We start from the raw sequence: 72,089 nt of genomic DNA, 5'->3' as shown, positions 1-72,089 counted from the left end.
AAATAGTGAGTATTGTGGCAGACATTAGTAGTGACGTTCAATACATTTAGTAGTGACGTTCAATACATTTAGTAGTGACGTTCAATACATTTAGTAGTGACGTTCACTAGTTAGTTTTTATTGAGTATAAGCACACAATTAAATAATTATCACTGAACTTGCTAAAATTTTAGCAGCTGTTGTTTTCCAAGCTCAATTACTGTTTTTCTATTTGAAATCTTTAATCGCCACAAGAGCAACGAATGGAGAAGGATTGCAATATTGGTAACACATATCAAAGTAATGAAGTAAACCAACTGCCACGACAGGGAACAATGCTGTAGCTGTTTCATGGATTTCTTTCTTGCCAAACAGCGTTTCTGCATTTCTTATTCACACTACAGTATGTTGAGTTCTAAAAATATAATTTAATGTACTTGATGAATAACTACCATAGTGTACCGTGCTGGCCTGGTGAAACAAACAATCAGGTGGGTTGGATCATTCAGTTGAGCATGGTATGGCCATTACAGTAAACTGATGACATTGCACTTTTTATCAAAGTTGAAATTGTTGGTTAGGATAATTTGTCACTGAAGGAGTGAATATGTAGTGAACATAAGACAGAGTGCTATTGCCACTGTTTTACAACATTTAAGGCAGATGTCACTGTAGAAGTCATCATTTCTGCACAATGTACAGCCATAGAAGTGCACGGAAGGAAAAATTTTTATCGACACATTGCCAATTTAATGAGCAAGTAGCAGTGTTTAGATAGATGCACACACTATGCCAAAATGTTTCTGTACTGTATCTAGCTACTGTCTAATGTCACATTTTTTTGTGTGCATATGTTTGATTGGGTTCAAAGCTCTACTGAATATGGAGTCTCACTCCTAGACAACTTGAGAGTTCTGCACCTATCAATAATAATAATATGTCTCATCCCATCCCTCCTGGGCAATGTGGGGACTGAGGTGGGAATTCGAATGTTTAAATATCCGACATGTCAGGCATCAGTTAGTCAAATATCCACCCCACTCTGCACTTATAAAAGTTTTGCCCCACCTACCACCAAGCGGGCAAATGAGGGGAAATTCCACCCCAGGTGTGGGGGTTTAGACTAGAAGATTAAGACACTACAGTTACACAAGTAGGAGATTAGACCAAGCGGATTAGATCTATAATTTTGCTCCGAGGTTGGGAAATTAGACTTAGCTTTTGCATCAAATCCACGTCAAAAGCCTCACATTTTATCTATTCTTTTCTTATTTATTGCCTGTTGGGGGGGGGGGGGGGGGGGGGGCTAGGTGCACAATCTCTAGACCTAATAATAAACTCGACTTGCTTACTAGCATCACATAGCACACAGCATCGATCTCCAAATCATACTTCAGACGGTCTCGTCCAAGCGTGGCCTTGACCTCGCCCAGCCTCAGCCGCTCATCTCGAGCTCATCTTTTCTGGACATAAATCACGTGGTCATTCACGTGAGTTGCCACGAGGCACCCGGAGCACTGAGAAAAAATCTTAAGGAGGAGATACAGCAAGGAAGGCATTACGCTACGGAGCTGCACCTTGATGTACCTATGAGGTACGTAAATGTTCAACCTGCTTTAATTTATTATCAATACCGGTATTGTACAGTTACTAATTAATGCTCACCACAAGGCGAAGACATTTGTGCTGATATGCACCACGAAGTTACCACAGGGTGACAGAACGAACTCTGACAACTGGAAGAGCAATAGAAAGGTGTGTATGCGTTCCTGGGTACTTGATATTTTGCTAATTGCATTTTTCAGAGATGTGAGCTGTGCATCATGTATCTATCATGCATGGCACTCTTGTACATCAGAACATAGTGAGTCTGCATGTGTATACTTAACATTTATATTCTGTGTTTATTAAGCCTTAAGCATGCACATGTTGCATACAAATACAGTACAGTATATAAGGTGTTCTGTAGGCCCACTATCAACCTCTGCCAGTACTTGTTTGTACATGTGTAGCGTGTTTATTTCTGTGTAGTGTAAGCTTACTTTTGTATACTGTGAGTGTGTGTGAGAGAGACTGTACAGCCAGGTGGATAGAGCATCAGCTAGTAACTGTCCTTGTCTCACTTAGCGGTGTTGGGATTGTTGTGGAACTTGGGTTTGGTGACCTCTGTATCAGACTTGGACATTCCTCCTGCAAGTTAATAGTCCAGCACCAAGAGAATTTACCTATGAATGCAAGACATGCAAGCGCTTTAGTGGTATACAGGCAGGTTCACTGGACAGCAATAGTTGTGTTTTGGTTTGCATACTACAGTAGGCTTTGTGTGTGTGTGTGCATGTGCGTGTGCGTGCGTGCGTGCGTGTGTGTGTGCGTGTGTGTGTGTGTGCGTGTGTGTGTGCGTGTGTGTGTGTAGTGTAATGTAGTGTTACTTATTTAGAAGTGATTACCAATGTCTTCAATCACTTTAGAATGTGCCAACTTGTAGATGTGAGAATATTGGCCATGAATACTCTACAACCAGAGTGAGGACGTTGGCCAGCAAAACTTAGATTGTTTGTAAACAGTGTAAGTAGTGTTACTTATTTAGAAGTGATTACCAATGTCTTCAATCACTTTAGAATGTGCTAACTTGTAGATGTGAGAATGTGGGCTAGCTAAGAATATTCTACGACTGGAGTGAGGAGGATGTCAAGTGGAGTGAGGACGTTGGCCAGCAAAACTTAGATTGTTTGTAAACAATGTAAGTAGTGTTACTTATTTAGAAGTGATTACCAATGTCTTCAATCATTTTAGAATGTGCCAACTTGTAGATGTGAGAATGTGGGCTAGAATACTCTACGACTAGAGTGAGGATGTCAAGTGGAGTGAGGACGTTGGCCAGCAAAACTTAGATTGTTTGTAAACAATGTAAGTAGTGTTACTTATTTAGAAGTGATTACCAATGTCTTCAATCACTTTAGAATGTGCCAACTTGTTGTGAGAATGTGGGCTAATAATACTCTACGACTGGAGTGAGGAGGATGTCAAGTGGAGTGAGGACGTTGGCCAGCAAAACTTAGATTGTTTGTAAACAATGTAAGTAGTGTTACTTATTTAGAAGTGATTACCAATGTTTTCAATCACTTTAGAATGTGCCAACTTGTTGTGAGAATGTGGGATAATAACACTCTACGACTGGAGTGAGGATGTCAAATGGAGTGAGGACGTTGGCCAACAAAACTTAGATTGTTTGTAAACAATGTAAGTAGTGTTACTTATTTAGAAGTGATTACCAATGTCTTCAATCACTTTAGAATGTGCCAACTTGTAGATGTGAGAATATTGGCCATGAATACTCTACAACCAGAGTGAGGACGTTGGCCAGCAAAACTTAGATTGTTTGTAAACAATGTAAGTAGTGTTACTTATTTAGAAGTGATTACCAATGTCTTCAATCACTTTAGAATGTGCCAACTTGTTGTGAGAATGTGGGCTAATAATACTCTACGACTGGAGTGAGGAGGATGTCAAGTGGAGTGAGGACGTTGGCCAGCAAAACTTAGATTGTTTGTAAACAATGTAAGTAGTGTTACTTATTTAGAAGTGATTACCAATGTCTTCAATCACTTTAGAATGTGCCAACTTGTAGATGTGAGAATATTGGCCATGAATACTCTACAACCAGAGTGAGGACGTTGGCCAGCGAAACTTAGATTGTTTGTAAACAATGTAAGTAGTGTTACTTATTTAGAAGTGATTACCAATGTCTCCAATCACTTTAGAATGTGCCAACTTGTAGATGTGAGGATGTGGGCTAGAAATACTCTACGACTGGAGTGAGTATGTCAAATGGAGTGAGCACGTTGGCCAGCAAAACTTAGATTGTTTGTAAACAATGTAAGTAGTGTTACTTATTTAGAGGTGATTACCAATGTCTCCAATCACTTTAGAATGTGCCAACTTGTAGATGTGAGGATGTGGGCTAGAATTACTCTACGACTGGAGTGAGTATGTCAAATGGAGTGAGCACGTTGGCCAGCAAAACTTAGATTGTTTGTAAACAATGTAAGTAGTGTTACTTATTTAGAAGTGAATACCAATGTCTCCAATCACTTTAGAATGTGCCAACTTGTAGACGTGAGGACGTGGGCCAGGACTACTCTTAACAACTGGAGTGAGGCCGTCAACTGAAGTGAGGCCGTCAACTGAAGTGAGGCCGTCAACTGAAGTGAGGCCGTCAACTGAAGTGAGGCCGTCAACTGAAGTGAGGTCGTCAACTGAAGTGATGCTCAAGGTTGGCCAGCAAAACTTAGATCGAGTTTAAAGAATTCTGTTGCAATGTAAGTGGCATTACTTATTTAGAAGTGATTACCAATATTTTAATCACTTTAGAATGTGCCAACAACTTTAAAATGTGAAAGAACTTCTTCAACTAATGGATGTAGCAGGGTGAATGGACTTACAGCCAGCAGAGAGTACACATCTAATGGGAACAATAATTTTATGCGTGAAAATAATTATTTTTATAAAAATCCGTATAATTTAATACGCAAATATTAAAGCTGGTATGCAATGATTAATTAATGCGGATCGCGCTGAGAAGCAACACGGGTTGCGTCCTCGGTTATGAAGTCCGGTTATGGCTACGACCGTTCGAAGAAACTGTTGCTTGTTCGGAAATAGACCAGCTAATCGCTGCATCATCAATGGGATAATCGGTGAGTATGAATTTATTGTGTCTCATCTCGGTTATAATCGGGTATATTTTCGGATAAGCAATTGTGGGTCTTTCGGGGGGTCAGCAACAAGCTGAAAATCTCGTAGGAGCTGCCGAAAGTCTGAACGAAAATCTTAAAATCTTCACCTATTTTTTCCGTATTTTATCCGTAAATGTTTGTTTACTATGTATCACGTGATGTTTAATCGTGGTGACATGTGCGGGACCACGTGTTTCACCTCGTGCTAATCTCGTTATCGAGTTCATTCCGGAGTTCATTAGCTATCAACGGGACTATCAATTTCCCTTAAGATCGGGGTTAAGATGGATATAAATTCAACATCGTCAAGCTTCCCTTCTGAACACGAGGAGGAGCGTGATATCAGCAGTAAGCCAATTAGCACCTCGACTAGCACCCCAGGACCCACTACTACTCAGCGTGGAGCTGCAGTCAGTGAAGCCGGGCCGAATGAAGCAACAATCCAATCAGGACTAATAACTGAACAAAGGTGAGTACGCATGCCATCACTGAGTCGAGCATGCCGCTGTCTTGACTGCGAGGTTGCAACTCAATTATCCGCGGAATTATCTGTTTGTAGCTCATCAATTATTCAGTTGAATCCGAGGTTGAATCAAGTCCTGACTCAAAAATGTACGGCAAGTTCGAATAAAGATCACTTGGTACCCCATGAAGCCCCATGTGAAGCTGAATTAAATTCGGAAGCTAATGAATCTTTATCTCAAAAGTAAGAGCACAATAGCTAATTTCAAGCTGTAATAATTACATTTTTTGTTGGTTAGACATCAACAAACTAGTAAGCTTTCAACGAACTCCATTTCCTCCAAGATTTCTCATCAAAGACCAAGTGACTCGCAAAGTGAAGTACCTGATTGTGATACACTTGATGACTCGTCCTCCGACTCGTCAGATGAGGTGCAGAGAAATAAAATGAATTTAAGAGTGATGAGACTAATGAAACAGAAGCTTCCACCATACATCGTAAACTGTGTTGTGTCAGCAGGGTTTGATGAAATAGAAGTTCTCTCTTCAATGGATACTAGTGAAAACCCAGGTAATTCTATTGAGAAGATTGAGAAATACATAGAGAGAAAATTTGCTTCCTCTCCAAACCACAATCCATATTCTTCTAGTCCATTTGAATTTTCACCTGGGCACAGAATCAGGCTTTGCCATTTTATCAGAGAAGTGAAAACATTATGCCAAAATAAGAGTGATGTCAACGTTTACTCAAAAAGAAAAATGGATTCCCAGTTTGCTAAGGTAAACAAGAAAAGAAAAATAACAGAAAAGCAGACTACTTCTGATGACTCAACTGTTACAGTTCCTACACTTGTTGATGTTTCTAAGCAGGTGAGGCATAATTTACGCACATGGACAAAAAGACAAGAAAAGAGCTACTTGTGGGAAATGCAAGAAGGTGAACATTATTCACTACATATTGTACCAAAAGGTTGCCTTGGAGATTTTGAAGTATCTATTAGGTGTCTCAATTGTGGAAATTCCATTTTGCTGCAAAAAACCTATCAGTCATTTTCCAATTCCAATTTTTACCGGCATGTCGATTCGTGCATGGATAAAAATAATGACAAAAGCGAGAAAAAGGATAAGAAAAAGTTCAGTCAAACTTCCTTAGGGGGCTATTTTACAGAGTCTTCAGCTAGCAATGGCAATGGTACTTCTAGCAGTAGAGTAAGCACACATTCAAGTAATGCTGATAATAGCTTAATTGATTTGACAGCTGTAAGTGCCTTGAAAAATAATTATTCTCAAGCTTTAGCCAGCAGTGATCAATCAGAGAACCAGGTTTCTTAGGTAGCCCCTCTTTCTGTATAGGGGCTGAAAAAAAAACCATGCCCACCAGAATGGTCATGGTCTTCTAGAAAGAAAAGGCATCTTGAAGCAGCTGCTTCTGATCCATCACAATCTCTTATAACAGGCTACTGGAAAATCATGAGTACCATAGAGCAATTAGAGCACAAAAATGACACACTGACTGCATTGCTACAACAGGTACGATCTTCGGAGACAACTCCTTATGTGAATTCAGCTAACACAATATCATTTTCCAATATCTTACAAGAATTGATAAAGAATGCAGAGCGCAATCATTATAAATACCCCACACATCGAAGGCATTTAGAAATTATGAGAAAGTTTGCAACTGCACTGTTTCTTTTTGCTGGACCTTTGTCATATGAATTTATTCATCAAAACATTCCACAGGCATTACCATGTGTTCGAACTATTCAAACTGCCATTTATTCTGAGTACCAAGTTATTGATGAAGGCTTATTTAGATTTGATCAACTGAAGGAGCACATTGACCGCTACAAAGCACCCCCATTTGTTTTAATAGGTGAAGATGCCACAAGAGTGGTAGGACGAGTGGAATATGACTGTGCAACTGACAGATGTGTAGGATTTGTGCTACCACTGAATAGTGATGGTTTGCCAGTAATAGATGCTTTTGTGGCAGTGTCATTTCCTGCTATGGAAAACATGTTTCGCAAAGTTTCAGTGGCAAAATATGCTTATGTCTATATGGCACAACCATTGTGGCAAAATGTGCCACCATTTTGCCTAGTGTGCTTTGGTACTGATAATAAGTTTTGTGCAGAAGATCTGCTGCCAAGGTGGACATACATCACAAATGAATGTTCCAAGCGTGGCATTACGGTATTAAGCTTTGGGGCTGATGGTGATAGCAGGTTAATGAAATGTATGAAGATATCCTCCTCGTTTGTACCATCATCTCATTCACTGCCAACCGATAGCTTATCTTCAACTATACCCACCGCCTGGGAGAATTGGTTTCATATTCAACCAATAAATATAGCATTCGTTCAAGACACTGTCCACCTTGCTGTCAAGTTGAAGAGCCGTTTACTGAAGCCAAATATTGCTTTACGGATGGGAGATTATACAGCAACGGGAAGTCACCTACAAGCCTTGACAAGAAAATTCCAGAAAGATCAGCATGGATTGCGATTGAGAGACATTAATCATAAAGACAAGCAGAACTTTCAGGCTGTTATAAACATTACAGCAGCTTCACATTTGTTGTCTGAGGTACCACAGAGTGATGCCACAAAATGCTACGTTGAGCTTATGAGATGTGCCACAAATAGCTTTTTAGATCAGCAGCTGGGCCCACTTGAACGAATTGAAGATCTGTGGTATGTTGTATTTTTTATGAGATATTGGTGAAAGTGGTTGATATTAAATAAATCATTTACTCTTCGAGATAATTTTATTACATCAAATGCGTATATGTGTATCGAGCTGAATGCTCATGCATTGATTGTTTTCCTGATTACCATTCGAGATCATGTCAATAACAGCAAATGTTTTTTACCTTGGCTTCTTGGATCACAATCCTGTGAAGCTACTTTCAGAGCTGCAAGAAGTATGAGTAGCATATTTTCAACGATGATCAATTTTGGTATGCTCGGATTGCTACGAAGGTTACATCGTTTGCATATTCAGTTAGCCCTTCAGGCTAATTCAGATAAAGAAATAATCTTCCCAAGAGTGATTAAGCAACAACGTAAAGCTCAAAGGCTCTCTCATAGTCTTGATTTCACCAATGATGAAATAGACAAAGCAATCGGCAAGGCCAAGGACAAAGCAAAATTAATGGTTGAAAAGCTGGGCATGGCTGAGCTGTTTGAGAAGCATACTTTGTGGGGGTCTGATAAAACTATTGTTGGAATAGATGGTGGCAAGGAAAATATTTTGTGCAGTGTTGATGATGATGGTGATGATAGCGATGCTGAAAATGACAATGTTAATGACAACAGAGCAGAAGAGGAGACTGTTGATGACTCTACTAGTGAGGAGTCTATACACATATCAGATGATATAGGAGCATTTATTGAAAGTGGGTGTATTGATAGCACCCTTCAGGAAAGGCTTGAGCAGAAGAAGAAAAGATTAGCATTTCAGCGCCTGCCTTCTTCAACAATACCAATGTATCAATGTGTTGAAGTACAGAATGACAATCAAAAGAAATCTGTGCGTGCAGGTCAGAGCAAGTTTAATCCTTTTGTTGAAGTACTGACTCATAATCACAAATCTGTTTTAATTCGAAAAACTACTGCCCTTTGGTTGCTCCAAGAAGGGGAGCGACTATCCCCTGATAGAATATTCAGAGTTAGAAGTAAGCAACCTTATTCAGAGAGTTTACCTGGAACTAAAATGGTTGAGCCTTTTGTTATAGGTGATAATGATGTTACCAAAACTCTGGATGTAGTTGTCATAGACCATGAAGGTGAAGATGAAGATAGCAATGTCTCAAATGCATGGCTCAAAATCAAAGGAATGTGTCTGTACAATTCTGACAGAAGAATACTTGCAGATGGCAAATGGCTCTATGGAACACACTTAAGTGCAATGCAGTTTTTTCTGAAAGAGCAGTTTCTGCTAGTCAATGGATTAGAGGACACTGCTTTAGTCTTGAAAAAAGGCAATGAAATTTTACCAGGAAGTGTTCAGGTCTTACATGTGAATGGCAACCATTGAGTTACGGTTTCCACACTTGACTCCGGTGTTGATGTCACCATTTATGATTCCCTACATTTCACCATCTCTGAGGACACTAAAGCTCAGTTAGCCAAACTGCTGAAATCACAAAAGAAAACCATCACTGTCAAATTTGCTAGTACAAACAAGCAGGCTGGTACTGATGACTGCGGATTATTTGCAGCTGCTTACTCCACATCTCTGGTTTATGGACAGGATCCAAGCTGCTATGTTTATAACCAAGGAGTGATGAGAAAACACCTAATCAAATGCTTTGACGAACGAATGGTTCAACCCTTTCCAGTTATTAGAGCAAGAAGAGCTGGAAGTTCTAGTCTCATCAACATCAGTGTTTATTGTTATTGCAGATGTGTAGATGATGGAGCTCCTATGGTACGCTGTGACAATGAAGAATGTAAAGAGTGGTTTCATTTTAACTGTATCAATACTCAAGTTCAGAAAGGGAAGAAGTGGTACTGTAAGAGTTGTCAAAATTGATCGATGGGGTATTTATATAGCTATGTACACTAATTTCTGTCAACAAGACTGTATTTTTGAACTATATGCTGTAGCATGCAGAGGCTATGTAGCCTCAAGTTTAATGATCACATCACTTATTCATTTGTTATTTTATTTAACCTCACGGTCAGCATAGCCGTTCTTATCGGAGCAGTAATGTTATTACAACAGCTATCATGCATTAATGTTAATCCATGCACAAGTTAAAAATTGTGCTGAATGGCTAGCTACAATCACCTCTAGCTCTATACGTAGCTCACTTAGAGTTAATATTTATACAGTGACATGCAAATAGCTAAAATAATTATACAACTCAATAGCACAGAATAAGCACGAAGATTTAATTATTACTTAAATATAATAGTCACCAAACCATCGAAGCAGTCTCGGTCTCGCCGGGTCCGCGGACACAGTCACGGTCCTCCATGGCTTTTCTCGCGGCTTTGGATGTATATAGCTACAGTAGATAGTTAATGATTGATCATTCCAAGCATCATAGTTCACTAGCTGGCTTTGTAGTTAGCGTCGGTGAGCTACAACCAGCTGTACAGCTCAGCTTCAGTTTTCATCATAACCGTTGATCACTAGGCTTAGTATACTGAATAGCTTCTCTCGCCTCCTGGACCTCGCCCTGTGGCATTAAACAAATATTTAACAATATTGAACGAGATCTTACATACAAGGAGACTTACTAAACATCACCTCACGCTGAAACAACGAAAAAATCTCGAGAGAAAATCTTAGAAAATCTCGGAATCTATCAAAATCTCAAAATCTCCTTAAAATCTCAAAATCTCTTTAAAATCTCCTTAGAATCTCAAAATCTTTAAAAATCTCAAGATTTTAAAATCTCGTAGGCGATTTTACTTTGTTGCTGACCCCTCGGGGTCTTTCTGGTTTTAGGTTTTACCGAATACAACGAAAACTCGCTATTAATCCAACAATTTATTAGTACCGACTTTGCGTCGTACGTTTCCTGTGAATTACCAATGGATATGGCATCTCGTCTATTCAATAATGCTCTTCCACATGCCATATACTTGGTAGTATAGCTATTCAGACAAACTATATTAAGTAAATAGGGGAAGTGATGACACCCTGTATAATCAATATCGGAAAAGAGTACATCTGCATTTGCCCACTGCTCTGCCTGGAAGGGTGACTGAACGTAGGCATACTGTCTTTCTTTGTTGAAGCAATAATTGTGATCATTATCTAGTTGGTATGTTCCAACCAATTCGTTAATTGATGTAGCATTTGAGTCAGTTGGTAAATTTCCATCAACCCTTGCCTTGATAGCAGGAAATGAGGCAATCACTTTAAATGGATTGACCTTTTCGTTGTCAAACTTCTCAATTTCCCTCTTTGCTTTCTTCACATGAGCTTGTACACGCTCTAAATTTGCTGCTGCAAGAGAGACCTCCATTGGCGAGTAGTCCATACCATTACCTTTTTGTATCTCTTTGGCAGTTGTCTGTAGATTACGCTTAACAGCTTGGGTAATGTCATGTAATACATTCGGAGGTATCTTCCACTCTGATGGAGCAGGGTGGTTGTGTATTTCTCCTTCGCCCTTGGAGTTAAGAGCAACAAACCATCTTGGACCATCTTCCTGATAATTTCTGGGATATACATACGCTATGTGACAACTACATGTACCAGATGGTACAAGCGACATCTTGGTATGTTCTTTGCATCTGTTTATACGCTGTTTGGTTGTTACAGTGTATGTGCAACCATCTCCAGCACAAATCTTCACTCCAGTACAGTATGACCTATTTGCTACAAGAGTGATTTCTTCACCGTCTAGGCAAACAGATATCTCAGCTATTGTTGACTGTGTGCGCAAAAACTGAATGTTGTCTAGCAGGTAGTGTGGATTCTTCACGGTTGCATGCAAATCATAGCAATTATTGAAGTGCATGCATAAATCTACATCACGGACAGAAATTCCAAAAAAATTTTGAATATTGATGTCTTCTTCAAGCCATTTACCCTCTAAGGCAGCCACAATACGGGGCTTCAATTGCACACCACAACTTTGAATAGACTTACTGCTGCATTTCCGATGTGCCTCTCCAACAATTGCACCTATAATATGGCTGTGAGGGTCTACTGACATTATAGTTTTGGGTTGCTCAAAAATGCCTCACCATCACTCTGCAATTTGTATCTCCTGTGAACTTCATAATGACTGTCAAAAGGCCTGAAAAAAAGTCATATCAAGGTAGCCTGTGTGGACAGCAACATAAATAATTTTGTACCAAGTCACTTGTGACATCACAATGCCATCCATTGATTTTCCGCATCGCCAGCAGGATTTGTCATCATTTACCATTGCACAAAGTACATCGAATGTCTTCACATACTTTTCATTGCACCCAAGTAAAACTGCTGTCAAAAGAGTTTTTGTGACACCATCAAGACCTGAATTGCACAAGTCTCTTATTGCACCTAACAATACAACAAGGTGGTCTTTGATATCACAGCTTACTTGACAAATCTCTTCATAATTCTCACATACCAAACATAATGGACTATTGTTTACAATACAAGTAGTAGTGTTTATGCTGCTTGCACCGCTAAAAAAGGTGGTAAGTGCCTGCATTAAGCACTTTCCATGATAAACAGCATAAATAAAGCGCCAACCCTGTGAATAATTAAAAAGCATCTCCATCTTCTTTTGTGTACTATGATCATCTTGGTCAGGCCCTAACATGGACCGTGACCACAATCCTAAACATTTGTCATCTACATACTCATTAAACATCAGCAATCCATTAGCTATTGAATCTGGTGACCTACCTGCATGACCAATCTCTTGAAGAAAGACCCCTAAGTTTCGGGGACAACCAAATCAAATTATTTGGTTGATGTTTGGATTGTCAACCCCAAGTTCATAAGCTTCAGTAGCAACTAGGACTGATATACTACCTTGAAACAATTTGGGATCTAAATTCTATTTTTCATCTATTTTCATGTCACCCATGTACTTACCAGCCTTGATACCATCATTTTGCAGAATATCTACAACCTCATCTACATCCTTCACAAAATCAAGATAACACATGCTAGAGTGGCCTTCCAACAACTTCTCAACTTTGCCAACTGCCATGCCCCACATGGATATTGATGAATTACTTGTGCTTGGCATAACATTTTCATCATCTTCATCCTCTTCATCGCTCTCTGCGAACACACGCCTTTTACAACATTTGTATCGCTGTATGTGTAACTTAACATTTCGTCTATTATCTCTATTTGCTAACACCACGCACCTCCCACTGTGTAAAAACCTTCTGTACATTGTCACTGCTTAGTGTAGCAGACATTGCAACTATTGGGCATTGCAGTTTTCTCAGATGATTCATGGAATCAAAGGCTGGACGGTAAGATGATGAACGATCAAAAAGTTTGTGGGCTTCATCAATAGCAACCATACTTAAAATATCTTTCTTTTCCAATAAAGCGGAGAATTGGCCTACAGTTTCACCATATATAGTGGCCAGATGATTCGTGCCAAACAAATATTCTGGTGTACAAAATGCTATAGCTGGTAAGTCTGTGCTTTTAAATACCCTCCGAAAATTTGCAAATTTTCTACTACTGCCAGCAGGACTTCCTAAAGCAATTGCATCTATTCCTTTCTTTTGCAATGAGTCTACTTGATTTGTAATGATTGCAACTGCAGGTTCTATTACTAAAGCTACCTTTCCTGGAAACATCAAACCTGGTATTACAAAACAAAGTGACTTACCAGATCCAGTAGGTTGGACTACTATCACATCACTTTCTTGGCTTACAGCTCTAATGCAATCCTACTGAAACTCTTTTAGTTCTTTTATTTGAAGCATTGACTTGATGCCTTCAATGTCCATAGCTTCCTGACTAGATCCTGTTTGTGAAGGTACTTCCTCATCTTCGTTGCTTGGTTGGTAGACATAATCATCGTCACGTATAACAGTACTCTGGATTTGATGACTACTGATGGTGGGGCCTTGATTTGCATTACCTGCAATACCAAAAGATTGGTTGCTGATTGACTCATTAGCAGATTCACTTTCCACTGGGTCACCATCTATCTGATATATGCCAAGAAACAATTCTTCTTCAACCTCTGCACAACTGCTTACTGGAATGGGTGTACTATTGTGTTGTGATATGGACTCATGATCGCAGTCTGAATACAAATCTTTTACAACATTACATGCCATGGGACGTAATGCAAAATTAGACTGCCAGCAATTTCCAATAATTTTAGCCATGGGCATTGGAGTACATTTTGGTATTGCAGGATGATAACCATGCTTAACATTGCTTATTAAATGCATTGTAACATGTATCCATGCTGGTTTGCAACAATATACCTCAAAGAAAAGAATTCCAAATGAGTAAATATCTGAATATTTTGTTGGGCTTGGTGGCAAACCTTCTTCGAAACAAAGCTCTGGAGCTGTGTACCCAGGTGTCATAAGTTGTTTAAAAGATAAAGATGCTGATGATCTTGATGAAGAAGACAGGGAAGTGCACTGCACATAGTCAGTTAATTTAAACAAGAACTCTCCTTCAGCGTTTCCATGCATTAACACGTTGTTTGGTTTAAGGTTACTATGGATCACATTGTTTGCATGCAGATAACTCAAGCCACTAACTGCATCTATTAAAGCCGTCACTCTAAGCTCAGCGGGTAACCCATCTCCCATGTGGTTCAGTAGATCAGCTAATGAATGCATGGTAAATTCACCAATACTTTTTTCACACAATTCAATGACGATTTGACCAGCCTTTACACATAGTCCCTAAATCCTAGCCACATTTTCATGGCTAGGATTGAATAACCTTTCATAACTTTCAATGAGAGTTGACGATAATCTTGGATGGTAGGATTTTAATTGCTTTACAGCCACAGCTTCACCGTTATAATACCCACAGTAAACTCTACTGGACGTACCATCACCAATCTCAGAATCAGGCTCGGTTGAGATTTCAACACGCCCATCTAATTTATATTCGCTCACCCATTCTGCCAAACTAGATCATTTTAGTAGCTTCCAGGAGGAAAGGTCGAACTGTCGTCGTCGTTTCACACCTGTCGTACAATCTCCAGGTTTCTGTGATACTTCAGATAGCCTCGAACTCGCTATAGCAATCACAAACATTAATTAACCCGTTTCTATTACACAACTCACACTGAGAGTCAGACGAACGAGACATGATAGAGCAAACCAACAACATTCAGTCCAACCAGGTGTACATGTCAACACGTTTCATTTCGCGCTCGTTCGCGCGTTATTTGATGATGTCACGTCACAGTGGCTTGATTGCAGTCATGTGATTTAGTGTTGCTGCTGGGAAAACTCAGGGAGAAAACTTTCCGTTAAGGAGATTGCCATTCTGTAAGGATACCTGCTACAGATCATGGCTAAATTAAGAATGCTGTAGCACTGCTAGAATACCAGCAGCACTGTATAGTTTTGCCAAGAACTTCAGCCTTCGCAGGACTACCAGCCCGGACAACAGCACTGGCGACTAAACGATTTCCACTTGCAGGTATAACTGCTTCATATACGTTTTACTCTTAACATTGGCACTTCGCCAGGACTTCTGCTATAAGCATTTGTTGTAAGTAAAAGAAATCTTTCTATTTGGAATTCCTGCGAAGTTTGTTTCCTTTAGTATAAGTAGCGATTTCCAACCAACCAATTTTTCACACATATTTTTGCTACTTAAATTATACACCTTCAATAAACGTTTCACAAGCTGCCATTCCAGTAAATGGTAGCCAATGCTTCGTGCTTTCTAATGCACTTCACTGGATTAGAATCCATGAGGTATTTATTGAAATACAGCAAATCAAAGTTTGAGAAATAAAAATCCCCATAGGGAGCCCATACAAATAATTTCGTACGTAATTCTAATTGGAAGAATGTGGCACCTGTGATTAGAGATTTCCAACTAAATTTAAAAATTAACATTCCATACATTCATTGGTATGACCAATATTGTGCTATTTTTCAGAGTCATTTTAATGCAAACCCCACCTCAATCAGTGGTTCTTATCAAAAGATATAAGGAAAAGACGTTGACAGTGTGATGATTCTTGTGTACAGCATTTCAATGCTTTTTATGTATATTGCATGACACCAAACACAATATTCAAAGTGTCATAAATCTAGATAGAAAAATAATAATGACATGAAATTTTCACCACATATCTATTTTATAGAGAACAGCACATGAGCTAGGTAAAACCTCTCAAGAGTGACCACTTCTTTGTATACTGACCACTCAGAATATACATGAATAAAACAAATGATTCATAAAGAAAACTGTGTGTAATGTGTAACACTAAGTATACACAGGTACCTAATGCATTTTCAGAGATAACTAACTAGAAAAATCAATAATATCATGTAACATGGTAATTAATGGCATTAAAAGTCTCAATTAATACATACTTCGGAAACATGACATTCAGATAACAAGATGTAAGACCAACATTATATTAAAAATAGATTTTTTTGGACACTGTTCAGCTTTATTTGTCACATTGTAAGCACTAATGATAATAATTATTATGTAACACAATGACATCACTATACTACAAAGAGAAATTATGAATAGTTTCTGACCAAAATTACAATCACTGAAGCTGCTATAAAATGGATCAAAACAGCAGAAAATACACCAGAATATAACAACAGGTAAATGTGAAGCCATGTAAGGTTGGTATCACATGCCAGTCTCCACTGTTGAAAAGATTATGCTCAACCTTGAAACTTATTTGCAATTCCGCGCAAGACAACAAACTGCTCACCTTCAAACTATACTTGCATCGATGCAGGGGGATGCTTTGAAGCCCAGGGTGATTGTAATGCTGAATTCTGAACAGTGCTAGATGGCGATTTGTCTTTAAAAGGGCCATATTTTCGTCGTAATCCAACATCAATCGTCCTCCAATCAAAAAAACACATAGCAAAATCGAAATCAGCGTATACGGTTTACCCAGGAACACTTTCTTCGTCCTCATCAGCCACAGATTCACGCGGAAACACTAGGAAACTTTGGCTATCACCGGTGCCGCATTCTTCCAATTAGAATTACGTACGCAATTATTTGTATGGGCTCCCTATGGGGATTTTTATTTCTCATACTTTGATTTGCTATATTTCAATAATTACCACATGGATTTTAATCCAGTAAAGTGCATTACGAAGTACGAAGCATTGGCTACCATTAACTGGAACGGCAGCTTGTGAAATGTTTATTAAAGGTGTATAATTTAAGTAGCAAAAATATGGGTGAAAAATTGGTAGGTTGGAAATCGCTACTGTGATAGCCGAAGTTTCCGAGTGCTTCCGCATGAATCTGCTGCTGATGAGGACGAAGAAAGTGGTTCTGGAAAAACCATATATGCTGACTTCGATTTTGCCATGTGTTTTTTTTATTGGAGGACGATTTATGTTGGATTACAATGGAAATATGGCCCTTTTAAGGTAAATCGCCATCTAGCACTGCTCAGAATTCAGCATTACAATCACCCTGGACTTCAAGGCATCCCCCTGCATCGATGCAAGTATGGTTTGAAGGTGAGCAGTTGTTGTCTTGTGCGGAATTGCAAAATAAGGTTCAAGGTTGAGCATAATCTTTTCAAAGGTGGAGACTGGCATGTGATACCAACCTTACATGGCTTCACACTCACCTGTTGTTATATTCTGGTGTATTTACTGCTGTTTTGGTCCATTTTATAGCAGCTTCAGTGATTGTAATTTTGATCAGAAACTATTTATAATTTCTCTTTGTAGTATAGTGATGTTATTGTGTTATATAATAATTATCATCCTTAGTGCCTACAATGTGACACTGAGCAGTGTCCAAACAAATCTATTTTAAAAATCATGTTGCTCTCACATTGTGTTATCTGATTGTCATGTTTCCGAAGTATGTGTTAATTGTGACTTGGGATGCCAGTACTTGCCATTTATAAAATATTACTGATTTTTCTATTTAGTTATCCTTGAAAATGCATTAGGTACCTGTGTGTACTTAGTAATACACAATTTCACACAGTTTTATTTGTGAATCACTTGCTTTATTCATGTAATATTCTGAGTTGTCAGTCTACAAAGAAGTGGTCACTTTTGAAAGGTTTTACTTAGTTCATATGCTGCTCTTCATAAAATAGATATGTAGTGAAAATTTCATGTCGTTATTGGACACTTTGAATATTGTGTTTGGTGCCATGCAATATACATAAAAAGCATTGAAAACACTGTACACAAAAATCATCACACTGGCAACTTCTTTTCCTTATATCTTTTGATAGGAACCACTGATTGATGTGGGGTTTGTACTAAAATGACCCTGAAAACTGCAAAATATTTGTCATACCAATGAATATATGGAATGCTAATTATTTAATTAGTTGGAAATCTCTAGTATAAGAGAACCCATTCAAAACAGCTAATAGCTGTAAAAAGTGCGCGTCCAAGTAAAGCAGAGTTAACTGCGACAAAAAGTAATGATATCATAATGGGGCCATGTACGAGGTGTGCAAGTTGTAAAATTCATATTAGCTAATCAGATAATACAATGTTATTGTTAAAGTGTTAATGAGAACTATGTGCTGCTAGTTTATAAGTGTGTGAGCATCTTCATAAATGCCACACAAATTTAATTCTCAATAATGCTATGTGTATAGATTCTCCAATAGCAATAAATAGTTTGAGTTTGGCCGCCTTTCCTGTATACGGCAATGCTATGAACAAAGGAAAGGTGGCCAAACTCAAACTATTTATTGCTATCAGAGAATCTATACGCATTGCATTATTTAGAATTAAATTTGTGTGGCATTTATGAAGATGCTCACACACTTATAAACTAGCAGTACATAGTTATCATTAACACTTTAACAATAACATTGTATTATCTGATTAGCTAATATGAATTTTACAACTTGCACACCTCGTACATGGCCGCATTATGATATCATTACTTTTTGTCGCAGTTAACTCTGCTTACTTGGACGCGCACTTTTTTACAGCTATAAGCTGTTTTTGTATGGGATTTCAATATTTTTTGTTAGAATAAGCAATGCACTGTTGATAACAGTAGGTGAGTTTCCATGGTTTTAACAGAAACCCAAGATTACAGTGACAGAATATTAAAATATAACTGTAATTTTAGTGGCCAAGGCCACCCACATGGGGGGTATTTTCCCCCTTCCCCAGCCCAAAAGAGGCCCCTTGATTGCCTGTTTAAAGAAAGGTCGATATACTCTAATAGAGCAGTCAGGATCTAGACCCTTCCTTGCCCCTGGGCCCCTCTTTAACTCTTTTCCCTGGGCCCCCTAATTTCTCTGGACGGCCCTGTTAGTGGCATGTAACTGCAGTCAACTAACACCCATTTTAACTAGTAAACCCTTAATAACACTGCCTTTCATCTTGTACTGCATTAAAATGATCAAAATACTCTATTAGAGCAGTCACAAAATAACTGTTACAGTGCAATCAATATTTAGCATAGTTACAACTTCTGCTTAGCATTGGATTGTATAGTTTAAATTACTAGCTACTTACACACTTTACAATGTAAAAATATGGCACTTGTAGAAATGTGACTGTTCTATTAGAGTATCTCGATCTACTTCAAGCATTGACTAATTCAAGTGAAGAAGCTAAGCCCCTGCCAAAAGATCTTGTGAAATGAAATGAGAATAGTAAAGAAAAGGCAAGTATGTACAGAGACAATACAGGGGCGCGTAATTATGTCCTGTTGTAAATAAACTCCTTTAAAATTTATATTACTACTAAATAAGCGCACCAGAATAGGCTTGTGAGACTGTTGTCTCCAAGGTTGTCTCATTACTTGTCTTTTCGTGTTGAAGGGATTTAGTCACAATTGGTGAGTTTAATTATACATGTATTTGTGTTGTAAAACCTAATTGTAAAAAGGCGATTAGCACATATCATGATAAACATGTATTTGTCACAGTAGAGTCTCTCACGATTATTAGACATTGGACCAGGGTAAAAAATTTACTGCTATATTTAGAGGTTGTAGCATTTGTATATCTTAGTATCTTAATAAATAATCCTCCATGATCACTAATCACTAATAGTACAGTGAAAGCTGGTAATTATTCAGGCCATAGGGACAAAAATTTTCTGACCTAACTTTTTAAGAGGTGGCTGCATTTTGCGCCTTAAAAAAGGTAAGAAGCATACTGTTCTAACTGGCTATAGATATGGATTTAGTGTGTGACAACGTATGAGACAGTGAGTGCTGGCAGCAAGGGGGCAGCCAATCTGTTAGAGCACCAAAGGCACTGCTTCAGACTTAGGCAGTTGGCAGTCAGCCCAAAGTGTAAAAAGTTTCACTATTTGTCCTTATAAGCTCCTGATGAAGAAAGTAATGAAGTCATTATCCATAGGATATATTTTTCACATAACACAGCATTCCAGTGGTTTAGTGGTGACCAAAACACTGCCTGAGTTAAACTGTGGTGAGATTTGAGACTACCGGAAGCCCTGGAATGCCTTCAACACATGAAATACCAAATATCTAATGCCTGGCTTTCATCCACAGTGGACCTGCCTTGGTGGCCACTTGTACAGAAGGGAAACAACTGCCACACAGTCTTTCGAGCAAGCAGCTAGTTTCCACACCCCTTAATTATCAATTTGTAAAATCTTGAGCAAAATTGTGTGCACAAACAAGTGCGATGTTGTGCATTGGCAGTGCTGTGTATATGGTTGCTGCCTAGCAGTGACACATCACGAGTATTGAAGTCACAATGTGTTACTGTATCATCCATCTCTGATTGTGTCATTTTGTGTAGAGAGCAATCTTCCACAAGTGACCTGCAGGTTTCAGTGTATATTGTTAACCATTAATATTGTTCACCATTGTGAACTGTATGTACAGTGAAACCTCACTTAGCGGCCACCTCTTTAATAAGACCACCTCATTATATTGGCCACCTCTAGTAGATCCCAAATATAGCTAAGCAGTACTTTATGACCTCATTCATAAGGCCACCTTGTTATTCAGGCCAATTTTTTGGTTCCACAGCTGGCCTTATTAATGAAGTTTCATTGTACTTATGTGAATTTTTATTTTTCGTAACTTTTCTTCAGGTTTACTGATGGGCACTATGAAGCATTGTTGACTGGTCCGTACATAATGTGGTGACTTGAAATGCTAAAACCGTATGTAGCATGTCTGGTATGTACATGTAATGTGTTGTAATGTGTCCACACATCCACACATCTTAGAAATAAATATAAATGTATTCTCTATACTCAGTTCCATTATGCCACTGGGTCATAAGTGGGTTGAGTATGGATCATCCAGGACATTTGGGTCACATTTTGTCCTGGCCAAGTGGATCTCATCCACTGACAGAATATACAGATCAGATCATGTGTATAAATTACAGTGGAACTTGTTTATTGCCACCTTCACTCAATAAGCAGGTAACAGTGTATAAATTCTCAATTGGAATTGGCTTTTCAAGAGAGGTTGTCTTTCTATACTGGTGGCCATTAAGACAGGTTGTACTGATAGAGTGTACATACTAGAGATATATCCTCCACTTAGTGTCGTTTGATAGTGATGCAATGAGACTATGTATTGTTGCATTTAAATACTATGCTATTATATTGCAACTCTAGCACGTATTTATAACAGGAATGTTTGTTAACTGTTTAGACATACTGGAGCCACACCCACTCATCTGGATTCTACAAATGGAGTCATACCTACTTGTCATCATACTTACGTGTTACTCCCATTGTACTTGGATTGGATGAATATACATGCCATCATGTGAGACTTGCTACCATGGCGGGCCACTGGAAAACATTTCATAGCTGTTATATTACAGTAATTATTGTACAATTCTTACATTATTGTTGTGAAAAGTGTTTGGCATTCATGTATCCTCTGTATGTTGTAATTACATGTATAATTTTTGTGTGGGCCGGGGATGCTATAAAATGCAATAATGCATGGTGACAATTGGCTAGCTACATGTGCTAATTACCCGCAGCTTGTGTCAACAACTGGTAACTGCAGTTGTACTCTGTGTCATTCTTTAAGCCGCGCCCTTAGAGGATAAATTACGTCACGCTGGGGGCGACTAAATTTGTTAAAAACGAACGATGGTATGCAGCACCATAGATTATATCTGTGGACTATAATCTATGGCAGCACACTTCTTTGTGGCTTTATGCACTGATTAACTACATAGAGCGCCAGTTCATCAATACCCAGTGACCGCAGTTGTGCTCTGCGTCATTCTTTAAATTCCGAGTAAAATTCTTAGAGAGAGCAAATTACGTGGGGGCGACTAAATTCAAACTAGCAATTCTCGAAAACATATGTTTCAATCTAATCGAAGCTTTTAGAATAGTTTAAAGACATTGCCCTACATGCCAAGCGAGTATTGCGGAAAACAACAATCTGGGTTTTGTATTTGGCCTCTAGGTCGACTGAGGACGACTGAAACTTCGTTTAGTGCTGAAATTACGACTGTAGGATAATCATGTATGGTGAAATCGATGATGTGAATCTTGAGGCGATTGAGTGAATACTGAAGCGATAGCAGGGCAATCAATGTTTGGAATGCACAAAGGAACGCAAGGCATACACCTGCGGTTGCGTCTAACCGCATGCTATTTAAAAAATGAAACTTCCCCTTTGATGTCGGCAATCTCGATCACGAAACAATCGGCATGGATTTGCTTCACTGCTTGTGTGGTAGTTACTAGTGACACGATGAGTTCAACTCTAGAGTTTCAGAGGGATAGCGTAAGTGGCGGGTGAGTTACAGGACGGCCGAATTTGACAACGTTCTTTCCTATAAAATCCTCACGTAGTGGTCGAGTCATTTATTGTCTGCGGCGCGCGTTTCTGCTTTACTGGCTGTGCGACTCTACCGTGAGTCTTGATTTAATTTCGCTGGACATACCGCGTAATACTTTATACTAAAAGGCTGTACTTCGCAGTTAAACTTGCAAATTGTTTCCTTTAACTTGAAGGCTTTTGCTTCGCAAGAATCTTCACTTTCTTTATATTGTAAACTTCTTGCTAACAAAATATATCACTTATATATGAAATTAGTTTAGGTAATCCTAAGGCTGCAGCACATGTTGCTGTCAGACCTTCAGTGCTGGTCACTGTAAAGCACTAATAATAATAATAAATAATATATGTTTCCCGCGTATGGTAGACCACTCTACATACCATATGCGCAGGGGCGAATCCAGACTTTTAAAAAGGGAGTTCACTTTGGAATTGCAACTTCAGCCTAAAGGTCATCACCTGCTGACAATAGCTTCCCCTCACCATAGCAATGGCGGATCCAGGATGGGGCATTTGGGGCAAATGCCCCCCCCCCCCCTCAATTTGTGGAGGAGCCTCTGGCAGTCATACTTCTGATTAAAATAGCTACTAAACTTTGTCGGGCCAAGAAACTCATAAAATATGCACATTTTACTAGCAGTTGTTACAAATCCACCTGAAATCAAAGCGAACTAAAGTCAAATTACTTGTGAAATTGTCACTAAGCATCTTCGTACGTACTAAGCGCTTCTAAAAATAATTATCGTGTTGCATTTGTTTAAGACATTCAGAGCCTTTTAAACTTTTACGAAAGACTTCACAACCATCTGAAAAGGTAAAAATGGCAAAAATCAACAGTGAAACACTACTATGAGGTGATTATTTGTTACCTCAAAAATGCAACCCTGAACTAGAGAATCTGGCTCTCCCCAACCACTTACAACTTAGCTTGTTTGTGCCCCTCCCCTTGCCAACTCCTGGATTCGCCCCTGCATAGATGCCCTCACTAACTACATTTCCTCATTTATAACTGTATATACATAGCTTGCTACACTACTCCTCAAAAACTACTGTGACTGCTCTATTAGAGTATCTCGATTTGACTGCATGCTCTATTAGAGTATCTCAAGTAAGAGAGCTAGGCTCTTTCAAAAGTGGGTTCCATAGAACACTTTGAACCCCCTGGATCCGCCCCTGATTCGTATTATTATTGTGGGGGAAGGGATGAAAATACGAAAAACGACTGCTCTACCTCGGTTCGATTCAGGGGCGGATACAGGGGAGGAGGGGGTCAAAGGGGCTCTTGACCCCCTCCAAAATTTTTAGTATACTAAGATCGAGATACTCTAATAGAGCAGTCACTCTAATAAAGCAGTCACAGTAGTAGAACAGTGTGTAGTGAGCTATTTAAGGATTTTTATGTACTTTATCAGCTATAAATGCGTGGTTGGTTAGGTGGACAGCTATTGTCAGCTCGCTGTGACCTTCTTTTTAAACCAGGCGCATGCCCACAGCCGGCCGAAGGCCGGCTGTGGGCGTGCGCCTGGTTTACTGAAATTGTTTTCGTAAAAGTGTGTGTGTGTGTACCTATCTATCTACCTATGTTTGTCCGTACGCACCCACGTGAGCAAAATCGTTTAATAACGGTAAAAGCAGCTTTTACGTAAGAAGTAAAAGTGAAATGAAGTCTGTATTTAAACTTCTGCACTGGTGAACTTTGCTGTGAGGTGGTTTCTTTTCTGCGGACTGAAATACGGGTGTGGTGACTTTCCTCAGACTACCTTCCCCTTGAGGTTTTCAGGCATTTAGCAACTGAAAAACAACAGTGCAGGCCTCGTACACTGCCAGGAATAGCCTATCGCTTCGAGTTGAAAGAGGGCGTCTCCTTTACGTGCGCGAACGAAAATGAAGAGCAGCTTTGAGGCTTTGTCGAGAGAATTTGTGGGGAAAACAAGCTAGTCACACTATAAAACAGTTTAGAAGATAGTTTTGTGCGTAATATGTTGGTAAAAGCGGTTTATTTAACAAACGCTTCCTTAGCAGTGCATAGCAACGTAATTGAACGAATTACGAATATTTCATGAATTACTAAATACGAGAAATAGCTAATTATATTATTGCACAACCCAAACTACCCTATTGTAAAGTAGTAATACATAGTTGGTTAATTCATAGTAGTATATACTGTCTATAGTTATTCCAGATGAGTTAGCTAGCTGCATGGCGCCTGGTTTTTAGAAGTGGCACAACATCAACTTGTATTTTTTGGTCTCACCTTATCAAACCAGAGACAATGTAGTGCCTCAGTTCATTTTTGACTCCCCCTTTCTATAAGCCTGGATCCGCCCCTGGTTCGATTGACATGATCGGAAGAGTTGTAGACCCGCGATGTCGAAGAATACAAGCCAAGGAACACGTCACTCGTTCACTCACACTACTGCTTTAACTTATCTTGTAACAACAACTAAATTAACTACAACAATATTCATTTACACGTGATAAATGATGTAATAGCTAACTAAGTAATCTAAGTCCGTTAGTAGTAGATAACCATCGTTAACAATTGTGATGAAAAGATGTACAACAAAACAAATAGGCATATGAAACCTCGGACAACATGCGAACACAAAAAGTAGAGGACTACACTCTGGGCATGGCAAGGTAAAAACAACAACAAAAAAAGACTAATTACTGTAATTACAAAAATAAAACTGTCTAATTTGTGCACCACTCTGTACAGTTTCGTGCTAGAAAAATTCTCTGAGAGGCAGAGATACTGGCAGAGGCAGCAGCATCTAACCATTCCTTAATAATGTGCTTTGAAATCCTTATATCAGCTTGAACAAAGTTTAACAAACTAGATAAATTCTTGATGGAAGACACTTGAAAATGACCAAGTACCGTGATTTCAATGGTGTCATAATAGTTAGCAATATTTAGGCGATCAAATTCAGCCAACAGCTGCAGATACTCAGTTTTGCTCTGCTTCCTATTGCGAGCAGACTGGATGTGATGGATGGAGTCCAGAGGGCATGTTAGTTCCAACAGAGTGATGGAAGAACTCTGGGAATTATATATTACAATGTCTGGACGGTAAGATGTAATAAGGAGACTCATCGGAATTGTAGACTGTGGAGAATTTTCAGCATAGAAATTAGGTATATCAGCAAACACTTTAACAAATGGGATGTCAGCAAATGCTTCAGAAAGTTTAGTGGCCAAAACACGAAGAACCTGATCATGACGGTAGGTATACCGCTGTTGATTTAATGCTGCAGGGCAGCTACTTAAAACATGAGCAGTTGTTGGGCGCCGTGAATCACAAAGCAAACACTTCGCTTCACATAGGATGGACCATCTCTGTAAATTCACAGCGGTGGGTAGAGTGTCAGATGCTGCACGAAGGAGGAATGACAATTGACCGGGTATCTGTCAACGCACAAATGGTCCGGGCATATAAGGTCCGGGCGGACCATTTATGCTGTCACAAATGGTCGGCCGGACCACTTGTGCTTACATAACTGGTCCCCCCGGACCACCCATGCCAGTGCATAAATGGTCCGGGCTGAACATAAATGGTCCGCCTCCAGTTTGCCGTGCATGCACCCGCCAATTATGCTGGTGCGAGAATTTGCAGTGTAATTATAGCTATCTGAAGCATTTAATATGGTTGATGCTACACTGAACGTAAATATTAAACCCTTGCTCACGACGTAGTTCCTGAAAATGTATGCCGGAATATAAAAATTGACTGACTCTATAAATTAGAAATAATAAAGACATCTTCAGGTTTCATGTTTAAGGACATCTTCAGGTTTCATGTTTACGCAGGACATCTTCAGGTTTCATGGTTCCATAATAAAGACATCTTCAGGTTTCGTGTTAACGCAAAATTAATAGTGTCAGGCCATAGCTTATACATCTATCTGCAAAAAGAAATAATAAATCATATCTGTACTTTTTTCTTATCCAGTCAAAATATTTTGGATGACTTAACATGTGGCTAGTTTCAGCAGCTTATTTGTAGCTGTTATACAGAGGCGGATCCAGGGGGGCTTTGGGGGCTGAAGCCCCCCTTCATGTTTAGGCTTTACTTGATCAATATGCTGAGTATTATAATAAAATTTTGTCTTAGCATAATTATATGATCACTAATAATACAAATACTCATAAGACCACCTTATAAGCATCTTTCAAGGTATTATCGGTGGATTTATGCTAAAGTTTATGCAACAAGGACCCGGATCAGCATTGAAGGTGTACATGATCGAGATACTCTAATAGAGCAGTCAGCTAACTACTCTAATAGAACATTCACTGGAAACATGTTCTGTTATGGAATTTTTCCAAATCTGCCTGCACCTATACATACAATGAAGTGCATTGGTCTGTTTAAAGGGCTGTATTCATCTACTTGTGTAGTTAATATGTATGGCAATACTTACACAATTTCCATTGAAAATGCTCTCAGATTCAATCTTGTATTGTTCAAATTTCAAAATTTTCCACTTTTAACATTATTATTCTAACATGCACCTATTCTTGGTTGTCTGTACCTACCCAAACTTTTCCATTAACAAAATGCTTCAGAGAGCCATACCTATAATCTAAAGGCAGTATATAAAATATCTACAGGCAAAAAATATTAGGGATTTATGTGGAAATGTCTCCAAATTGCAGTATTTTAGCATCTATTTTTCAAATTTTCCTGGGGGGGGGCATGCCCCCAGACCCCCCTAGTTCCAGCATGCTTTCTTCGCACACCTTTACCCAAGAGATTATAGTACCTTGAACAGCCAAAAATTCGCCCCTGGTTATATATTACTGAACATTTACCAGGCTGCTGTACGTTGACTGTTCTATTAGAGTATCTTGGTTGCCCAGGGCCTGGGACCCAAGTGGCCCTGGTTTTGCTTACGCCTCTGTCAAAGCCGAGACGTGGCTGAAACTATGTACGGCAATAGTTATATGGTAGCTATACCTACGTATACGTAGCTATAACAATTATTTTTGTCACTCAGTATAATATTATACTATGAGCTATAGCTGATCCGTGATGACAAGTAGTGAATCTAGTCTGGCGGCGCCCGCCCCTTCGCATAGAGTAAGGGTCTGGTATGCTTAGTATAGTGGAGTTGTACCGGATTACCAAAAACTGGTGCAACCAATCAGAACGCTACACGTTTAATCAGCGCATTTTTGTTTATGTTACGTCAAAAGAATGAACCAAATGCCCTAACAGTACTGAAAGAAACAAAAGGAGTTAGCTAATAAAGAACAAAGTCAAAGAGAAGAAAGTGTTATTTCGGGAAGAACCTTTCGCCTTGTTTGATACGCGAAAAACCCGGGTTACGCTCTGATTTCCTAGGTAGGGAGACATGTCTATTCTATAAAAGTAGACCAATCCACTTTCGCCTGTGTAAAGGCGAAGGAAGTTCAATATCACTGCCACAATTTTGAGTGAGGCACTTCCGTTAAGACCATTTTCGTTACGTCAATTAAATTCCTCCAGAACAATTCGGTGATACTAAGCAAACCAGACCCTTACTCCATGCGAAGGGGCGAGCGCCGCCAGACTATAGTGAATCTAGTGACGAGTGGCTTAGCTTTACCATTGACATTAATTTTATAACCCGGACCAGTTTTGCTCGGGTAGGACCATTTTTGTTGTCACAGCTGGTCCGGCCGGACCATTTATGTCGAACATATGTGGTCCAGCCGGACCATTTATGCACCCGGACCAAATATTTTGTTACATATCACTAGTCCACGACATCCTCCGGGGGCGCCCTTAGAATGTAACATGAACCCGTTTATGCACACATTATTAGTATTGTACACATGCATGATAAGGAAAGTCACGTGATGTTGTAGTTTTGTGTGTGGCAGACAGTATTTTGTATCCATTTAATCCGTCAATTGTGTTTGTCTTCTCTACACCCCCGACCGCGGGGTTACATTTGGAGGTCCTACCAATGCCTACCAAGGCAGAGTTGGAACGAGAAGTCCGAAAGTTGAGGCGTCAGGTGGCCGAGTTCGAACGTCGTGGACAGGAGCAAGAGGAATCCAAAGATTCATCCGTCGCTACACAGCTTGATGAGTTAAGACAACAGTACAACATTTTGGAACGGAGATGTGCCGAACTAGAGCACATGTTGGAAGAAGAGCACATGGCCAGACTGGCCGCAGAAACAGTCGCTTCTGAGGTGAAACAGGAGTTGCTAATGTATGAGGAACGATGTGATAGACGTGTCAGCCAGATCAAGGAAGAAATAGAGAGCGCTCATAAGCGCGAGAGTGACGCCCAGGCAGATTTAAGGCCACACCAAGTCAAACCTTAGTTTCTGGTCACCCGCCCGCATGGTAAACCTGGAACCCTAGTTTATGAGGACTATTATTAATATTACAGATGCTTAAGTGCACGTGACCCAGCAAGACACTTATTTTTTACTGCAAAAGATCGATATACTCTAATAGAGCAGTCAGGGATTCCAATAGAGCAGTCACACTACTCTTAACTCTAATATTAGGTATATATGCCACACTAATAAAATGTTTCTAACTATAGCTAGTTTTGTCCTTGATTATATAGCTGTTCAGATTATAACTGTTACTAATGCTTCTGTAACCAAAGTAATTTCAGTAGCATTAACTACTAGTCCATGCAGATGGGCCATAGCTTTAACTTTATAATTCAAATGTAGTCCTCTAATGATTAGTCTAGTAACTTCAAATTCCTTATCACTGAACACTACAGGGGTATGGAAAGCCGGCAACATTCGGTGAGCTTAAACTTAAACTTTTCCATAACTAAAATTAGATTGGCAAGTAGAAACCCTTATAGTTTAAACATTCCCAGATGATCACTAAAAAACACTAGTCTGGAGCACTCAATGACTCAAAACTTTGACAGTTACTTTTCTCAAGGTTACTGAATAGAAGGCTGGAAACACATAGCTAGTGGGCTAAGACTTCACATTTGAATGAAGAATTTCTGATGTGAAAATAGAAGTTGAATTTCTGATGTGAAAATAGAAGTTAAATTTCATTTTGGATCATGATCATTTGAACAACTTAGCTATAAGTCATAGTAATACTTTCCTGACATAGCTAATGAGACATTTATTTCACTTGGAAAGCATAAGTAGCTACATGAGCAAAACATTTCCTATAGTATATTCTAAATAAATAAATAAATATACTTAAATGCTATACATCAGTGTATAGCTAGCCATGATCCATCAACAACTTTCCTAGTGCATTTTTTGCCGAAGCACAACTACTTATGTTGTTGGTTAAGTTTGACTAAAAACAAAATCAACATGAATTTGCTAAATTGAGCAAATAATAATACCATACAGTATATTGTCACAGTAGAGTCTATAGTCCTGAAGTCCTGATCATCCGCCCGCCCGCATCCATTTGTAGGCTTGGGAGTGACCAGAAACTAAGGTATGACTTGGAGTGGCCTAATTGGTATACTTAAATTAAAGCTCACCGAAGTATCCGGTGATTATAGTATGACGAACGCACATGCACACACGGGAGTCAGTCATAAGTCTCCCACGTATACGGTCGGTCGAGGCCTCGATACGTATCCAAGCCTTTCGGTATCGCGGGAAGGGACACCCATGCAGCGATACAGATAGTACTGTTACAGAACGCACTCGTATTATATTACACAGAACCGCGTTAGCTGTGCAGGAAGATGAATTCGCCAATGACGGATCACAGATAACCAGTCTGCCACAACTACCGATGTTTGGTAATAAGGGACAAGACGATGGTGATTCATACGACAGGTGGCTTCGTAAACTAGATCGTCACGTATCGCTGCAAAAGTGGAGCCTACGTGAGAAAATGTTGCAGTTTGAACTCCGTTTGACTGGGAAAGCCGAACAGATATATGAAGTGTTGCTAGCAGATGTCAAGAAGTCACCAGATGCAGCCATCGAAGTTCTGCGAGAGCGGCTCCACCCTGTTTCCCGGGATGCATTAGCTTCAGCTCAGCTAATGCGTTGTAAGCAGCAATGGCGTGAGTCAGTCGATAATTATGCACAAGCCTTTGTGCACCTGTTTGATAAAAGCTATGGTGTGCGACATGGAATGGATACAGCCTCCAAAGCAACTTTGAAGCGTGACCTGTTTGTACAAGGTCTACATTTAAAGTGGCAAGAGAGGGTCCTCCCATCAGCTGAATCATTTGAAGATGCACTATTTCAAGCCCGCATAGCTGAGGAACAAGAGAGGGATTTGGCCTATTTGCACAAGCAGCATCCGATATACCAATACTCAGATTTTAGGAGAGATGTAGAGCCTAGCAGTACCTATGCTTCAAAGAAACAGAGCACTGGAGCAAAGCCATTGCAAAACACTGAGTTTCTGGGAACTTGTTTTTCATGTGGCAAGGTTGGCCATCGTCAACGAGATTGTCCACTTACAATACCACCATCAGAGGCTACTGGCCATATTAAAGCAACCAATAGTGTTATTACTATCACTGAATCACTTTCTCAACCAAAGCCTCAGAATTCTGCAGCGGATCAATGTGCAAAATTACACCTAGCCTTAGCAGATCCTGAATTTCAACAGATGTCCCAGACATATACATCTCACACAGGGGATATCACAGCCGTTACTGGTGCGCTAGGCCCTCTATTCTATGCCACAGTGAGTATTGAGGGAATACCAGTTCGTGGACTGGTAGATTCAGGCTCTTCAGCTACAATAATATCATACAATGTGTTTCAGAAGTTTGGTCAAACTGCCAAAATCCCAGCTAGTGAACTACAACAACCAGATGTGATCTTAAGAGACTATAGTCAGCGAACTATTCCAGTGGGTGCATCTGTCAAATTAACTGTGTCATTCCAAGGTCAGTCAATCACAGTGCCAGTGTATATTCAACCAGTAGACATTTCTCAGTGTGAATCCTGTCTGCTAGGCACCAATGTTGTCATTCCTTTGAAACTCGTGACTCCACACAGCAGCTTGATAACACATACCTTCCCACTGAACACTGATCTATGGACTCCAGTGCAAGCACCAGTACACATGCTCAAAGCAGTGCGGATCCCTGCACGCACAGGAATTGTTGTCGAAGGCAATGTGCGTAGTTATGCTCTATCTGATACCTTGCTTATGTTCAATCCAGATGAACAGCTCCTTCAGGCCAATTCCATCAATATATCAACTGCACTAGTCCAGCAGCCCACCAATGGCCGTGTCTGGCTATTTGTTGAGAATTCATCATCACAGTGTCAAGAGCTTTCCGGTAATACTAATATTGGTCATATTGAGGCCTGCTAATTTCCAACTGATGATTGTGCTGATGCAACTATCAATGCTGTTAATGAAGATATTTTCCCACCACATCGCCTACCAGAGGAACAGAGGAAAGAATTATTGGCTTCACTCATTCAAATGGTTAATAGCACTTTGACTGATTCACAGGTACATGATTTGTCACAACTGATATTATCGTATCATGATGTATTCTCCCTGCAGGAACAGGAATGTGGTGAAGTAGATGGCATCAACCATGTTATCAACACAGACAACCATCCGTCCATCAATCAGCTTCCTCGACGTGTCCCTTTTGCTCAACGTAAGGAAATATCTAAGCTAGTTAATGAAATGTTACAGAATAATGTTATAGAGGATTCGTCCAGCCCATGGTCCAGTCCTGTGGTATTAGTCAAGAAGAAGAATGGTCAGCTTCGTTTCTGTGTGGACTATAGACACCTGAATTCCATCACTAGGAAAGATGTTTTTCCAATTCCCAGAATTGATGACATGCTGGACCAGCTAAGTGGTAAACAATTTTTTACAACACTAGATGCCAAGTCTGGGTATTGGCAAGTTCGGATGGATGAATCATCTAAAGAAAAAACAGCATTCCATACATCCAATGGTTTATATCAGTTCCGTGTTATGCCCTTCGGATTGTGTAACGCACCTGCCACCTTTCAAAGGGTTATTCATCACATTCTGGCAGGTCTGGGTGGAAGCTCCCCGTTTTGTTGCGCATACATCGATGATATTCTAGTGTTTTCTGATACTTTTGAACAACACATACTACACCTTCAACAAGTGTTTGAACGCTTACGATCAGCTGGTTTTCTGCTACACCCAAAGAAGTGTATGTTCGCAGGTACCTCAGCAACATACCTAGGCCATATAATATCACGTGATGGAATACAGCCTGACTCTACCAAGATTACAGCAGTTCGTGACTTTCCAATTCCAACAACAGTAAAGAGTGTTCATCAGTTCCTGGGGTTAGCCAGCTACTATAGATGGTTTGTTCCAAATTTTTCAAAGATTGCATCACCTTTACATGCACTCACCAAACAAGACATCTCATTCCAATGGACATCAACTTGTCAAGCAGCCTTTGAGCAACTCGAGGCACATCTAGTGTCCCCCCCAGTGTTAGCATACCCTAACTTTGATCTGCCATTTGCTCTTCATACAGATGCAAGCAAAGAAGGACTAGGAGCAGTATTAGAGCAAGATGTGAGTGGTACTCCTCATCCTATTGCTTATGCTAGTAGAACATTATCAAAGCTGGAAGCCAATTATGGAGCAACAGAGCTGGAGGCACTGGGTGTTGTTTGGTCCCTTCGCCACTTTGGAGCTTACTTACTGGGCCATAAATGCATTGTCTACACAGATCATGCTCCACTAATATCATCTCTAACAGCCAAACATACAAGTGGCCATAGGGCCCGTTGGAATGAAATCATGGCCGATTATGACATGGAAATCAGATACAAACCTGGTACTAAGAATGCAAATGCTGATGCATTATCCAGGGCACCAGTAACTACAAGTAAAATGGCCAATAACACTGTTTCAGCAGTCTCAGGAAGCTCAGCTGCACTACCAGTTGACACCTCAGATGTCAACACTTTGCCTTCCCAGCAGAAGGCAGATCCCCAACTCAAGGAAGTTATTGCATCTCTCACCAATCATAAGGATGTACCACTTATGACAAAGCAACCTCAAATCTCTAATTTAGTACTAATAGATGATATATTTTGTTGATCCACAGTCATCCCGGTTACGTGTGGTTGTCCCTACAGGTATGAGAACGCAACCAATGGAAGAAGCACACAATGGTGCCTTCTCAGGACACTTTGTGGCTCAAGGACTGTTTCGTAAGTTAACAAAACAATACTGGTGGAAAGGTATGTACACAGACATTTACCATTATTGTCGTAGTTGTCTTACTTGTGCTTCATATAGTGGATCTTGCCACAAGGTACATGCTCCACTGCAACCACTTCCAGTTGGGGCACCATTCAAACGTGTTGGTATTGACATCATGGAGAAGCCTCAAACATGCGAGGGAAATTGCTATGTGTTGGTAATTATGGACTACCTTACAAAATGGGTGGAAGCTTTCCCCATGTCAAATCAAAGTAGTGAAACCATTGCCAAACTATTAATTGATCATATCATCTGCCGCCATGGGGTCCCCAATCAATTTCTATCAGACAAAGGAACTAATCCCTTATCTGACCTGATTATGGATATCTGTCACTTAACAGGTATGAAAAAGATTAGCACAACAGCCTACCATCCCCAAACTGATGGTCTGGTGGAGAACTTCAATAGAACACTAAGAGCAATGCTGGCCAAGCACTCCAAGCAATTTGGTATGGACTGGGATAAACACCTGCAGCATTTGTTGTTTGCGTATAGGACCAAACCCCATGATTCCACTGATGAATCACCATTCTACCTGTTGTATGGCCGGGATGCTCGGTTGCCTACCAAGTCAACTCTACAGTCCTTACCACCTTTACATATGTTAGATGTTGGAGATTACCGCACCAAATTGGTGATAGGTCTTTCAACTGCATGGGACATGGCACGCAAATCTATTGAAAAAGCCCAGTCCAAGCAAAAATTTCAATACGATAAAAGGGCCAAAGTTCCATCATACAAGATCAGTGACAGAGTTATGGTATACATGCCTCATGAGGCTACAGGAAAAGACAGTCTGCCATACCATGGTCCTTACCGTATCATTGATATTCGCACTAACTGCCTGCTTCTGAGACCTGTTGATAAGCCTGATGAACAACCAATTCTTGTCAACATGGACCACGTGTCCCCATGTCCAGAGGAGGTACCTGATCAGTCCTGGCTTGGGCCATCTACATATCAGAAGCGTCACCGACACATCTATTCCCCTACTACTATGATTCCAGCTCAACCTGCAGATCATCACTATGGCACCAGATCATGGACTAAGTACAATGCATGAGGACATGCGCCCTAGTGAGAGGGGGGAATTGTAACATGAACCCGTTTATGCACACATTATTAGTATTGTACACATGCATGATAAGGAGAGTCACGTGATGTTGTAGTTTTGTGTGTGGCAGACAGTATTTTGTATCCATTTAATCCGTCAATTGTGTTTGTCTTCTCTACACCGCCGACCGCGGAGTTACAAGAACTTCAGCCCATTCAGAGAACTTCTGGTGGGCCTTCAAAGCTGCTCTTCTGGCAGGTCAAGATTCTGGCTGACCTTGTTTATTTCCATCTCCCATCCGGTTTGAAGTCGAGAGGGTTGAGTTGAGTCTATCTGTACATTCAGTAGAGTGCACCTCAAGGAGATACAGCTTAGCTATCGGGCGATTAGTTCTTCCTCCCTTTGTATGGATTTTGGCAGCTCTAATTAAGCCATATGATCCTTTGATGACATCTTCAATAACTGCTAGGTCCTATCTAATTCTTGGAGTGTCATCATGTACTAAAACTACATCACATATTTGCACCTTCTGTATATTGTTGCCAGTTATTTTATGGAACTCACGTAGTGATGTCAGGTATTCAAGTTTCCATCTCTTCCAAAAATGCTTTAGGATTAGTACCTGTGTATTAGCTCTCTTTTTCAGGTCTGATTCAGTTCCATAACTTTTTCTAAAGGATTTAAGAAATTGAAAACATTGAGAATTTTAAATTTATGCTGTAAAATTGTTGGTATTAGCCAAACAGCAGTAACTAACCTTAGTTGCGTGATAGCAAACAATGTAGGATTGGAGATTTTAAATTTGAGTGGAAATCAACTTGGTGAAAACATAGCAATAATATTTGGTGCAATGCAGCATATTCACACTCATCTTAGGTGCATAAATATCAGCAACAATCAGATACCCCATAAGGCAACCAAATTCATAACCATTGTTTTGGAAAACAATCAAGATTTACAAGAAGTATATGTTTCTTATAATCCATCTTTTTTGTGATGAAAGTAATGCAATTAGTGCTCAGTGTATAGTTAAGGCTCTAAAAAGATTACATTTAAAGAAATTGAACTTAAGTAACACAGGTGCAGTGGAAATTCACTCAGATGATATTACCATAACATTAAAAGAATGTGCTACTTTGGAAGAAATTTATCTTTCATACAACATTTTGGATACTCATAAAAATTATCAATTCAATGAGCAATATGTAATTCCTTAAGGTCATTTGCTTTCAAAGGTGCAAACTTAAAGATTCTGATGCAACGTATTTAGCAGGCCTCATTACTCAAAACATACATATTGAGGTATTAAATGTAAGTGACAATAGGCTTGAGAATGTTGGATTACAAATACTTCTTAATGCTGTATTTGCTCACTAAGATCCTTCATTAAAGGTGTTGAAAGCTGCACAAAATGGCTTAGTTTTGAATGCCTTATTCTATGGACAGAAACCAACTAAAAAGCTGCAACTTGTAGAACTAGATCTTTCTGAAAATTCCCTAAATGAAACATTTATGATTGGAATGTTTGAAAATTAAGTTGAATATAATTGGTATTTGGTATGTTTTGAGTAAATTGTTTATGTACATTATACTGATGAGAAGTACAACCTCAACTTGGGACCCGCCGATTATGCTGGCATAATTTTGAGCATAATAGGTACCTAAAAGCATTGAGTATAATGCCAGCATAATAGGTTAAATATTTGTAAGATAGTATAAATTCTTGCTGGAAAAATGACAATTGCAAAATGTGACCGGGCCTGCGATAATAGGGCATGTGGGCACATGATTTTTGCCTACTTTTTCACACGTTCATCACTCATACCTTTTTGTACCACTATGCTATGGCATTACAATTTTCAGCTCTTAGTAAGCATTTAATTGGCATCATGATACAAGTTACAGAATGCAAATATACTATTCCAGTACTGAGATATGACCTGTAGAGTGATGGGGTGTAGTTTGTGCCCACATGCCCTGTTTTTGCAGGCCCAGTCACAAATAAGATCGATGTACTCTAATAGAGCAGTCAGTAATTCTAATAAAACAATCATCAAACTGACTGTTCTATTAGAGTATATCGATCTTTTCTCTTACATGCAGCAAGAATTTATTATTTGTGTTCCAGCCACTAATTTTTTTTTCTTTCTATACAGTTTTAAACTAGTAGCAAAGCATATGAACTAAGGCATGAACATTGAGCATAATCGAGCATAATAGGTAAATATTGAGCATCAATTTAAGCACAATAGGTGAATTTTTGAGCAGTGCAGCATAGCATAATAGGTAAAATTATGAGCATAATCGGCGGGTCCCTAACCTATACTATATTATAGCATTGTGAAATGTATTCACTGGTATTAACTAGCTTTTACTACCTGTAAGTGCTAAATTAGACAAAATGCTTCATTATGGGAATAACAGAATTTCCAATAAACTACAGCCCAATGATATTCTCAGACATGCAGCTTTCACCCAAGCAGCACAATTTTGTTGTCACATTTACTTGATCAGTGTTTGGGGCCTCATACTATGTTGTTATGGTGGTATAAGGTGGGATGAAGTGAGACGATAAGAGGCCCCACATGCTGAGAGTCTTGAGAGTATTGCTCACATAGTATAATCTAAACTTTTAAGCAAATCAAATTTATGAAGAAAGTTGTCATCTTTTGTGCTAAGCAATACTAATTCCTCCTTAGTACTTGGAACGTCAGGACACCTAGATTTTTGGCACATTTGATTGCTTTTAAATTAAATGTGTCTTTATTGTGAGTATCTACCATATGAGGCCAATTTGTAAAAGAAGGCAATTTCAAATACAGTGTATACCATTTCATAACTGTAGGCAGGAAAAAGCTAGCTAAGCTTAGATTGTCGTGGGGTACTATAAAAGTCAAACTGTGGCACACAGCTCGGAAATAATGCAGAACAACAGACTCAAACATTCTCCTGACGTCATTTGCTCCATTCCCACCTTCTCTGATTATTTTTCTATGCATTAAATAAAAAATAAGGGCTAACTGGATCACATGATGTCCTTGTAAGCGAATTTCAATTTCAGCTGATGTTTTCATCGTGATGCAAAAAAAATGCACTTTTCCGCTTTTTGTCAATTACTAGCAGTGGAAAGTGGGTGCTGCAGTGTAAGTGAAATTTGGGTTGCCATATACATACCAAGTAACAATGATGGATTTAGAGGGGTGCATGGGGGCCTGAAGTACCCCCTCCACAATTTTACTATCTGCTAGCTAATTAGAAAGATAGTAGAAGCTACAGTACAAGTGCAGTTGCATCTACAACACATACATGCATGGGAAATAAAAATATGGAAAGAGTGAGAAGAGAAGAGTTACCGCAATCTCTTCTAAGAATCAACAAGAGGCAATCAAGGAATACTGCTAAAAAGCTAAACATTGAAATGCTTTAATAGAACAGTCAACTATATAATTGAATATTAATCATCATTAAAATTCTATAAAATATAAAGACCAACCCCTACACCCTTTGTACTTCAACTTTGAACTCCAACCATACTGCAGCATTTATGTGTGCCAAAGCTAGTTAAGTTTATATAAAGCTAGTTACAATTGCTACAAAAAAATGATTTCGCTTGGCTTACAGCATTTATTCAATAAGATACAGTCAATATTATTGCCAAATTCAATCTCAGAAAGCTAAATCTGCAATTTTCCTGTGAGGATAGTTTTTTCCCCCAGATGCTGTAGTGAAAAATGCCCCTACAACTAATTAGTAAATTATGTGCTAAAAAACAAGAACCTGAGTCCAGTAATTCAGTCTACCAGTCCAGTCCAGTGATTGTATGCAACCATTATGTTTTGTTGCTTTAGAGATGTTACAGTAGCTACACATGTACCACACAAAATCATGTACAAATTAGGGATGCGGCGATTATGCCGACATAATTTCAGGCATAATATGTATGTGTGGAAATCAGGAATTATGCTAGCATTTTGAGGTAATTATAAAGCTTTAACAGTAGGAAAATCTGCAGATTGCACAATTCCGTTAAAAATCGAGATACTCTAATAGAGCAGTCAGAAACTCTAATAGAACTATCACCGAATATTGTTTACTCTAATAAAGCAGTCACATTGAAATGAAATACTCTAATACAGCAACCAGCAAAGAATTCAAGACTATTTGAAGCTTTAAAATGGTATGATACAGCAATAAACTGGCATTATCAACCAATTATGGTGGCATAATTTTGGAAATAATGGGCAATTCTCAAAAGCATAATAGGTGATTTTTTAGCACTGCTCAAAAGCATAATGCTCAATTTTTGGAGCGTAATAGCCTCATGCCTAGTACAAATCAAACTATAAGGTACGCAGAGCTGAGGAACAACTGACAGCTTCCTTATTAACTATTTATATGTACAACCTTATTCTACCAAGACACAGTCACATGATAGTGTGTCATGAGACCTATGAACAGGCACTGATCCAGAAATAAACACCTGTGCTGTAGCTTCTACTAAGGTAATAAACTTTGAAAGTTAATTACGATTTTAGTTAGATTATTAGCACAAGGAAGGGAAGAGTAAATATCAGTGCAAAGGGTTTAGTCTAAGCCCTGCACACCATCACTCCATTTTTAAAATTTATTATCTTATATGTTTTGCCATCTTTATTTAGTTCCACCAGTTTCTGCCTGAGAGCTTATCTTTCTTTTGTTCTAAAGGGGTCAAATCAGGTGTAGCAAAAATCTTCTGTGTCAGCAGGGATTATCATTGTTTCTTAGCTTATGGCATTGCCTCAAAATGGATGATTTCTCATCAGTGGATGAAACAGGTATCTTTAGTAGCGTTGATCTTTTGCCTAAACGAAAGGCAATGGTAATGGTAGCAGTTACACCAACATGATCACGCAACAAGGTATTGATAGAGGCAATATCATCAGCTTTTCTTGAGGAGCCATCTTGTTTATTAGCTGATGAAAGATTAGATTTAATTTTCTCTTCTCTTGGGCATGTTGTTTACCACTGCCACCCCATCAGTAATAGTATCTGTAGAGGAATGAGCAGTGCCATTAGGAATATCATCTCTGCTAGTATCTACTGCCTTGGTAAGTTTAGATGTTAACTTTTCATCCAGGGCTCACCCTTTTAGATTGTGTTTAAAAATGATTGCATGTGTTTATACCTGCAGCCTGTGGTGAAATGGAATATATCTAGATGATGATGTGTGAACAATTTTGAAGATAGCTGAAATTGGGTGTTGTTGTATATACAAGTTAGAACTTTAGTGAATGGTGAGCTTGGCTAGGGTCTGCACAGTATTCTCAAACCTGGGATTCTTTTGTGATATTAACTACTATACATTCTTGTTTATATTCCTACCTAGGATTCAATCCCTACCAGATGATTTGTGGTGGCTCTAACCAACTCTTAGATTGGTGCTCTTTTATTAGAAAAATGCCTGTGAACTATGGAAAACGCAATGCTTCTGAACATGATACACCTCCTAAACATATTTATAATACACATGACTGTAGGCTTGTGCCAATTATGCCGGCATAATTGGCATAATAGGCTAGTAAAAGCATCAAGCATTATGCCAGCATAATAGGACAATTTTCAAGAATTTTAATTAAAACATACAATGCACGTGCCAAAAATACTGCACAACATGAACACACTGCACATTATTACTGCATTTACATATCAAAAACCTTGCAGTGTTATTATTTTTACTATTTCTTTACTATTATTCACACATTATACAATAAGATCGAGATACTCTAATAGAGCACTCAGGAAATGTAGATATCCTCTAATAAAACAGTCAGCTCTTGAGCATAATCTTGATTTTGAGAGCATAAAATTAATGGTTCAAGCCTGCATGACTGACACAAGGCACACCATGCACATGATATGCTGCAGATGACTCGTTCAGATCACCAAGTCTGATAAATCTTCAAATAAGTTATTCATCACTATTCTCATTATTATTAAGTGCAATAGTACTTAATAAGGTAGAAAATCATACAGCTTTGTAAATTTTTGCACTTTAAGTCTTGCAATACATTTTCCAGAAAAAAAAACACATTAGTGCAGCTGTAATGATGTTGTACCATGGATAAATGCAATGAAAAGTCGACTGTTTTGATGTATAGTAAATTTTAAAAGTTCCAAAATTCACCTGCATTAATCTCCCTGCCAGCCTGCTGTACGACCTGGTAGCACTAGGTGTATGGCTCCAGAAATTTCAGACAGCCAAGGTAATTATGGCAGATTCACAAATGTGACAGAATTTTGGAAAATCACCCATATTGGCGAGTGTGAAATAATTAGAATTTTCATGTTTAGTGGGTTGCTAATAAGAGCAGGGCACAGTTTTAAAAATATTTCAAGAATTTTAAGGTATTGAGAATGGCTTACAACCATTAACAAATAGGTTTGCACTATAAAGTTTGTGATGTGATCATTAAATATTTTAGGTGCCAATGCACCCATATGGGTGATTTTCCAAAATTCGGTCACAAATGTGTTTTCAAATATATTTTGTCCACTGCGCCATGCTGTTCATTCATTGGCCTTCTTTCTTCCCGAAAGATAAAATGTGACTGGATTTGCAAAAAAAGTACCTTTTTCACACACAAAATTTGACCCATTTTTGAAGTTTAAAGCTTCACAACTTTTTGATCATGGTATATATATATATATATATAATTGTTTGACAATTTAAATGAATGTAACTACAGTATCTGGCTGCAATGTGATACTAAGAGCAAGTTAATCAGTTTAAGGAGTCAAGTGTTACATCATTTTGTTTGCTGGTATGTCAAATGTGTGGAAAAGGTACATTTTTGCAAATCCAGTCACAAATATAGTTGCATGCATTACTGCTTTAACATGTGATTATAAAGAAGTGTCACATGTGTGTCCTTATAACACGAGAATGAACAGGCATAGCATAGTAGTCACTATATATATCTGTAGTTGCTTTATGGTCTTACAAGTAGTTTTTGGTGAGGCAATCATACCTTTGAATGGAAAAGCTACAACCAAAAGTACTACGCTGAAAACAAAGCTAAGAAAAAAGAAGGAAAAACAAGGCCGATGTAAGCACTAATGTTTAGTAAACAAGTGTTTGCATACAGCTTTTAGTAGTAACCCTATTAATTTTAGTGGTACAGTAACCTGACTCTAGCAATTATTTTGCCTGACCTGTAAATTGCAACCTGCAGCTTCTACTAGCCTTGTAAAATATCAAGAAGAGTTTGGAAGCCATGAACTCAATTCTAGTGTTAAAATTCAGTGAAAGGATGTGATTGTGTACAAAATAGCTAGCTAGACATAAAAAGTTAACAAACTAGTTATTAAAAAATTAAAAAGAAAATAGGGATCAATACAAAACACATGCTCTAAAAAGTAAGGAAACAAGCTTACAGCTAAAGTGAGAATGATCCACGCAACAAAAAGTAAGGTAACAAGTCAAACACCATGACTAAAATGAGACACATTTTAATTACTACTTTTGGCTTTACTTTTTGTTACGTGGATCATTTTTACTTCAGCTTTAAGTTTGTTTACTTACTTTTATAGCATGTGTATTGCATTGATCCCTATTTTCTTTTAAAGATTTTAATTTTTATTACCTAGCCAAAATAAATTTATGCAATATTATACCTATACTTGTAGAACACATAAAGAATCTACATTTCTGTACATGTTAAATTATATATTAAAGCTTAAAACAAAAAAAATTATAAACCAAGTTTCATAGGAATCTATGTAGCCATACAGTGCATATACAAGGGTAAAGTACATAAGATATCATAAATATAAAAATGATATTTGTGCTTAATCATTAATGTGTGTACATAGAAAAAATAACTACAGGTACATCAGTTCATTATAGCTTTTTCTACAATCATCAAGTCGTTGTTGCCATGAATCGCATGCTGGTAATCTGCCATTTTTAAATATGATATGTGTAGGATTCAAGTTTCTGACTCGTAAGTCCTCTTTGCTAATTAGGTAAGCATATCCGTTAATAGTAACATTACACCAGTGCAAAGCCTTCTCTGAATTGCCTATATCTTTGTAGTACTGTGTCAGGAAGTAAGCATACAGTAGTGGGTTAGGGTGCAACTCAGAACTTAGAAACCCATTACGAATTTCCCATGCATCTTCAAGCATTGATATTGCTTCTTTAACAAAACCAGTATCGTGAAATACTCGAGACCAACTAGCCAGAACTGTGGCAGTCAATGGATGATTTCTTCCAACAGATTTACGTATCAACTCATCAGCCATTTCAAATCTTTTTGTGGCCTTTGCAAAATTTTTCATTTCACAGTGTACTCGAGCAAGGTGACACATAATTTCTATTTTAAGTAAGTCTGATGGAGCATCTTGATATTCATCATGAAGCCAAAGTGCTGTTTCTAGTGTACGTTGTGCTTGCTTACCAAGATCTTGCTGATCAGGATTCTGAATAAGATAATCCATTTGCAGCATTCCTTTTGTTGCATACATAGCTACATATTGTGGATGCTTCTTAAGATGCACAGCTAGCTCTTTCTTTTCCATTTCTTTTTCATAACGTATTATAACGTCATCGATCATTTTAAGACTTTCGTCTGTGTTTCCACAATCTCTGAGAACTTTAGCAATGTAGGCTTCAATGAAAATGGTCTATAAAATAAAATATCCAAAATAATAATTATATTGACCTGTACAGTGTCACTATGAAATAAACACTATTTTTTTTCTTCTGCTTAATGGTTGTTTTAATTATATAACATCAACAAATGGATAACATGAGTGTAGGTGGGCAAAGACATTTGTGACAAGGTTTCACAAAACTGAACCAAATTGTACAAGAGGCAAAAGAGCATCTAACACCACCAGTAAGTAGATACGTTACAATACTATAACGAGCTATGGTTGGAACAAGCAAAGCAAGTGTCCTGTTGAAGCAGGGCCAACCCTAGCTCACCTCAAACTCACCAAAAATTTACATTCATACAGACAGTGAAGTACATCATTCTGCATAACAGGCAAACCTACGTAAGATTAGTGGTATGGTTAAAGTTGGGTTCAGCTTTGATTTCTTTCTCAACTGGGTGTATTGGTTCTTCTTCTACATATGTATATACAGGTTACTTATTGAATCACACATAAAAATGTAGGGGAGGTTGGTAGGTAGCAGTGGTAGCACAGCTGGTACACTGACCTTACACACCAGTGGTCCAGGATTGAGCCCCTGAAGTTGTTGTTTTTTTTACAACTTTTCTGTCCAAGATTTTGTTATGTACAGAAGCAGACAATAGGCCATAATTTAAAGTGATTCTATTGCTATTATGATTAGGAAACTAGAAAGTAAAATTAACAAATTTAATAGAATTAAGAATTTTCCTAGTACAGTTAGGAAATTTATTAGTATTATTAGTTTGATTTAAAATACGTAAGTCAAAACTGAAAGCAACTCTGTATAAACCATTGGCAAGAGAACAAAATTTAACCCACAATTGAAAATTCTATGGTGTACTACATAAGTGTCACACGTTTCCAAAATTAGCAAATTGTAAAGGGTCCACATTTGTCAACTAATGAGAGAGATGCTAAAATTGAAGTACAGTAGCAAGTAGACATCCTTGGATTGGCAATTTTGACAGTTTGATGTTACTGCTGCCAACATAGGAAATAACCTAAAAATTTCCAATTATAGTTATGACTTGATTCCATAAGTTGTTAAAATTAGAAACTTTTAGACATATTAAAGTAGTACCTCAGATGTGTAGGTAAAATTACATGACTTGTGTAGTTAGCTATTATTGTTATAATTTTGTTTATGGATATACAAACACAGGATAAACTATGCAAAAATAAGTTTAGGTACCAGGCCTTTGTTCATATCCATATCCTAACTTGTGTTCCCAGTAAAAGTCTAATTGTTTTCTGAATAAAGAAATGTTTGATGCTGACACCACATATTCAGGAAGTGAATTCCAACAATTAATGACTCTTTGAGTGAAAAAATTATGGCGAAGTGTTGTTCTTGGCTGTTTTTTATAGAGCTTCATGGAATGTCCTCTGGTGGGCTGAAATTGGTTCAACACAAATAACTGTGACCATAATATTATAATGTTGTAATATCCTTTCAAAATTTTATATGTTTCTATAAGGTCCCCTCATTGACGACAACAATACAATGAATATAGTCCTAATTTTTGCAATCTAGTTGTGTATGGAAGTCTTCCGATCCTTTTGACAAGCTTTGTAGCTCTCTTTTGTACCTTTTCAAGCAAATCTATGTTCTTAGCCAGGTAAGGGCATCACAGCTGAATGCAGTATTCTAAATGTGGCCTCACATATGTTTTGTATAAAAACATGAATAGATCCTTAGACGTGCTTGCAAAAGTTCTCCTTACCATACCGAGAATTCTATTAGCATTTGGTACAGCTTTCTGACAGTGAAGGCTAGATTCCATCCTGTTTGTAGTCCATACACCAAGATCTTTCTCATAAAATACATTATGTAAATTTGTAAACCCCCTAGGTGCAGTTGTATCAGATACATGACAGTTAGAGTGTGGCGTTTTGCCAATGTGCATAACCTTGCATTTATCAAAATTTAAATTAGGAACAATGGTATGGATCAGTCCTGCAAGTTATCCAAATCTTGTTGAAGCTTAGCAATATCATGAATAGTCTCAATAATTGAGTATAACTTAGTATCATTAGCAAAAATTTCCAGGTCACACTGTATAACTTCCACTATACCATTAATATACAGGATAAAAAGAAGTGGTCCAAGTACAGATCCTTGTGGGACACCACTTGCTACTTCAAGCCACTCTGAATTTGCTCCATTCATGACTAACCTTTGTAAATGATTACAGAGAAAAGCTGTCAACCACGTCAAAAGTTTGCCACCAAATCCACAACCAGCTAGTTTTCTAACAAGCCTACAGTGAGGTACTGAGTCAAAAGCTTTTCTGTAATCTAAGTAAATGACATCAATACCATAACCATCATCTACTGCACGGGTCCAGTTCTCATATGTCTCCAACAAATTAGTAAAACATGACTTCTTAGTCACAAAGCCATGTTGGCATTGAGTTACTATGTCATTGTCCGTTAAATAATGCATTATCTTGGAACATATTAAGGATTCCAGGATTTTGACTATCTGTGATGTCAAACTAATTGGTCTATAATTGTTTGCGCTAATTTTGGAACCTGTCTTAAAAATAGGAGTAATGTTAGCTTTTTCCATTCATTAGAAAGCGTGCCACTATTCAAAGAATAAGTAAACAAGAGGAAAATTGGTTTTGTAAGACTTCTTGCACAGTTCTTCAATAGCCGAGGATGCAAATTATCAGGACCGGGAGCCTTATTTGGGTTCAGTGACACTGATTTGAAATTACATCATATAATTTAAAGCTTAGTTTAAAAGCCTAGTACAGTAATCACAAGGGACTTTCTGGATGGTAAATGGTGCAAAAATAAATTAAACAACTTATACATAATGTATGTACATATGTACAGTGCATGCATGCATACAAAAGACCCATTGACTTCATAATATTAAATTGGGAATGCATCTCAATTAAAATGCCAAAAAAATCATTTTCTCAGTGGTGCAAAGTAGGAGGATTACAATTATCATGACACACATGATAATTGTGTATAGTTGACATACGTACTTGTGGGTAATCACTTCCAAAATGCTTCTTGTTGATTCCAAATGCCGTGTAAAGTGAATCCAGACTATCTGGTAGTAAGCACATCCGATGTTGCGTTTTGCCAAGTGACAACAATGCTTGAGCAAGATCTATTAGAAGGCATTTTTACATGGTATAAGCATAGTTGATCATGAATTAATGTATTAAAAGTGGTGCATAGTTTACTCCCTATCCTCAACATAGAGAAATGCCCAATGTGTTGTAATAATTGTTGGTATAACCAATAAAAGTGTAATTAAATCGTTCAGTGGTTTTCAACAAACAATGCACAGACTGAAATCTTACCAGGATGTTGAATACTGTAGCGAGAATAGTGTTTCATTTTCAGATCAACACACTGGCTAAGTAGCTTTAAAGATTCTTTCACATCACCCCGTCTCCTCTCAAGTGTCCCCATTTTTTCAAGAATTTCTGTTTTCTTAATAACACAGGTCCAACTGCTCATATCAAAATGCTTTTTAGCTAATTCCAAAGCTTGCTGAAGATTACTTTGAGCATCATCAAATTTGCATAAATGTGTATAGGTAGATCCTAAGTTGCAAAGTGCCTTGGATTTCTCTGTATTAGGTTTAGACAGCAATCAGATTATTATTGAATAATATTATGTCTGTTACTACTTAATTATAGATCTGTATTATGGTACCACCCAAATGCAAAGTCATCTCACGAGAGTGCAAGTGATTAAAAACTTGCAAATTGAAAGGAGTAGCACCCATTTTGCTATTAAGTATTCATCCCAACGAAAACAGGATGAATACTCGTGAGTGAAACAGGTGCAATGCCCTTTAATTAAAGAGTTTTAGAATGACTCGCATTCTTGTAAAACGGCATTGCTTTTGAATGGTACTACATGCCGTACATACATAAAGTTTACCATAAGTGGAGTGCAGAAGTTGTACCATGTAACATATAATACAATAAAGTTAAACTATCATTGAAACATTAAATATATTTCTAAGATTTGGCCACCTCAAGACTCATGGTAGCGAGTCCCACGGCCAAAAAACGTAAAAAGCACACACTCCAATAGACAAGCACAACCTCTACAGTGAGCTAATTACATGTAGCAATGGTTTTGAAATCCTCACCGTATTTCATGTGATCCACAGATAATATTAAGCACCTCAGTTCATGAACCTACAACAATCTTCAATTCATGATAAAGACAAACAATCTTGGTATCCATACTAATTCATTCACCTATTATGAGATGAATCAGTGCTGAGGAAAATGGTTCTCACGCATCCCAGATTAGTTGGGGTGATTTTCTTAACAAGATTATGTAGCTGTATAATTTTGCACTCTTCATTCCCCCACCTCTCCTATTGTTAAAAGTGCAATAAATCTTTATTGGGTTGCAAACTGCTAGTATAAACAGTAACTATAATTTCGGTGGATTTTTAGTGAAGATACCAATTAGAACTTCTTCCACAAACAATAACTTTGAAAGGTACTGCCTATGTATAATTTAAATAAAGTTTTTACACAGCATATTTAAACCATGTTAAATGTAGGAGAGAGTGAAACGGGTCTATTGGGGAAATTAACCAGAATTTAGTGAGCACTAATTAGAGTTCATACATGTGCATCGTTAAGGTGTGAAGAAATCAGCTTGAACATTTAGTCACTGTAAATGAGCTGAATTTGTTCTCCAGTGCAATTGGTCATAGAAACATGCCACAAACAAAGAAAGGAACCATGCTAAAAATGAAGAAAAGGACCATGATGAAGACGGTGAATGCTTACACCAAGATAGCACAAAACCAACCAGATGCCTGGACAATGAGAGATGTTGAGAGAACAGCCAACAACCACTCCATAATCAAACTACTATCAAACAAATGACTACTGTTTCCAGCTAACCATTGCAAAGCATCAGTGTCTGATTAACTCCCAGGAGTCAGAAAGTATAGAGGGTGCAACAGAAGGCACCAAAGAAGAGATTGATGTACCCCAATATCAAAAGTGGATTTCCCTAATGGTTTTTTTTAATGTTTAATAATCCACTAAATTAAATTATATTTGGGTGGTACCCATCCTGCAACGATTCAAAATGCCTTACTCCACATCTCCACCAAATTCCATGCTTTTATCACAAAGTGAACGTTCCTCTTTATATTTGAGACTTAACCGCTGCACCATTACATCTTGACCATGTCAACTTGCTGCCACCCAACAGGAGAAAGGCCCCTTGTCCTACAACACAATTAGTTATATCACCTCTAATTCTGAGTTCATCAATCCCACCAGTCTCTGCAAGCCTTTTACAAAAGATGGAGCCAGGAACATTCATAGAGATGGGAGAGCATTCATAGAAATGGGATATCTTGTGTAACCCATTTGGGCTTTGAAGAAACAGTAGGATTAGAATCAAAGCATCGTTCAGTTACCAACACCTTAGAATGGCTCCAAGCCTTTGCTGTGTATGTATCTACCATTGCCAGAATGTGACCTGACCTAATGGCCTACCAAATTTTCATGTTAGAAGTCATCAATGAATATCGGAATAACGATTTCAGGCAGCAAGCTGCCTCTCTCCCAATATAGCTGCAAGTGGTCCAACGCTTTGGAACATAGCCATCAACAGACAGTAGTGAATGAATGATTAGGATTACTGTGCAGTATGTTGGAAAGTGAATAAGTTAAAGACAATAATTATGACGATTGTGGAAGGAAATATACTTCTAACCACAAGATCAATTAGACCTATGGACCTAGAATAATCTAATCCAAGGTGCCTTTGTGGTGTAATGCTAAATAAGTGCCCACAAAATTCTTTCATTACCAATCCAAACTCCAAGCGCTGACGCTTAGTACATGCTAAGCAAGTCTTCTTCCAGAACAGCAGAAGACTAGCACCCATTAGGCTCAAAATTGCAAATGTTAGGTGTCATGGCCTGGAGAATCAGCAAAGGTTGTTTATTCTTATGGTTACTTGGACAAGTAATCACACTGAATGAAGAAAGGGAGAGGCAAAACATAGTTAGCACCCAATAGCTTAAAAAACAATTACCAAAGAATGGGTTGACACATATCTAAACTTATAGCTTACCATCATTTGGACAAGGATTGAGGGCATCCCTCTAGTCTATGTACATCTAGAAAGAAGTAATTCTGTAAAGAGATCAACTGAAAACAAGTCATCCTGTAGAGAATTCAGCTTTAAACAAGTCACCCTGTAGAAAGGTTGGCTACAAAGTCATCCTGTAGAGAATTCATCTATATAAAAGTCACCGTGTATACAGTGTTCAGCTAAAAGCAAGTCGTCCTGTGGAGAGTTAAGCTACAAACAACTCACCATGTAAAGATATTTGCTAGAAACAAGTTACCCTGTAGAGATTTCAGCTACAAAGAAGTAGGGACCCTGCTGGCATGATGTCAAGCATAATAGGTGCCTGAAAGCATTGAGCATATCGTTAGCATAATAGGCAGAATACTTGTGCCATATTATAATTCTATAAATCCTTGCTAGTCAAAATACTAATCACAGTAAAAGATCAATATTCTCTAATAGAACAGTTAGTAACTTTAATAGAATAATCAGGCAGCTGACTGTTCTATTAGAGCATGTCGATCTTTTCTCTGAAACAAGCAAACATTTATAGTCTCTACTTCAGCCACTTATTATTTGCCTATAAAGTGCACATTATTTTATTAGCAAACATAGGAACTGAGGCATAATTGTTGAGTATATAATTCATTGAGCATTACAGACAAAAATTTTGATCACTACTCAAAAGCATAAGGTAAATAACAAGCATAAACAGCGGGTCCCTACAAACAAGTCACCCTGTAGAGAGTTAAGCTATTAACAGATTACCCTATAGAGAATTCAGCTACAAACTAGTCATCCTGTAGAAAGTTAAGCTACAAATAGGTCATCCTGTATAGTGCTGGACACCATAAATTTCCAAAAGTTGTTTTCTATGTTTGTAATGTCATAACTTTATGTGGGTTTGGTTAATATTAATGTAATTTGGACTGTTGGTGCATACAACCATTGTGGTTATACAAACAGAAGTTGAAGTCATACCAATGTGAACTTTTCTCACAATGATGTAATAACCTATTACATTCAGTGTTTTACATTCTTCACTTTTTCTAATGTAGGTGCAAGCTACAAACTTGAATTTTGGTAGGAAAGGAGTAGTGTGATACAGTACAGCTTAAATACAACTTCGCACACGCGTGGAGTAAAAACGCATACGACTAAACACCAGAACGCGTGTAGCTTAATATTGCACATGTGAGGTATAACATTATACATTGCACACCACGCTTGAATACGCAGAGCACAGACTAGTGCACATGTGTAGATTTCCAATGCTTGTGCACTCTATCCAACATGCATGTGTGGGTTGGTTTTAGGGTTACGGGTTAGGCACTTAATAATAGGTTATTATTTTTCGATGCATGATATATAATGGATGGTGCAATATTGGCACGAAACTCAAGCAGGTGTTAGTGAGAAGGTTGTTAACTTTAAAGCGTTGTATAGCCACGTGATAATAGCGGAGGAATCATACAAAGTGAGTGTTAATAATTTACTGCGGAAGGTAGTCAAGCGTAAAATCAAGTCCCCGCAATATGGTTGAACCAGCGTTTAGCGCTACTGCTTAATGTGGTTATTATTCATCAAAAATAGCAGCTGTCAGCTAATTAGTACTAATTTGTTATGGCAGTGTCAATGGGTGGTTATATTATCTAGGTCCTGTCGTGGAGACTTTGTGGGAAAACTGACTAGAGGCTGGTTAATTATCGTATCTTTCAAGGATAATGGCGATTAGTTCTGCTACGGAAATACCGGGTGTGCACTACAGTGCTGTTACAATCGGATAACAAATCAATTCGTTCGTGACGACCTAGAAATCACTAAGTAATAGCTTATTAATGCTAAATATCATGGTGTGGCTTCCCATGAAACCTGGTTTTTGATGAATAGCAACTCAACAGTTTCGCTGTTTAGTGCCTGCATTTCTGTACAAGCGCATCTCTTGTTGAGTGTATCGCCGCTTTTGGTGTTTCTTGTACGTTGACATGCCATGTTATTTTAGTGTGTTCTTCCGTGCAAAACGGTTAAAACAGAACTATAAACAAAGCGCCTACAAAATTATTTACTGGGTAACCCGTAACCTTAAAGTTGGCTGTCTGTGTGCATGTTACTGTATGGTTCTATAGCAAGTTTTTTCATCCAGTGATTGCACTGTATTTACAATCATAGTTTATTACACCACAGAAAGTGCATACAGTATACAGTATATTAATGTACAAATACTATGCTATATGTGACCGGGCCTGCGATAATAGGGCATGTGGGCACATGATTTTTGCCTACTTTTTCACACTTTCATTACTCATAATTTTCTGTACCATTATGCTATGGCTTTGCAATTTTTGGCTATTAGTAAACATTTAATTGGCATCATGATGCAAGTTACAGAATGGAAATATACTATTTCACTACTGAGATATGACCTGTAGAGTGATAGGGTGTAGTTTGTGCCCACATGCCCTGTTTTTTCAGGCCCAGTTACATATTACTGTATCATGTTTACTTTGCTATTGAATTATGATTATGATTATGATTGAATATGGGTAAAGGCAAAGCCTGCTTACTACATCAACCTAGATGAAAGCGGCAAAACTGACGGCGATGCACAGCAAACTCTCAACTTAAGAAGTATGTTGCTAAACTACTGATTTATAATTCTTCAACATTTCATTTCAGGTACTGTAATTTTAACAGAAGCAGCTTCAATGACGGAGCTTTTTGAAGCATCACTAACTTTGAAGCTGTTTAAATTGAAATGCTGAAGCTACAAAGTAAGCCGTGCACTACTGAACTGGCCTGTTATACTGGGAACTATATACATTGTACATATATCAAACAGTACGGTGGTACTGTTTAAGTAGGGTTTGCATCAAATCTGACGCGTGCCGCCAAAACTACCGCCCTTAAAACCAGCTTAGAAACTTCTTACGTGACGAAAATCACCTTTACGGAATAATATTAGTCCATCTAACATCAAATGTAGCGCTAAAAACAAGAAAACACTTACTGGCGGCTGGATATAGAATTTTTAAAAAGCCGTCAAAACTCGAAATTTCGTCTCACTCACTCACTCACTGACCACAGTCGCAAGCCTAGAGCCCAAACGAAGCAGCGCACGGTCACCATTTTACGCCACAACAACAAACTGACCAGTGGGATGTGCCTTTTGGGATTCCGACGAGTGTGCACCCTGTGCGCCTTGTCTTTTCTTCTATCTTCAATCAGGCTGCTTGTCTTCTTCTTCATCCAACGAAACCATACCAAGGCATTAATTTTCCATATCAACACTTTCTTTAAGCAGCATAATAGACGCCACAAAATTATTTAAGGCGCTTAGACTACGCTACTGTACGGCCTCCGACTGTACGGAGGTACCAGTACTCCACGATAGGTAACAAGGTCACGCCCATTCTTTATTCTACGTATTATCGATCTATCGATCGAGACCACGATGACCACGCCCCTTTTACACTAACTGTATTTGTGACCACACACCCTCAAGTTGGCTGATTCGAGATACTCTAGTCTAATAATCGATCTAAACCACGATGACCACACCCTTTTTTGGGACAAGCACAACTTCGCAAGCTGACTAGAGATACTCTAATACAGCAGTCACCCTAATAAAACAGTCACATGTTTATAGCTAGCTGTATGCTTTAACAAAAAAACTAAACAAACTAGTATATTAAAAATTATGAATTTAAAAATGAAGTAGGGTTTCAAGCTATAAAAAGTAGTGAAACAAGAGATGAACAATGGTAGCTATTACAGCATAGTTCAGTGGGAAATCCCTATTTTGGCATTGAACACAAAATAATTGTTATACCATGCCAAAAAGTAGGGATTTGACACTGAGCTATGCTGTAATAGCTACCATTTTTCATCTCTTGTTTCACTACTTTTTATAGCTTGAAATCCTACTTCATTTTTTAATTCATAACTTTTAATATACTAGTTTATTATTTACCTGATAGTACTTCAATGAAGTATTCTTCTCACAGCACCCAGCAATGGTGCTTATTAATGGAAAATGAACACGTGCGTGGTGGGTGTGAACAACTGTTTCACACGTGTAACAAGACATGCATGTCGATGAGTGTACGCAAGGCCAAGCTTGCATGTGCGTGCTGCAGCTCACACATGTGGAAATCACACAAAATGGAGTATGTCAAATTCTTTACAGACTAACACTTGAAATTATTACAGAGATAGGCTCAATGGATGATATAATTTCTATATATTTACTGTGCAGATAATGTCTAGTATTGCACATGAGACTGTACCATTTCTCACAGATGATGTGTGCATAAACAGTTTACAGATGTCAGTTGCTTTCTCAGGTGCGTTCCCATTGATGCTGCACACATACACATACACACCCATGCACACACGCATGCACTCACACACACACACACGTGCGCGCGCGCAAAGTATTAGCATTATCTTAGCATTCATGACAACTCATCAGGGTTCTACACATTTAAACAAGTATAATTTTGAAAGCCATTGCCTTATGCTTTTAAACTGCAGCACAAACACAGTTACTACTTGCTACAGTGCAATAAACATGCCAATAATGGTAATACACTTACCAGAATGATAGAGGTCCCCTTGTTGAAGTTTCTGTAAAGCTGACAAAGCTACCTCTTCACTTTGGACTAAACTATTAATATGTCTTAGAGAAACACTAAGTTCTGACTGAATTAAAGCAACCTTTACATGATCTTCTCCATACAAATCTTTAAAAATATCAAAAGCTTCTCTTAGTAGATTTATACTCTCTTGTGGAAGACATTGATCTCTGAGAATTATTGCTTTCTGATGTTTTAGTTCTGCTTGCTAGAGTACATAAATATATTGCTATTAATTTATATTGTATATATGTAGTACAATATGTGTAACAAAATATATTACATTTTGCTATTAAAGAAATTTAAACATGTAAAATACATATTATATTAATATGGTGTAAAAAATTATGCAACCATAACATTATTGAAGATTACAAACTAAAATGACAATCTGCAAAACTTTAGTGCCAATTGTAAGGCATGAATCATTTATACGTAGCTAATACAGATGAAAGGTAAACTGAAAATTTTACAAACTAGTAAGGATCAGTGCAATAAAGAAGTATCACAGAGTCTGATTGTTAGGCGAATACACTTAATAAAACTTTCCAAAAAATATTAACAAAACTTCCCAAATTTTATTATTTTATTTTACGTATTTTACTTTACGTTATTATTAACCTGGCATATTGGGCACAAGCCTAAATTTACAATGTTGATTACAATGGGTAAAACACTTGTGCATTTAAAAATAATTCTGTAAATTTTGGTCACTTTTTGTTTGTGAAGAAAGGGTCAAACGTCAAAACCTTGGGTATTAATGGTTAATTCGACTTGTTTTCAGCTGTTACTGGTCAGGGAAAGCACCTTTTGACACCAAACTTAGTACACAGGGAGACAAAGTCAAGTAGAGTATCTCTGGTGTGTGGTGGAAATAAATATTCCATGTTAGTTGCATACGTTACTGCCACTTTAGTAAAATGTTTACAAGTGAGTAGTTGATACCATGAATTAAATTGTTCTAACACTGCACAGAAGCCTGGCTCGTCTACAGTGAATATCCCTTGCAAGTCAGTATGTAATGACATTAGGCAGAGTTTTGTGCTTCCTTGACAATGCTGAGACTGGCCACTGCTTATCCCATGAGTCTAAGAGTGTTACATAATGTCGGCATTGTTTCATTTGTATTCGAACTTGTGCCTTCTTCTTACTAGCTTGACACACTCTAGCACACTCATCAGGATGTAGATGACCAGATAAATTTGAATTATTCAAATCCTTCCCTGCAAATTTTGTACGGTTCAGGTACAGGCAACACTTCCTAAATAATGCAAAGATGACAACCATTTCCATCCATTTCGAAGCCAAATACTTCCACACAAATGCTTTAGTTTTCCTCAAGTAGACTATCACTGCTTTATCTCTTTTAGCAGTAGTGACTTTGCTTTCTTCATTGTTACACTATTTTGCTTGTGCACACAATGGTGTTTCTTGGTGCATGTGATGGTACGATAATGCCATTTATCATTAATTTAATATCGCCAGTTCTAAATATTGACAATATCAGCATATCGCCCAGCTCTAGTAGAGGTTAAATATCCACTAGTATATATCTTCAGGTGTAGGTGATCTCCCTTGTTTCACTACTTTAATTTTTTATTTCTATGATCATTCCTGAGTTTTCCTTATACTTGTAAATAATGCAATAGTTTTAAAATCACCTACTTAATGTCTCTATTATGTAGTCTAAACATCTACATTAGTATTACAATGTATGTATTTCAGTGGGGTTTTTTTAAACTGACTGATATTATAAAATTTCTACTTCAGACACATTACCCACAGATTCAGCTACAGCTAGGTACTGCACAGTATGTGGCTCAATCTACTCTACAGTCAAAAAAATAATTGTAATGAGCATTTTGGTTTACAATCCCATACAAATAAAGATATAACAATTGCCTAAAATTGATACTAATGTATCCTATTGATATCAATGTAGCTTACATAATACTACGAATGAAGTAAAGTTGATAATCCCCTCCTTCCTAGATGCACTTTTGATTTCTTCAAATGATTTTCTAAAATGCACATATTTGTGACCAGATCTGCGAAAACCCGACACTATTGTGCAAGCCTAAATTTACAGTATAGAGCATTGAATACATTGGGTGAAATACTTGCATATTATTGAAAAATTCTGTAAATTTTTTGAATGCCTCTTTCTTAGTGAAAAAAGGGATTGACAATAAAACCCTGGATATCAACTTATTTGCCTGCTCAAGAGGAGTTGGAAAATCTTTGTTTTGTTGTAGTAGACCTAAGGATACGGACGTTATGAGCATTTGTTTACATCAAAGCGATCGTATGCAATCTATTTTTCTTTATGAATTTTGCCTTTGTATGCAGTTAAGAAGAGTGATTAAAGGAAAAACCTACCCGGTAATTGATTCCCCTGTTCATGGCAAACACGATGACGAAAATTGTAGCTCCATACCTCAATTTGTTCATAAGTTACAACCATTTTAGTAGACGCCTGTAATTTATTTTCCCTATACTTGCAATTTTTCTGTTGTTGCTACTTTGTAGGGCTGTAACTCCTAAAAGTTATTGACATACATATGAGGCTGAAACTTTGCCAGAGGGTACACTTGGCTAAGTAGAATATAAACATTTAATAAACAAGAATTTGAAAAATGCACGATTGTGTCTGGTTTTTGCAGATCCGGTCACATTTATTTCTCCACTTCCATGTTAGCTAACTCTAAAATGCAGCAGCTAGTAAGTTTGAAATGAAGATAAAATGGAATCTGTATTATACTACAATTCTGTAGTAAATAAATAGTTCTGAGTTATGTACGTAGCTTCTTTATGACAGTTTGAAATACAGAGATATCACACATACAGTATTAAAGTGGGAACAACTTTCACAATGAGCTCTATAATTCCAATGTTAAAAGACAAATATAATACACAAAGGGTCACGTAGGCTATCAGAAATAGCAATTTATTATGGGCACAAACTGTACATATGCATACAAAACAAGGGGCAGCCTAGAACTGAAAATAAAATCATGACAGACAAATGGCATGAAGCTTAGGAGAGTCAATTATTTAAACACCAACTAAATGGCTAATCACCAAAATGACTGTTCAACTCTCCATTGTATACCATAGAGTATAGTTATAATACATAAGAACAAGTATATAAATTTATTAACTGTATTTTATTTAATAAACATATCAAGACACACGGTAGTGTGTCATGTACCCAGACATGCCAGCCAACTTTAGTACTACACATACCACATTTGAGCGAAATTGCTTCAAGTGTTTCCAAGATATGCAAGTTCAAATATTGGCTTTAGTTTCTTCATTTTTTTCTTCTTATTTTCTTCCTCTTTTCGCACACAAAAACTGCTGTAAAAAGCAAATTTCATATCCGATCACCTTGAAATTTGGCACACAGAAGGAGGGTATAAAAGCACATCTTCATACCATCAGGTAGAAAGAAGCCACCGTATAGAGAGTTCAGCTAGAAAAGAAGTCACCATGTAGAGAAATCAGCAACAAGTCACCCTGTAGAGAGGTCAGCTAGAAATAAGTCACCCTGTAGAGAGATCAGCTACATTTCAAATTACCCTGTACAAAAATCAGTTTGAAACAAATCACCCTGTACAGAGATCAGTGAGAAATAATTCACCTTGTAGAGAGATCAACTTAAAACAGTTACCTTGTAGAGAGATCAGTTAGAAATAAGTCACCCTGTAGAGAGATCAGCTAAATTTCAAATCACCCTGTAGAAAAATCAGCTTGAAACAAATCACCCTGTACAGATATCAGTGAGAAACAAGTCACCTTGTAGAGAGATCAACTTAAAACAGTTACCTTGTAGAGAGATCAGTTAGAAATAAGTCACCCTGTAGAGAGGTCAGTTAGAAACAAATCACCATGTGGAGAGATCAGCTACATTTCAAATTACCCTGTAGAAAAATCAGCTTGAAACAAATCACCCTGTACAGAGATCATTTAGAAACAAGTCACCTTGTAGAAAGACCAGCTTGAAACAGTTACTTTGTAGAGAGATCAGCTAGTACTGTGTAGAAAAATCAGATACATTTCAAATCACCCAGTAGAAAGGCCAGTTTGAAACATATCAGTCAGAAATAAATCTCCCTGAAGAGAGATCAGAAGAGAGACCAAGTCGAAGAGAGACCAAGTCACCCTGAAGACAGACCAAGTCACCCTGTAGAGAGTTCAGCCAGAAACATGTCACCTTGTAGAGAATCAGCTACATTTTAAATCACCCTGTAGAAAGATCAGCTTGAAAATAATCACCCCTAGAGAGATCAGTTAGAAACAAGTCACCCTGTAGAGAGTTCAACTTGAAACAGTTACCATGTAGAGAGATCAGATAAAATCAAGTCACCGTGTAGAAAAATCTGCTACATTTCAAATCACCCTTTAGAAACGTCAGCTTGAAACATAAAGTATCACACTGTAGAAAGATCAGTTAGAAATAAATCACCTTGTAGAGAGATCAGATAGAACCAAGTCATCCTGTAGAGTAGAAACACGTCACTGTCTAGAGGGTTCATCCACAAGAAAATTACCCTGAAGAAAGTTCAGCTATCTTGCAATTCTTTCTGAACAATTTACCTAGTTAGGTTACAAGTCACCCTGTGGTAAGTTCAACTACATATAAACTATATAGTCTATTACTGTGTTTACATTTAGCATAGTTGTGCAACCCGGTTTATGAAACCACAACATCCCATTTATGGGCATGTGCTTAGACTACTATAATGAAGCTTGCTAGCCCGGAAAATGGCGTAAAGTATATAGGGCTCTGTTAACAGGTGGTTGGGAAGAAAGGTAGTGGCAAATTAGCAGGGTTGTGCTTTATGGATGGTTAATGGCTTAATACCAGCCGTTAATACCCTTATTACGATGTGGTCGATACCTGTAAGTAATCGTGTGCTCTTCTTGCTATGAAGTGTTGAACTGCTCTGTTCGATAATAGTGTTTCTTCTATCCATTTAAGTTTTATTTTGATATAATATCTAGTGTACACATTGAATATAGAAAACTGAACCGAGTCGTACTGGTATGGCAGTTTTATGCAGGCTGGCCCGGTTTGGTTTGGCTCAGTTCAGTGGGCGTTTATACTGTAGTGAAAACCAAGATGAGTTGTACTGAACTGAACCAGTGCGTGATATGAGGCAAGTGTAAACACTGTATAAAAGTACATCTACATTATGATTCTCTCTGCAAAAATTTCAGCTACATACACATTTCCTTGTAGAGTATTCAATTGCATGTAATTTATCCTGCATTGAGTTAATGATTAATCAACATAGTTGTAATAATTACTAAATAATATTGTTAAAAGTGCATGTATAGCTAAATAATTCAACAATTTAAAGTTGTTTCTTTAATAGTCTTTATTCTTATAGAAAAATTAAAAGAAATACCTACGTAAATCTAGCCATAGGCTGGCTTTAGGTATGAAATTACAAAAAGAAGTGACATGTAATCAAAAACAGCCAAGCTGTAAAAAAAAGGGTACAGACTCCAAAACAGGCAGGGTGAAAAAAGATGTGAAATTCAAGGTGGCGGCCAAGTGATGGTACATAGGTTACTGGAAAAATGTTTAGTAATGACAATTCAGGTGAATTTGGTGCCGAATCCTAGTGAAACTTGGAGGAGGCAACACAAATTCACCTGAATTGTGTCATTAAAATTTTTGCCATTAACCTACCATCACAGCCATTTCTTGGCAGTCACCTTGGATTTCACATCTTTTTTCACTCTGGCTTTTTTGGAGGCCGCACTATTTTTTTACATCTTGGCTGTTTTGGATTAGATCCAATAATAACATGAATCTTATGGAGTTCAAATATCTTTAAACTAAGTTTATATTGAAAACAATAGCAGCATCAGGCATTTGAGTGCAGTGGACAATAATAGGAATAGTTGTACCTTAGTAAGAATACTTGCACATGTGCAGATGCACCATGTGCTCAACGTGTTGAAGGTTATAGTCAAGTAGTCAACATTAAGCTATAAATGCTTTATTAAGCATCTATAGCAGTCTTCTTCTTTATTTAACAGTCTTCTAAACCATGAAATTCATGCTTGACACAACCAATTTGCACTGGAACTGGACTCCATTATAGATACATTTGGTGACTGCGAATCACACCACCCCAGAGAGTTATTCATGAACACTCAAGACAAGATTTGTTTATTACATAGGTGCATTTGCTTAACAAATGTATATTAATAATGGATTATTTTAGGAAGTTTTATTAAGTGGATGTGCCTAACAACCAGACTACATGGTATATAAATTTGAACTACTGTAAGTGTTTCTAAAATTTAATTACCAATATGGAATAATCTTGATTTTCATACAGATCAGGTATCATTTCTTCAGCTTTTTCTAGACACCTCCTGCATTCCTTATCATCCCCAATTATACGAATGACACCACACAACTTCAAGTATGTCATAAACATCAAATGCTTAATTTCATCATTTTGTTCCTTTTCTTTCATATATTGCAGTACTTCAAGACATTTTGAGAAACAAGACCTGAATTAGAGTATTAAACACATGGTGAAGTGATTACACATTATATATATTTATAACAAGTACAAGGAAGAATTCAGAAGTTTGAGTTTGGTTATGAATAGTGAAACAAGAGACAGCACCTACACCTGCAGATACAGTATACTAGTGGACATTTAATCCCTACCAGTAAGACTAAATTAGGGATTAAATGTTCACTATTATATCTGCTACCTCCCTCGTTTCACTACCTTTTGTTTGTTGATCCATAATGATTGTACTCGTTTCTTTATGTATTTGTAACTAGCATCAGAAAAAAGAATTTTACCAGGCTTATTTTTTTCATCTGAACACATGCCTAAGAAAGACCACTGCAATCAATCCATTCACAATGGAAACTTGTCATTACAAATGTATGTAGGTAAGCCACCTTGCAGACATCTTGTGCTATCAGCAAAGACAAATTGTACACAAAGGAAGACACAGGTAAGTCCATAAAGTATGTATTTTATCTACGGTGGTATACCAAAAAGCACTTGTTGATGATGCGACATCAAACAGCAAAAAAATCAGGCTTCATAGCCTTCAAGTTATGCTAGTCTAAAAGCATAAGTCAGTCAGGCAGTCATTAAATTAAAAATTCATTGAAAAAAATTTAGCAACCATTGGAAGCATTTCAGGTAATACTGAAAGCATTTTTGGGATTGTTTATATCTCACCAATACTGCCAAAGTGCTATAAATGTACTGATTTCCGGTGAAATTTTTTTTGTGAGAACTGAGAAGATTCAAATCTCCATGATTTCCAAAATATAGTACTACCATACTGTAGGATGCCATGTATGTAGATATACACATAACATTAATTATTGTACAAATTGCTTTTCAGATGATTATGTGTTACCGTAAATCAGGAAAATTTCTGCATAGAAAATTTTTGTCTATTAAATTTCAAAGCAGCATATTTTCATCACTGGCATAATCGACGACAATTATTTGTCGGAATATGTACCTAACATTAACATTGTAAGCACAAATTATTTGTATAGCTAAAATAGTTAGTTGTTTTTACTTTTCATTGATACAGCCAGCACCAAAAATTTTTGATGGCAATTTTTCCTCATTTATGGTACAACTATTTTTATACTAGTATACAACAGATTTGGAACACTGGCAGTAGTCGTTGACAATAATAACACACCATACTACAATATACACCTGATCTATGCAATTTAAGCTTCAAAATCATTACAATCCATAGTTGCACTTACTGACTATCTCTATATTTCCAAGTGATTTATTTGTGTCTCCTTTGTAATACCACATCTTAAACTTATTCCACAAGACATTATAATCCTTATCATCACACTGATCAAGTAACCTATCAGCCTTATCAAGATTATGCATACTTTCCTGTACTTTATCACTATCGTCCCTGCAAATAAGCAATACAACATTCACATAAAATAATTTTCAAACATTTATAATTGCTGGGAAAAAAAGAAGAAGCAAGAGTCAAACATGTCACCATATTAAACTGCTCTAATGGAGCATGTCAAATGGTTTAATAAAACCTAACACTTGAAATTGTCACACACAGGACTCAATGGATGTAGTACATACCATTGATAGTGATACATTATATTATTGGATAATTAGAAAAGCTTGAAGAGTATGCTGTAATTGCTGCTACACAATCCTTGCTAAGAATAATCTAATCAAAAACAGCCAAGCTGTAAAAAAAGGTGCGGCCCCTAAAAAGGCCATGGTGAAAAAAGATGTGAAATCCAAGGTAGTGGCCAAGAAATGGCTGTGATGGTAGGTTAATGGCAAAAATTTTAATTACGACGATTCAGGTGAATTTGCGTTGCCTCCTCCACTAGGATTTGGCACCAAATTCACCTGAATTGTAATTAAAATTTTTGCCATTAACCTACCATCACAGCCATTTCTTGGCCGCTACCTTGGATTTCACATCTTTTTTCACCATGGCCTTTTTAGGGGCCACACCTTTTTTTACAGCTTGGCTGTTTTTGATTAGATATCACTTCTTTTTGTATTTGTATATTGCAAAGCCAGCCTATAGCTGGCTTTGGGGCTTTTTTAACCCATCTGTTTTTTTTTTATTTACCACAGGACGAAGAAAAGAACTTAAAGACGATTTTTAATACTTCAACTATTTTTGATTCTATTTTATAGTAATTATACAAATTATATACATATATTTATTAAATGTCAATTATTCCCCACAGGATAATTTCTTTGCACCTGATCTCTCTACTGGGTGACTTGAAATGTAGCTGAACTACAGGATGATTTCTTTGTAGCTGACCTCTCTACAAGGTGACTTGTTTCTAGTTCATCTCTCTATAAAGTGGTTTGCTTGTAACTGAACTCTCTGCAAGGTAATTTGATTGTAGCCGAGCTTTCTACAGGTTTCTTTCTAGCTAATCTCTATATAGGGTAACTTGTTTGTACCATGAACTTTCTACAAAGTGGGTTCTTTGGAGCTGAACTCTCTACAAGGTGACTTGTTTTAGCTTATCTCTCTACAAGATGACTTCCTCTAGCTGATCTCTCTAGAATGTGACTTGTATCTAGCTGAACTATCTACAGGATGATCTGTTTGTAGCTGAAATCTCTACAGGATGATTTGTTTGTAGCTGAATTCTCTACAGGATGACTTGTTTGTAGCTGATCTGTCTATAGGGTCACTTGTTTCTAGCTGAACTCTCTGTTCTTTGTAGCTGAACTCTCTACAAGGTGACTTCTTCTAGCTGACCTCTCTATAGGGTGACCTGATCTCTCTGCAGGGTGACTTTTATCTTTCTGAACTCTACAGGGTGATTTGTTTGTATCAAAACTATCTACAGGGAGACTTTTTTATACCTGAACTTTCAACAGGGTGATTTTTGTTGTAGCTGAACTCTCTACAGGGTAATCTGATCTCCCTACAGTGGGTGATTTGTTTGTAACTGATATCTCTACAGGTAGATTTGTTTGTAAGTGAACTCTTTGCAAGGTGATTTGTTTGTAGCTGATTTCTCTACAGGGTAATTTGTTTGTATAGCTTAACTTTCTACAAGGTGATTTATTGTTGCTGAACTCTCTACAGGGTGATGCGTTTTTAGCTGATCTCTCTACAGGGTGATTTGTTTGTAGCTGATCTCTCTACAGGGTGATTTGGTTGTAGCCGATCTGGTAATTTGTTTGTAACTGAAATCTCTACAGGTTGATTTGTTTGCAGCTGAAGTCTCTACAAGGTGTTTTGTTTATAGCTGATCTCTCTACAGGATGGTTTCTTTGTCACTGAACTCTCTACAAGGTGACTTCTTCTAGCTGACCTCTCTATAGGGTGACCTGATCTCTCTGCAGGGTGACTTTTATCTTGCTGAACTCTCTACAGGGTGATTTGTTAGTATCAAAACTATCTACAGGGAGACTTTTTTATACCTGAACTTTCAACAGGGTGATTTGTTTGTAGCTGAACTCTCTACAGGGTAATCTGATCTCCCTACAGTGGGTGATTTGTTTGTAACTGATATCTCTACAAGTAGATTTGTTTGTAAGTGAACTCATTGCAAGGTGATTTCATTGATTTGTTTGTAGCTGATTTCTCTACAGGGTAATTTGTTTGTATAGCTTAACTTTCTACAAGGTGATTTATTGTAGCTGAACTCTCTACAGGGTGATGTGTTTTTAGCTGATCTCTCTACAGGGTGATTTGTTTGTAGCTGATCTCTCTACAGGGTGATTTGGCTGTAGCCGATCTCTCTACAATGGGTAATTTGTTTGTAACTGAAATCTCTACAGGTTGATTTGTTTGCAGCTGAAGTCTCTACAAGGTGTTTTGTTTGTAGCTGATCTCTCTACAGGATGGTTTCTTTGTCACTGAACTCTCTACAAGGTGACTTGCTTCTAGCTGATCTCTCTACAAGGTGACCTCCTCTAGCTAATCTCTCTACAGGTTGATTTGTTTGTAGCCGAACTCTCTACAGGGTGATTTGCTTGTAACTGAATTCCCTATATTGTGTCTAGTTTCTAGCTGATCTATCTATGGGGTGATTTGTTTTTAGCTGATCTCTCTACAGGTTGATTTGTTTGTAGCCGAACTCTCTACAGGGTGAATTGCTTGTAACTGAATTCCCTATATTGTGTCTAGTTTCTAGCTCATCTATCTACAGGGTGATTTGTTTGTAGCTGAACTCTCTACAGGGTGATTTATTTCTATCTGATCTCTCTACAGGATGGTTTCTTTGTCACTGAACTCTCTACAAGGTGACTCGTTTCTAGCTGATCTCTCTACAGGGTGATTTGTTTCTAGCTGATCTCTCTACAGGATGGTTTCTTTGTCACTGAACTCTCTACAAGGTGACATGTTTCTAGCTGATCTCTCTACAAGGTGACTTCCTCGAGCTGATCTCTCTCTACAGGTTGATTCGTTTGTAGCCAAACTCTCTACAGGGTGATTTGCTTGTAACTGAATTCCCTATATTGTGTCTAGTTTCTAGCTGATCTATCTACAGGGTGATTTGTTTGTAGCTGAACTCTCTACAGGGTGATTTGTTTCTAGCTGATCTCTCTACAGGATGGTTTCTTTGTCACTGAACTCTCTACAAGGTGATTTGTTTCTACGTAGCTGATCTCTCTACAAGGTGACTTCCTCGAGCTGATCTCTCTACAGGTTGATTTATTTGTAGATGAACTATCTACAGGGTGATTTGTTTGCAGCTAAACTCTCTACAGGGTGGTTAGTTTGTAGCCGAACTCTCTACAGGATGATATCTTTGTTACTGAACTCTCTACAAGGCAACTTTTTTCTAGCTGATCTCTCTACACGGTGACTTCCTCTAGCTGATCTCTCTATAGGGTGACTTGTATCTAGCTGAACTATCTACAGGATAATCTGTTTGTTGCTGAAATCTCTACAGGGTGACTTGTTTCTAGCTGATCTCTCTATAAGGTAGCTTGTTTCTAGCTTAACTCTCTACAGGGTGATCTGTTCATAGTTGAACTCTCTACAGGTTTATTTGTTTGTAGCTGAAATCTCTTGTTTCAAACTGATCTCACTGTAGGGTAACTTGTTTGTAGCTGAATTCTCTACAGGATGGTTTCTTTGTAGCTGATCTCTCTACAGGGTGACTTGTTTCTAGCTGATCTCTCTACAGAGTGACTTGTTTCTAGCTGATTCCTGGATGACTTGTTTCTAGCTGATCTCTCTACACGGTGACTTGTTTCTAGTAACTCTCTATAGGGTTGTCTGTTTGTAATTGAACCCTCTACAGGATGGTTTCTTTGTAGCTGATCTCTCCACAGGGTGACTTGTTTCTAGCTGATCTCTCTACAGGGTGACTTGTTTCTAGCTGATCTCTCTACAGGATGACTTGTTTCTAGCTGATCTCTCTACACGGTGACTTGATTCTAGCTGAACTCTCTATAGGGTTTTCTGTTTGCAATTGAACTCTCTACAGGATGGTTTCTTTGTAGCTGATCTCTCCACAGGGTGACTTGTTTCTAGCTGATCTCTCTACAGGGTGACTTGTTTCTAGCTGATCTCTCTACAGGATGACTTGTTTCTAGCTGATCTCTCTACACGGTGACTTGATTCTAGCTGAACTCTCTATAGGGTTTTCTGTTTGCAATTGAACTCTCTACAGGATGGTTTCTTTGTAGCTGATCTCTCCACAGGGTGACTTGTTTCTAGCTGATCTCTCTACAGGGTGACTTGTTTCTAGCTGATCTCTCTACAGGATGACTTGTTTCTAGCTGATCTCTATACATGGTGACTTGATTCTAGCTGAACTCTCTATAGGGTTTTCTGTTTGCAATTGAACTCTCTACAGGATGGTTTCTTTGTAGCTGATCTCTCTACAGGGTGACTTGTTTCTAGCTAATCTCTCTACAGGGTGACTTGTTTCTAGCTGATCTCTGGATGACTTGTTTCTAGCTGATCTCTCTACACGGTGACTTGTTTCTAGCTGAACTCTCTGTAGAGTTATCTGTTTGTAATTGAACTCTCTACAGGATGGTTTCTTTGTAGCTGCTCTCTCTACAGGGTGACTTGTTTCTAGCTGATCTCTCTACAGGGTGAACTTGTTTCTGGCTGAACTCTCTACAGATGATTTGTTTGCAGCTGAACTCTCTACATGGTGGTTTCTTTGTATCTGAACTCTCTACAAGGTGATTTCTTCTAGCTGATCTCTCTACAGGGTGATCTGTAGCTGAACTTTCTACAGGGTGATTTGTTTGCAGCTGAACTCTTTATATGATGGTTTCTTTGTATGTACAAGGTAACTTCTTCTAGCTGATCTCTCTATAGGGTGACTTGTTTGTAGCTGAACTATCTGCAGGGTGATTTGTTTGTAGTTGAACTCTCTACAAGGTGATCCTTCTAGCTGATCTCTCTACAGGATGACTTTTTCTAGCTGAACTCTCTACAGGGTGATCTGTTCATAGCTGCACTCTCTACAGGGTGATATGTTTGCAGCTGAACTCTCTACATGGTGGTTTCTTTGTAACTAAACTCTCTATAAGGTGATTTCTTGTAGCTGATCTCTCTACTGGATGACTAATTGTTTCTAGCTGATCTCAATATAGAGTTAAAACTTTCTCTATAGAGTTATAACATGTTTGTATAGCTGAACTCTTTACAGAGTGGTTTTTTGATTGGTTGCTGAACTCTCCAGCTACACGGTGACTTGTTTGTACTACAGAATGAGTTGTTTGTAGCTGAACTCTCTACAGAGTGAGTTACTTGTAGCTGAACATTGCTTAAAGTGACTTGTTTGTAACTGATCTAAATGAACTCTCTACTGGGTAGCTTTTTTGTAGCTGAACCCTTTACGCAGTGATTTGTCTGTAGCTGAATTCTCTACAGAGTGACTTGTTGTAGCTGAACTCTCTACAAGGTGACTTGTTTATCGCTGAATTCTCTTCAGTGTGACTTATAATGTTCTGAATCTCTACAGCAACATATTTGTAGCTGAATTCTCTACAGGGTGACTTGCTTGTAGCTGAATTGTCTATAAGATTAACTGTATGTAGCTGAACTCCCTACAGAATAACTTGCAATGTAATATAATTCTATAATGGAGTAAGTTATAAACGTAGCTGAATGCTTTATTAGGGTGACTGTTCTATTAGAGTATCTCGATCTCGCATATGCTACACGTAGTTGGCTTTGGAATCATAACTGAGTGGTTTGTAATCCGATTCTTCTGTACTACTGCAAGGAGTTTCTATGATAATTATTCCAGCCACACACCGATTTTCAGCTCACTACTCTAAGCGGTTTGCCTGGTAGGCGTGAAAACTATTAGTTTTTTATTCATAAAAATCGATCGCGTAATTGTGACACAGGTTGGGTTTTGTGTTATATCTCGATGGCCTTTAACTGGATTCCTTTCAAACCACAAAAAGGCACTCCTACGATAGTTACTCCATCTACATAGCAATTTTCAGCTCATTCCTTCAAGCGGTTTACCCTGTGGGCGTGACAGACCTTCGACCTTTTTTTACGCAAATAATCGGTCATAACTCCGTGAATGTTCATCGGATTCCTACCAAAGTTGGTACTGAGATTCGCCTTAATGAGCCCTTTAAGTGTGCCAAATTTCAGCCCAATTGGAGCACGCATTCGTGTTTTATTTCGGATTTTGCAAAGTGTGCGAAAAGAAGAAGTAGAAGAAAAAAACGAAGAAAAAAAACCCAAACTTTGGCCGCTCGTATCTCGGAAATGGCTGGAGCGATTTTCTTCAAATTTGGAATGTGGACTCCCCTACCTAGCCCGCACTTCTGTAGCAACTTTGGTTTCATTCGGATGAGGAATCACGGAGCTACAAAGGTGCGAAAATCGCGTTTACTTTCTTCCTGTAAATATACTCACGGTGTGGCGCGCCGGCTTCTTGGGCCGCACGACACACTACCGTGTGTCTTGATACATGTAGCTAGCTGTCTTGCAATCTAAAAGTTTAAAATGGTATATGTTTCATGATAGCTATGCAGAAACATTAATTTTTGTAGTAGCTGCTTATCTGCTCATGCATGACTTATGAAACTAGTAATCTCTATTAGGTATACATTAAGGATGTATTAAGATGAACATATGCACAACGTGTGTCTGGTGCGAATGTTATAATATTAATGTTCACAGAATTATGGACAATTATTTTTACAAAAAAGACCAATATATGATCACGCCTAGGGGTGCATCAAACATCAAAACCAAGTTGCCCATAGTTTAAATTAGAGATCTACATAATGATTTAAATCCCACACCCTTCATGACTGAAACATTCTCATCAATTATTCAGCTAACTTACTTTCTACCATGTAAACAGTTAATAACTATAGCAATGAAACTTTGACTTTTTTTATGTATGAGTAGAAGTCTTTAATAACATTCACTCTGTTTAAAATTAAAACATGTTACTGAATTTTGAAAAAATGATCCAAATCTCACAAGAGAAGTTTCAGGTTTTTAAACATTTCAAGCCACTATAACTTTCCAAGGACAGTAAGCACACATGTGAAATTTACACGAGAAATGTGCCCTTCAAATCACTTACAGCTGCTTGTAGAAATTCCCACCAAATAAGACAGAAAATCTGAGCAGTTGGAGGAGTGAAGTATGTAAGAGTAGTGACAAAGGGGTGGAGTGACAGAGTGGGCAAGAAGTAGGCTTCAAAATGGAGGCAGAGTACGAATGAAACCCAGACATGAGATTTCAGGGCTGTGCTGGATCCTTAGTGGCTGATATGCAGCAAAATTAACACAGTCAACATTTGGCCAACCATCCACTGGTGCATCATTGATTCTTGTCAAGCCAGGTCTATCACAAGGCCAGAAACAGCCATTATACAGAGCCCACCATAGCACCCAGAAAAGATGTCTCTTAAACCTAGTTCAAGTTATTTGAGTACTGCAGAAGGTCAAAACCAATAACATGGTATATCCACTTGTGGTATTTGTTTGATTTTCCAAATGTGCGATTTGGATCAAGTTTGGTAAAATCACATAATTATGCAATACAACACTATCGTTTTGGGACTACTTGTGTTTATCTACATCTCTTCTTAGTGTATCTATAGATACATTAATGATCGTATAGAAGGCAGAAGGTACATACAACTTACAGTCTACTTTATATAAAATACAAGAAGAAATCAGTCAAGCTATTAAAAAGGATGCAGCTTTCAAAAGCCTTAAATGTCAATTTAAATGTAATAATTGTTGTGGAATTATTACCATTGCAAAGTGACTGCAACCTTTGTTTTCACAACTTTTAACCCCAGCTTTTGAAGGCTGCACCCTTGTTTGCAGCTTTTCTGTACATTACATTACAATAAGTGCATTGCATTTGTAATCAACCCTGACCACACATAACAAAATATTTGAAGCCTTGTTGTAATTCTTCCAATCTGCTAACCTGTATGCTTTTCCAGGTTGTATTAAAGTTTGAGCTTGTCTTAGCGTATTTCCTTGGGATTCATACAGTATAAGAGCTTTCTCAAAGTACTCCCTGGGTTTAGATAGCTCTCCTTCCAATGTGTATGCATTGCCAAGAAATATAGATCAGCAATCTGTGGTTCAAACAACTGCAGAAAGGTTATACATCATCATTAATAGATGCATAATATTAGTGCTGACTTTGTAATGCAAGATGTGTGTTAGTTGGCTTGCATTCACCTGAGCCCTTGTTTTTTGTAAATAACTACCAAACATTAAAAGTGTGAAGCTCTTTAAATGCCAGAATCATTTATCAAAAAAAGCGCTTTCAAGAATAAATGAATTATAAAGCTTTAAAAATATCCTATACATTTGATACAAATAATTCAGGTGCACAAACATGTTTACAACATGAAAACATGCTTGTTCCAGTACAAAACCATTGGAAGTGAACATACGTTTACCTCTTTGATATTATAGACTTTGGTGGGGCTCAGGTGAATGCAAATAGACTATAGTAAGCTCGTAGCAATATCCTTCCAAAATTACTAACAAGAAATCAACCTTGCAAACTAACTATTATATACAGTAGTATTGATTTCTGCAATAAAACCTAGATACTACATCAAATGAAGTAACCCACTGAGTCACTGCAACTTCATTTATTTTATCCTGACTCACTACTGTGTTCGGACAGCTCTGCAAGACAAATGATTTGACCTACACATCCACTTCTTTCATTAAGAACAATAATTCTGCTTGCACTCAAGGAATGATGAGCACCTCAGCAAAAACCCACTAGGTTTGCACAATTTCCAATTTCTTTTTTGTTGTCTCAGTTTTGTTTTCTACAGTGTCATAAGAATGAGCTACCAAAGTTTCAACCTATTGTGGTGAGTAGTTTTAGCTATGCACGTAGACAGCAGGAAGAAAAAATCAATTTCTACAGCTCATTGTAAATGAATGTATGTGACACGCATACCTTTTAGAAGATATTTGATCTTCCCATGAGCACAATGGTGTATATATAGGTTTGATGGATTTAAGATTAAATTCCCTCAGTAATAACTTGATTAAAACTTGCATATTTAAATAGTTTCTGAAATTTGTGTGATTTCTAAATTTCGTTTCATAGTATAACTAAATACGCAAATGCTTGCTGAGAACAGCTCAAATTTAGTTTTAATGCTTTTGGAGTGACACATTACAACACAAAGTACTTAAATAAACAGGATTACCTGACACCAAGAGTTCATAATATATATACTAAGGAGAGTATCCTACTCTCATATACCCCTGTAGAAAGGCGTATCGTGAAGTTATGACGTAACGACAAGATGTTGCGGTTTTTGACGTACAGGAAGCCGTAAAAGTGCAAGAATCGTTAGCACCGTTTCACACTTGCGACGCTCAGGATAGCCGCATTCGCGAATGGCCTAGTAAGAAACGCCTACGAAGCGGTCTTAACCCATGAAGGAATGATTGTAGTTGGGTGAGAAACGCTTAGAGCTGGAGTTAATTTGGTTGGTAGCGACGTTGGTAGGCACGCGTTCAATCGATACCATGTTCAACTAATGACATCATTAATTATACAAAGAAAAACGGGCGAATTCAGAAGTGTTACGTCATAACTTCACGATACGCCTTTCTACAGGGGTATATGAGAGTAGGATACTCTCCTTAGTATATATATTATGAACTCTTGCTAACACACAATACTGTAGCTTCTATACATATGTACAGTAAACAGAAGTGTTAAGTTGACTGTAAAATTAGGCCAACTGTATGTTAATATGTGGGATTCTTGCAGATCCAGTCACATAATTATTATTTCCAAAAAGTGCTAGAATTAGTTTGTTTCTGTTTATAGGTA

At 37.9% G+C, this 72,089-nt stretch overlaps 1 protein-coding gene and 2 long non-coding RNA genes across 5 annotated transcripts; 2 read left to right on the top strand and 1 right to left on the bottom strand.

Moving 5' to 3' along the window:
* Positions 1-1,343: 1,343 nt before the first annotated feature.
* LOC136243994 (uncharacterized) lies at positions 1,344-2,252 on the top strand. The gene is made up of 3 exons (XR_010695037.1): positions 1,344-1,573; positions 1,627-1,734; positions 1,785-2,252. It is a non-coding gene; the product is annotated as an uncharacterized lncRNA (long non-coding RNA).
* A 175-nt stretch (positions 2,253-2,427) lies between these two features.
* Positions 2,428-4,519, top strand: LOC136243981 (uncharacterized). Of its 3 annotated transcripts, XR_010695034.1 has the most exons (8): positions 2,428-2,544; positions 2,773-2,886; positions 2,940-3,054; positions 3,273-3,369; positions 3,591-3,687; positions 3,741-4,023; positions 4,077-4,298; positions 4,351-4,519. It is a non-coding gene; the product is annotated as an uncharacterized lncRNA (long non-coding RNA). The 3 variants fall into 3 exon arrangements; XR_010695036.1 differs by lacking the exons at positions 2,773-2,886; positions 2,940-3,054 and having other exon boundaries at positions 2,451-2,544; XR_010695035.1 differs by lacking the exons at positions 2,428-2,544; positions 2,773-2,886; positions 2,940-3,054; positions 3,273-3,369 and adding an exon at positions 3,438-3,537.
* Positions 4,520-42,711: 38,192 nt separating this feature from the next.
* LOC136247959 (nephrocystin-3-like) lies at positions 42,712-70,451 on the bottom strand. The gene is made up of 7 exons (XM_066039778.1): positions 70,197-70,451; positions 62,041-62,204; positions 60,587-60,794; positions 54,219-54,465; positions 46,857-47,129; positions 46,533-46,660; positions 42,712-43,515 (listed from the first exon to the last, which is right to left on the bottom strand). The coding sequence occupies exons 3-7, from the start codon at positions 60,755-60,757 to the stop codon at positions 42,712-42,714; spliced, it is 1,623 nt and encodes a 540-aa protein (XP_065895850.1). The 5' UTR covers positions 60,758-60,794; positions 62,041-62,204; positions 70,197-70,451.
* Between the last annotated feature and the right edge of the window lie 1,638 nt (positions 70,452-72,089).

Source organism: Dysidea avara, chromosome 2 (assembly GCF_963678975.1).
Source record: "Dysidea avara chromosome 2, odDysAvar1.4, whole genome shotgun sequence".
Taxonomy (NCBI): Eukaryota; Metazoa; Porifera; class Demospongiae; order Dictyoceratida; family Dysideidae; genus Dysidea; species Dysidea avara.
This window is presented reverse-complemented; position numbering and strand designations above follow the sequence as displayed.

Excerpts from the sequence above, each read along its gene's own strand:
- LOC136247959 (XM_066039778.1), bottom strand. The coding sequence starts at position 60,757 with ATGAAAGAAAAGGAACAAAATGATGAAATTAAGCATTTGATGTTTATG. Across the intron at positions 54,466-60,586 it reads ATCAAGATTATTCCATATTG|CAAGCAGAACTAAAACATCA; the intron begins GTAATTAAATTT and ends TATGTACTCTAG. Across the intron at positions 46,661-46,856 it reads CTACAGTATTCAACATCCTG|ATCTTGCTCAAGCATTGTTG; the intron begins GTAAGATTTCAG and ends GCCTTCTAATAG.